The sequence below is a fragment of the Mirounga leonina genome, unplaced genomic scaffold (assembly GCF_011800145.1).
Source record: "Mirounga leonina isolate KUSES-001 unplaced genomic scaffold, KU_Mleo_1.0 Mir_170, whole genome shotgun sequence".
In the NCBI taxonomy this organism is placed as follows: domain Eukaryota; kingdom Metazoa; phylum Chordata; class Mammalia; order Carnivora; family Phocidae; genus Mirounga; species Mirounga leonina.
In genome coordinates, this window is record NW_023270433.1 from 6,407,153 (window position 1) to 6,471,311 (window position 64,159).

Sequence of the window (64,159 nt, forward strand, 5' to 3'; positions counted from 1 at the left end):
GCGCCCCAGCCCGTGCACCCCAGTCCCTGCGCCCCAGCCCGTGCACCTCAGTCCCTGCACCCCAGCCCCTGCGCCCCAGCCTGCGTGCTCCAGCCCCTGCACCCCAGCCCGTGAGCCACACCACGAGCAGCTCTGATCCTCGCGCCCCAGCCTGTGCTCTTTGGGTCCTCGCCTCGCTTTCGCAGCTCCCCTTCTGGTGAAAGGGCCCCGTTTCCCCAAATCTCAGTGTCCGGGCCTCCCCTCTGACTGCCCCCCTCTCCCCACGAAGGCCCGGTGTATGGCTGGCACCGGATCCTGCCGTCAGGGCTGGCCAGATAGGTCGCATTCGCTCTGACTGGGAAGGCGGGCTGCCGCTGGCATCTGTCCCCGCCTTCCCTCGTGCCTGGCCGCTTCTGTCCAGCTCTCTCGAAGGACTGGGCTGTTGCCGCCGGCATTACATGGTTTAAACAGTGTCCCTCCGCGCGCCCCCCCCGCCCCCCGCCCCTGCATTGCGTCATTCCCCTGCTCCCAGACCATCTGCGGCTCCCTATTACCGCCTCTGCATTGTAGTTTACACCCTTGGGTCTTGCCCAGCGCCCGGGGTGGGATGTGATGTCAAAACTCGCCAGCACCTGCCGTCTCCCCTGTCTGGTTGGGGCTGGGAGTTGAAGGGCTTCTGACCGACACCCATCTACTCTGTGAGTTTTTCTCTCCCTCTCTCTTTCTGTCTCGGATTGAACTGGTTCTGTCAGGAGACCCCGTATTCAGGCTGGGCCTTGCACCGGGCCTGGGGGAAGCCCGGGCTGAACCGGAAGCGGCCCCTGCCCTCAGGGAGCTCAGACCCCCGCAGGCAGAGTGGAGACCGCCCAGGGCGGAGGTTAAGAGCTGAACCGTGTAGTCCGGTAGATCTGAGTTTAAACTCTGCTCGTCCATATCCTGGCTGTGTGTGTCCTTGAGCAAATGACTCTCTGAACCTCAGTTTGCCCAGCCATCGTCAAGCAGGGATGGAATAACAGCAAGGGCCACTCACGGGGCTTGGCTGGCGGATTTAAAGAGACAGCCTCAGCAGCTCTTGGCACGCTGCACAGCGGTACTTGCTCGGCGAAATATCTTATTACTATTAGGGCTATAAAGAAGGCCGCAAATAATCGGGGCCAGGATCCTGCATGGCAAGAATCTCAACGGAAGAAGCCTAAGCAAAGGGCTCAGAAGGCAGGATGTTTAGGGTGGGGCTGCTGGGTGGATCCTGGCACTCCAGATGCCAACACATCTAAAGATCCCAAGCCTGTCTTCCCTAAGGCATGCCCACACTTGGATCCACCGAGGTGAAGTTCTCCTTTAATTGGGCCTGGGGAAGCCTGATTCCTTGGCTGGGGCGGGGGTGGGGTGCTGTAACCCTGGAGGGCACCACCCTCCACCTGGCTGGGACAGCTTTTCTCTGAGTTATCACAGCAGCAGGTGGGACCTGGCTTCTGTGAGCCCAGTAGGGATAGACCAGGGGAAGGGAGGGAGGGAGGTCCCCTGCAGAGATTAATCATGCCCTCGAAGAAGCTTTGAGCCCATGGGGTCTGGGGCGTCTCAGAAAATGATCCAAGGGCAAATGGGGAAGAGAGAGGGGGGTCAAGAACATCCCAAGCTCACTGTTGCCTTGGTGTCACTTCTGGGGCCCCGGGAACTGGTTTGCCATCCACTGGTTTGTCATCCCACAGGAGGGGAGAAGCAGAGGCTGGCTCTGCTTCTGAGCTGGCGCCTTGCTCCAGGCCAGTGTGGTGGCCTTGACAGCCGCCCCCCCCCCCCGGCCCCCATCTCTCGGCCAACCACAAAGTGACGGTTGGCACTGAGTGATCACTTAGCACCTGCCATGAGGTGGCAGGTACGGTCTCCCAGCAATCCTAGGAAGTGAGTATCTGTTCAGTTATTTCTTATAGATGAGGAGGCTGAAGGTCAGAGATCTTAGCTGCTTGTCAGTTCCTCCGTCATGGGTGAAGCTGGAACCCGAAGCCAGCCTTGCCAGATACCAAGGTCTGAACTCAGTTTTAGCTAAGTGCCCTGAGCCACTTCCACTGGTGGACCCAAGAAATCAGCAGCAAGGGGTGAAAAATCCCAGTCTAGCTGTCAGGCTGCCTCTGGCAATGTACCCATTTTATAGATGAGCCCGCAGGGGCTCTGCTTTGGAGACTTGCCCAAGGCCCTCTTGCTAAGGAGTGGAGTCCATAAGGAAGAGGAAATCTTAGCCTATGGGAGCTGGAAGGGGTCTTGGAGCTCTTCTAATCCAAAGCTCATTTTCCAGACAGGGAAACTGTGGCCCAAAGAGGACCCAGGCCTGCCCACCCACTGAAGCATCATCTTGGGCTATGTGCCTCTCCCCAGGGAAGCTATGATCCCGAACCTGTGAGTTCCATGGAGCATTCGAGAGGAAATGAAAGGTGGACTGGGTAGAACAATGAAATAAAAGGGACCAGGCTCTCCTCCAGAGGCTGAAGCGAGAACTCCCTTGACTCTCTGGCCAAAATTTTCTACTGGAATTCTCCAGGGGAGGGAGGAGGAAGGGTGTGGGGGAGGGGAAGAATGCAGCCTGAGTGAGCCAAGGTCACAGCCTTTCTTCTGGGTCTTCCCAAGTCCCAGAGCTGATTTGCCCTCCCTGGCCCGGTGGAGGGTATAGTCGGGGCAGGGCAGAGGAATGGAGGGGTTCTGGGGCCCTTGGGAGTGAGGGCTTCCATTGGTGTCCCCGCTCATGAGGAGTCCCTTGAAAACCGGGAGAGAAGAATCTTCCCGCACCCTTTCTCCCTCCGTTTACTCACCTCGCTCCCTCCCCTCCAGCAATCTAGAGGTGCTTGGCAGAAGTCCCTGCAGCCACACACAACTCCTCACTTTTACACCTGAAAAATGTGGGTGCTGCTCACCTCTCTAGGTCCTTGGGTCCAGAAGCTGGGAGGCCAACAGTCTGTGATGCTAACAGTGAGCGACCAGGAACCTAACGTTCTGATTAAGTGAGTCTAACATCCTGTCCGCATTCACTTTACCAAGATTTATTAGGCTCCTGGTTGGTGCAGGCAGCCCTGTGCGGGGACCAGGGTGAGGCCGGGAGTAAGGGAGACCCATGCCGGCCCTCATGGAGCTCCAAGTGCAAGTTTCACATCTCAGCCGGAGGAGTCAAAGAGTCTCTGAGCACCTTATTCACACCAAAGTGGTTCTACGAGACCCGTGATTTTTCTGGAAGGAGGAAGGAGGAAAGAAGGTGTGTGGAGAGAGGCGGGGTCACACCAGGGCACTAATTTTCTTTTCTTTTTTTTTTTAAAGATTTTATTTATTCATTCGAGAGAGAATGAGAGACAGAGAGCATGAGAGGGGGAGGGTCAGAGGGAGAAGCAGACTCCCTGCCGAGCAGGGAGCCCGATGCGGGACTCGATCCCGGGACTCCAGGATCATGACCTGAGCCAAAGGCAGTCGCTTAACCAACTGAGCCACCCAGGCGCCCCCAGGGCACTAATTTGCATGTACACTTTGAGCGAATTTAATCGTCTTGGATCTATCACACCTATGAATACAAATGTCTTCAAATACCACTGCTAACAGAATAATAGCACTTGTCCCTTTCAGCGGACCTGTTCACCAAGCATCTCCAATGCTCTGTGAACATTAATTAATTAAGCCCCAATTAAATAATTATCATTGACTGAAAATGTATTTACTGCACTCATGCAACTGGCTACTGGTTTACTGATGTGACTTAACCCCTGCTGTCACTGCGCTTGAAATATATAACCCGAGGGCGCCTGGGTGGCTCAGTTGGTTAAGCGACTGCCTTTGGCTCGGGTCATGATCCTGGAGTCCCTGGATCGAGTCCTGCATCGGGCTCCCTGCTCGGCAGGGAGTCTGCTTCTCCCTCTGGCCCTCCCCCCTCTCATGTGCTCTCTCTCATTCTCTCTCTCTCAAATAAATAAATAAAATCTTAAAAAAAAAAAAAAGAAATATATAACCCGAGGGCATTAGAAGATCGGGTTCTTCTCTGGCTGTGTGCATGGAGCAGCTGGGGAGACTGTCTGCTGGGTACATCAATTCTAAGTACTCTGAATGGGCCCTCAGGTCTTGTCCATTCTCTGCCCTACTACTTCCTTCCATGCTGGGAGCTTACTGAGACAGATCACGCATGCCAGACTCTTCCAGAAGAAAGGTTCTAGGTCAGCAGTAGCCTGGTTACCATTCCCACCATGTAAGTCTTACCCTTCTCCTTTCTCATTTTTTTGGGGGGGAGGGGAGGGGGCAGAGGGAGAGGGAGAGAGAATCCCAACCAGGCTCCATGCCCAGCGCAGAGCCCAATGTGGGGCTAGATCCCAAGTCCTTGAGATCATGACCTCAGGGTCGGACGCTCAACCGACTAAGCCACCTAGGCGCCCCTTCTCCTTTCTCATATGAACAGTGAGCCCTTGAAGTCCCTTTAAACTCCAAATTCATAATCCCCTGGAGTCTCCTGTCCAGTGGTTTAGGGATCCTTCTCTTCTCTGCCTTCTACTAGAGGACCTTTCCCCCTGGAAGAAGCGCTGCTTGGCCAAGTTCTGTGTTGACATCGGGCTGGGGTGGGGGATGAAGGAGATGTACCATATAGTGAGCAAGGGCCTGCTGTGTGTCAGGCAGGAGCTGAGCCATCAGTGAACTGAAATTTCTCATTCGCGTTTCCCCCAGGGAACTAGGGGACTGGATGTTGGGTGGTCTGCGATTCTCTGGCCATCCCAGTGTAGACCAGCAGGCAGGAGCAGAAGCCCCCACTCCAGGACTGGAATGATGTGGTGCAAAGAAAGGACCGACTGGTAGTAAGGGGCCCTCTTGAGGCACTTGAGGAGATAGAAGGGAAGTTTGTTTTTCACAGTGGCCACGGATGTGGAATTTGGACGAGTGCATATTACAGGGGAGTCCTGGGACCAGGTGAGACATGGTGCCACTCCTGCAGGATTTCCCGAGGCTTCTATGTCTTGAACTTTACCGCGACATGGGGCACCTCCATTTGGGTTCCACAAATGAAGAAACCCCACTGAATTTGCTTAGGAAAAAAGGAGAACTATGAGCTCGCATGAGAAACCAAACAGTGACAAGGGCAGGAGTGGAGACCTCAGTAAGGACTGGGACACAGGAGTCAAATTCTTCCAGATCTCTAGCTATTCTTGCCCTATTGCTTCTGCCTGTGAGGAACAGCTCACACTGTGCAGGGGGCTTGGGGGGAGGTTGAGAGGTGGCGAGGGGTGCTTTTTCAAACAAGGATTTATTTTCTTTCATGGCCATTGATTTATTTAGTTTTTTTGAGTAAACTTTGATCACCTATATTTTTCTAGAAATTCTCTATTTCATATATTTTCATATATAGTAATATAAAGTCGCTCATGGTATTCTCTTATGAGTCTTAAAACTTCCATTATATCTGTAGTTCTACCTTCCTTTCATTCTTTTTAAAAAATTTTTTTATTGTCATGTTAATCACCATACATTACATCATTAGTTTTTGATGTAGTGTTCCATGATTCATTGTTTGTGCATAACACCCAGTGCTCCATGCAGAACGTGCCCTCTTTAATACCCATCACCAGGCTAACCCATTCTCCCACCCCCCTCCCCTCTAAAACCCTCAGTTTGTTTTTCAGAGTCCATCGTCTCTCATGGTTCGTCTCCCCCTCCGATCTCCCCCCCTTCATTCTTCCCCTCCTGCTATCTTCTTTTTTTTTTCTTAACATATAACGTATTATTTGTTTCAGAGGTACAGATCTGTGATTCAACAGTCTTGCACAATTCACAGCGCTCACCATAGCACATACCCTCCCCAGTGTCTATCACCCAGGCACCCCATCTTCCTTTCATTCTTAATATTAGATATTTGTGCCTTTATTCTTCTTTTCCTTGATTAATCTTGCTAGATGGTTGTCTATTTTATTGTCTTTTCAAAGAAAGGCTTTTGTTGATCATTTCTGTGATTGTTGATGTCCTTTTCATTTATGCTCTTATCTTTACTGTTTACTTCCTTCCAGTTTTTTTTAAGCTTCTTTAGTTAGTTGAAAGTTTTACTCATGTATGTTTAAGTCATTCCTGTTTTAGAGTAAATGCACTTAAGACTATATATTTCTCTACAAATGTCAGTTTAGTTCCAATCTACAAATTTAATTTTGCATTTATCTTTTTAAGCTCAGTACCAAATATTTCATAATTCCCATTGTGATTTCTGTTGATGTCTTTGAGGGGGGCTCAGTAAATAACTTCTCTTTTTCTCTCCCAGATTCTGAACGGAGGGACAAGATAAGGGTGGGGGGCAGGGGAGAATCATCTCTCTCTCTCTCTCTTTTTTAAACTGTTAAAGATGGGGCTCCTGGCTGGCTCAGTCAGTAGAGTAGATGACTCTTGGTTTCAGGGTCTTGAGTTCAAGCCCCACGTTGGGCATGGAGCCTACTAAAAAACAAAGCAAACAAAAACCTGTTAAAGATAAAGTTGGAGGGGCGTGCATGGGTGGCTCAGTGTTAAGCGTCTGCCTTCGGCTCAGGTCATGATCCGAGGGTCCTGGGATCGAGCCCCGCATCGGGCTCCCTGCTCAGCGGGAAGCCTGCTTCTCCCTCTCCCACTCCCCCTGCTTGTGTTCCCTCTCTCGCTGTGTCTCTGTCAAATAAATAAATACAATCTTAAAAAAAAAAAAAAAAGATAACGTTGGAGGATGAGGGTAGGTGTGACAGCTAAATGGGTGGCCTAATACTGAAAATGGGGATTTGGCAGCCTTAACACCTAGTCACTGTGATGCTGTGCGTGGTGGCGGGAACAGAGAAGGACCACTGTGGGCAGGCCGCTCCATTCGGAGAGGGGAAGTTGGTCAGTGGGGCACGCCCACTTTCTCTTCCCCACACTGACCAATCAGCTGCCACTTCCTCCTCCAGGCAGAGAGGCTCCGAGTGTTACACTAATTCAGCTCCCTCCACACAGAAGGAAAGTTCAGGACAGGAAAGAAACGTTCCTGCAACCGTTTCCTGATGAACCCATGAGGTCATTGGGAGCGTGCTTTTTAGTTTTCAAAGATACAGATGTGCTTGTGTTATATCTGCCTATCTTGTTGTTGCTGACTTCTAATTTTGCTGCATTGTGGATAGAGAATGTGGTCTGCTTTACATCCGCTCCAAAATTCGTTTACACTTTCATTATGACCCAACACAAGTCTGTTTTTACAAATGTGACAATCGCTGTTGCATGAGTCTGCTCGGGCTGTCCTAAGTCTCACGGACTGGTGGGCTCAAACCACAGAGATTCATTCTCTCACGGTTCTGGAGGCTGGAAGTCTAAGATCAAGGTGTCAGCAGGTTTGGTTTCTTCGGAGGCCACCCTCCTGGACTTCTTGCTGTGTCTTCACACGCCTCTCTCCAGCATCGCTGGTGTCCCTCTGTGTGTCCAGATTTCCTCTGCTGGTAAGGACACCAACCAGATTGGAGGAGGGCCCCCTCCAAAGGTTTCATTTTAACTCAAATCACTTCTGTAAAGGCTCTGCCTCCAAGTACAGTTACATTCTGAGGTACTGGGGGTTAGGACTTCAACATACAGATTTGGGGGGACACAAGTCAGCCCCAAACATGTGCATTCTTGGTTGGGATAGGCACGTAAATTCATGCAGGCTTCTGTATGTATGTACCACATCAGGCTTGTTAATTCTTTTGTTCAAATCTTCCATATCTCATGTAAATGTTCACTGCTTGCTCTATTAGTTTCTGGGGAGCATCAAAATCCCCATTCCTTTTGTGGATTTCTCGATTTTTCAAAGCAAATCTTCCAGTTTTTGCTTTCCTTATTTTGAGGCTGTGTAGTGAGGTCTAGAAAATATAATTCTTGTTGCATCTTTTTTTGGTGGGTTGTTACTTCAATCATTTTGTAGGGTCCCTCTTTATCTCTTTACATTTCTTGGCCTTAGGTGTACTTTGCCTGATACTAATATTTACTATATCAGCTTTTTTTTGGCCCACATTTGCCTGATACATCTTTTCTCTTTGGTTTTTTTTTTTTTCCACCTTTCTCTTTTCTTTTGCTGTAGAGTGTGTCTCCTAAACAGCATAATATTGTATTCTGTTTTGTTTGTTTTGATCCAATATGACAGTCTCTCTCTTTTAAGAGACAAATGAAATCAATTTACGTTTATAATGATTGTCGATATATTTAGACTTACTTCTACCGTTTTATTCTGTTGTCCTATTCACCCTATCTTCTGAAATTATGTCTCATGTTCTGTCATCTATTAAATCTGTAGTGTTCTTTACTCTCCTTTTCTCTTTGACAGTTTGGAAACTATAGATGTGTTTCTGTTGTTTCACTTGTTGCCCTTAAATTTTTGTTGGTTTTTTAAGATTTTATTTTATTTATTTAAAAAAAATTTTTTAACTTTTTACCTTCTTTTTCTTAAGATTTCATTTATTTATTTGAGAGAGAGAGAGAGCACATGAGCATGAGTGGAGGGCAGAGGCAGAGGGAGAGGGAGAAGCAGGCTCCCCGCTGAGCAGGGAGCACGATGTGGGGTTCTATCCCAGGACCCTGAGAACATGACCTGAGCTGAAGGCAGACACTTAACCCACTGAACCACCCAGATGCCCCTATTTATTTATTTATTTATTTATTTTAAAGATTTTTATTTATTTATTTGACAGAGAGACACAGCGAGAGAGGGAACACAAGCAGGGGGAGTGGGAGAGGGAGAAGCAGGCCTCCCGCCAAGCAGGGAGCCCGATGCGGGACTCAATCCCAGGACCCTGGGATCATGACCCGAGCCGAAGGCAGTCGCTCAACCAACTGAGCCACCCAGGCGCCCCCTATATATTTATTTTAAAAATATTTTATTTTTAAATAATCTCTACACCCATTGTGGGGCTCGAATTCACAACCCTGAGATCAAGAGTCACATGCTCTACCGATTGAGCCAGCCAGGTGCCCCAAGTTGCCCTTTAATTTTTAACATTGATACCTAGAAATATCTTTTCTTAACAATGTCCAAGGCAGTGCCGTCCAATAGAAAAATAATGTGTGTCACACGTATTAGTTTAAAATTTCCAGCAGCCATATTAAAAAGCAAAAAGACGGGCACCTGGGTCACTCAGTCGGTTAAGCCTCTAACTCTTGACTTTGGCTCAAGTCATGATTTCAGGGTTCATGGGATTGAGCCCCGCCTCGGGCTCTGTCCTGGGCATGGAACTTGCTTGGAGTTCTCTCTCTCCCTCTCCCTCTGCCTCTCCCCGCTCCCTGGCTCGTGTGTGCGCATGCATGCGCACAGGGGCACACTCATGGGCTCTCTCTCTCTTAAAAAAAAAAAAAGCAGAAAGAAACAGGGGAAATAATTTCAGCAACACGTTTAACATTATACATCAAAAATAGTATTTCAAAATATAATCAGTATAGCATTATTAATGAAACATTTTGTATTTTTGCTGCTAAATCTTCAAACCTGGTATGTATTTTACACTTAACAGCCCATCTCAATTGGGACCAGCTGCATTTCAAGTGCTCAGTAGCCACATATGGGCTGTGGCTGCTGGGTTGGACAGCGCACGTCTAAGATATTCAGCCCCTCTGTTCTCCTGGACAAGACAGGCCTGGAGCCTCCCTTCAGTAGCCGCCAAATGCCTCCCCCCCTCTGCCTTGTTATTTTGTTCTTTTAAAATATCAGTTTTATTGATATATAATTTGCATATAATACTCATGCAATTTTGATGAGTTTTGAGAAATGGATATACCCGTGAAAGCACCACAGGAGTGAAGATCAAGAGCAACTGATTTTTGCTTGCTCTCACTCTAGATGAGTTTTGCCTTCCCCCGAAATTCATATAAACGGACTTACACAGTATGTGCTGTTTTGTATCTGGCTTCTTTCAGTCACTGTAAAGTTCTTGAGATTCATCCATGCTATTGCATATGGCAGTGGTTTGTTAATTTGTTCCTTGTGTGGCAGAGTGGTGTCCCATGGTGTGGACATGCCACTGTTTGTTTCTGCATTTGCTTGTTGGAGGACATTAGGGTTGTTTCCATCTAGATGAGGGCTGTCATGAATCAGGCTGCTATGAACATTTGTGTACAAGTCTTTGGGTGGACATAGGTTTTCATTTCTCTTGGATAAATAAACACCCAAAAGCGGACTGGCTGGGTTGTAGGGTATTTATGTTTAACTTGATAAGAAACTGCCAAATAGTTTCCCAAAGCATTACATCCCTGTCTGTATTGTCGGAGAGTTTTAGCTATTCCATATCCTCTCTAACACTTGGTATGGTCAGTCTTTTTATTTTTTATTTATTTATGTATTTATTTTTATTTGATTTTTAAAATTTTTATTTATTTTTTTAAAGATTTTATTTATTTATTTTTTAAAGATTTTATCTATTTATTAGAGAGAGAGTGTGATCATAAGTCGGGGGCAAAGGGAGAGGGAGAAGCAGACTCCCTGCTGAGCAGGGAGCCCGGCGTGGGACTCGATCCCAGGACCCAATCCCAGGACCCTGGGATCATGACCTGAGCTGAAGGCAGACACTTCACCGACTGAGCCACCCAGGTGTCCCTGGTCAGTCTTTTTTAAATGTAGCCTTTCCGGTAGGTGTGAAGTGCTAGTTCATTGTGGTTTTAAATTTACCTTTCCCTGATGACTAGTGAAGTTGAGCATTTTTTCATGTGGATGAAAAAATATACATATTCTCATATGGATGAAAGAATACACATTGAAAAATCCATATATCTTCTTTTGTGAAGTATCTGTTCACATCTTTTAATTGAGTTATTTGCCTTTTTTCTTCCTGAGCATAGATAGCAGTTCTTTAAGTATTTCAGATACCAGTCTTTTGTCAGGTATTTGTGTTGTGAATATTTTCTCCCAATCTGGGGCTTGTCTTTTTATTTTCTCAGTGGTGTCTTTGGAAGGATGAAAGTTTTAAAGTTTTCTCCATTCCTGTCTGTGCTTTCATGTCTTTAAGAAGTCTGCATTTCCCAAGATGGAGAAGATTTTTCTCCTATATTTTTGTCTAGCAGTTTCCTTGTTTTGCCTTTTAAATTTAGACCTATGACCCATTTCGACTTAGTTTTTGTGTATGGCGTGAGGTAAGAGTGGAGGCTCATTATTTTTCCGGGTGGACATTCAGTGATTCAGCACCAACTGTTGAAAGGTGTCTTCTCTGTTGTCTTCCTCTGACACCTTCACTGATATCAATCAACAGTGTATGTGTGGGTCTGTTTCTGGAATCTCTGTTCTGCTCCAGGGACCTATTTGTCTGACCTGAGGCCAACATCCCATTGACCTGATTACTGTAGCATTACCATACGTCTCGAAATCAATTCTTCGTTATTTTTGTCTGGAATTTCTTTCTTTCTCTTCTTAAAAGATTTTATTTATTTACTTATTTGAGAGAGATCGAGCAAGAGAGAGAGAGCATGAGCTGTGGGGAGGGGCAGAGGGGGAGGGAGAATCACTCCCTCCACAAGCGGGAAGCCTGACATGGGGCTCGATCCTAGGACCCCAAGATCGTGACCTGAGGTGAAGGCAGATGCTTAGCCTACTGAGCCACCCAGGCGCTGCTATTGTCTGGAATTTCAATGCCACCTTTTGGGGTTTTATTATTATTATTATAATTATTATTTATTCACGAGAGAGAGAACGAGCAGGAGGGGCAGAGGGAGAGGGAGAGAGAATCTCAAGCAGACTCCATACTGAGTGCAAAGTCTGATGCAGGGCTTGATCCCATGACCCTGAAATCATGACGTATCTGCCAAATCTGACTTGACATAGCTCAGCTTATCAGCCTAGTCCTTAACACTGTCACTTGCTCCATCTTCCATCTTTGTGGAAGTGTCAGTCTTTACTTGCTCTGTCCCATGTGGAATCTCTCAAGTTTAGATGGAAATGTCATTCTTTTGCAGATACCTGACAGTGAGTGAGTGTGTGTGTCCGTTTGCAAATTGTGTATATTACCACTTCAAAACAACTTATTGCAGTTTTCCCCCTATCTTGAGCTGTTATGTCAGTAGTGATCATTTTATTATACCCTTTTGTCCTTGATTCATATCTGCTTATTTATATGTTTTATTTATTTATTTAATTTGGTTATTCCTTTCCTTATCTCTTTGAGGAGTTTAAGCATGATTATTTAAAAGCATTTCTTAAAGGGATCCACCACTTGAATTTTTTTTAAAGTTCTATTTATTTAAGTAATCTTTACACCCAACGTGGGGTTCAAACCCACAAGCCCAAGTCACATGTTCCTCCGACTGAGCCAGCCAGGTGCCCTCCACCATTTGAATTTTGACAGTAGTGAATTATCTCCTGAACGTTGAGTTTGTTGCCTGTTGTGCTGAACAGACTCTAAGGTGCTCCACCCCCACCCCCAAGATGCTTTCTGGCATTCATGCTTTTATGTAACCCCCTCTCTTTGAGTGTAGCCAGTACCTGTGACTTGCTTCTGGTCAACGGAATATGGCAAAAGTGATGGAGTGTTGCTGCTATGATTATGTTACATTATGTAAGATTCTGTCTTGCTAGCAGCCTTGCTGTGGAGATTCTGCCTGCTGGACTGATGAAACATGTGGTTGTCTTGGGAAAGGAATAGTAGGCAAGAACTGTGGCAAGGAATCATAGGCAGTCTGTAGGAACTGTGGATGGCCTCTAGAAACTGAAGGTGGCCTCCAGACAACAGCCAGCAAGAAGCCAGGGCCCTTAGTCCTACAACTGCCAAGAAATGAATACTTCCAACAACCTGAGTGAATTCGGAAGTGGATTCTTCCCCAGTCAAGCCTCCAGATGAGAACACAGCCTAACTGACACTTTGCAGCCATGTGAGACCCTAAACAGGGGAAATAGTTAAGCTCTGCCTAGACTTCTGATCCATCTATACTGTGTGTTGATGTTAAATGTGTGTTGTTTCATCCCACTAGATTTTTAACTATTTGTTAGAAAACTAGAGGACTGATTACACATGGCCCTATATTTGATCTATAGCTTATGAAGTTCTGTCATCAACGTGAGTAAGGCTCTTGGAACTTATGAACACTGATGGGGTTGTCCACCAAAATGTGATCAGTAGTTATGCATGGGTGGGAGAATATGGGTTATTTTTATTCTCTTCTATACATTTTAGTATTTACCAAGTTTTAAAATATGATATCTATATAAAATAGCCAAAACTGTTTAAATGTTTTATTAAATGTTTATTAAAATTGAGTCCTCCAATCCATAAACATGGTATATCTCTTCATTTATTTAGGTGTTTTAAAATTTCTTTCATTAGTGTTTTTTAGTATTCAGCATACAGATATACCCAAGTATTTTATTTTTTTCCAGGGCTATTTCTTTTTTAAAAAGATTTATTTATTTATTTATTTATTTATTTATTTATTTATTTATTTATGAGGGAGGGGGAGGCACAGAGGGAGAGGGAGAGAGAAATTTTTTTTTTAAAGATTTTTATTTTATTATTTGAGAGAGAGAGCACATGAGAGGGGTTAGGGTCAGAGGGAGAAGCAGTCTCCCTGCCAAGCAGGGAGCCTGATGCAGGACTCGATCCAGGGACTCCAGGATCATGACCTGAGCTGAAGGCAGTCACTTAACCAACTGAGCCACCCAGGCGCCCAGGAGAGAAAATTTAAGCAGACTCTGTGCTGAACACGGAGCCTGATGTGGGGCTCGATCTCACAACCCTGAGATCATGACCTGAGCTGAAACCAAGAGTCAGATGCTCAACCAACTTCACCACCTAGGCACCCCTCCAATGCTATTAATTCCAATTTCTAATCATTCATTATGAGTATATAAGAATACACTTTTATTTAATATACTGACTTATGTAATTATGTAATCTTGCTAAATTTATTAGTTCTATGGGATTTTTTACTTAGACAATTATGTGTTGTGTGAATAGAAGCAGATTTCTTTCTTTCCAAGCTCTATATCTTGTTTTCTTGTCTTATTGCACTGGCTGTTGAATAAGAGTAGTGAGAGGAGACATTCTCGTTCCTGACCTTAAGGAGAAAACATTCAGTCTTTCCTAATTAAGTATGATGTGTGAATAATCCAACACCAAATCCTAAACCAAAGGTCTGGCTTCTGGGGCCTCAGTAAGCAGAACTCAGGTGGAAGTAAAGTGCCACTGATGTTTGAGGGAGTACAATCCACAGAAAGCTGGAGTGAGAGAAAAGGAAGGGAGAGAGACCCAGGAGGAAGGTACTTACTGTGCTGGCTTGGTTTTAATCACAACTGATTGTTTGATCTTGTGGAACTGTTTGCAAATGCCTGCACATTGAGTGGACCCCATGGCATTTCAAGCACCAGCAGCCACAGGGAAGACCATGGGGTCAAGAGTTATAAATGCTAGCAGGTTGTGTCTGTGTGGAGTTGATTTTTTGAAGTATTTTATTTATTATTTATTTATTTATTTAGAGTGAGAGAGTGAGCAGGGGTGGTGGGGGTGGGGGAGGAGAGGCAGAGGAAGAGAGAGAATCTTAAGCAGGCTCCATGCCCAGCACAGAGGCCAACACAGGGCTCAATCTCACAACCCTGAGATCATGGCCTGAGCCGAAATCAAGAGTTTGACGCTTCATGGACTGAGCCACCCAGGTGCCCCATTTCTGAAAATGTTTTTATTCTACCCATACTATTGATTGATAGTTTATCTGGGTATAGAACTTCAAGTTTGAGATATGTTTTTCTCAGGATTTTCAAGGCATTAGCTCCATTTTGGTGTAATTTCAGTGGTGCTATAAGAAGTGTGATGGCATTCTGATTCTTGATGCTTTGTATCAAACCCAACTTCTCGCTCTCTGAGAGGTTGTATGATTTTTCTTTTTTTTTTTTTAAAGATTTTATTTATTTATTTGACAGAGAGAGACACAGCGAGAGAGGGAACACAAGCAGGGGGAGTGGGAGAGGGAGAAGCAGGCTTCCCGCCGAGCGGGGAGCCCGATGCGGGGCTCGAACCCAGGACCCTGGGATCATGACCTGAGCCGAAGGCAGACGCTCAACGACTGAGCCACCCAGGTGCCCCAAGGTTGTATGATTTTTCATTTGTTCTTAGTGATCTGAAATTTCACAATGACATGTCTCAGTGTGCAAATATTTTCACCCATTTTGCTGGATACTCAGTTGGCATTTTCAATCTGTAAACTCATGTCATTTAATTCAGAGAAATTTACTTTAATAACTTATTTGATGATTACCATCCCCTTCTATTTCTTCTGTTCTTTCTGGGACTCCTCTTATTTGGATGTTAGATCTATCTCCCAGGCTGATTCTCTAATTTTCATGTCTTTTTCTCTCTTGCGCTTTGTCCTTTTCCTCTGCTTTCTGGGTTATTGCCTCATCTGCAAACTTTTCTTCCAATCCGTTCACTAGGCTTTTCATTTGTTCTACCCAAGAGACAGTTTTTGTTCTTAGAACATTCCTTTTTAATAACATACTGTACTTGTTTAATGTGTGCTATATGTCTTTATGTCTTATGTCTTTGATGATACTAGCGATTTTCTTTTTTTACATTTTTCTTCTCCTTATCATCATCATCTGTGTTCCCTCCAAAGCTGCTTTTTATCTATTTGTTGTTGTTTGGCTCTGGGTTAGGAGCTTCCTTCATGTACCTGGTGATCCTTGGCTTCTGCACACAGAGGCTGCTCAGAAACTCAGAGCTCAGATTTGACTGCCCACCAAAAACTCCACTGGAGAGTGATCTGGCTAGGCTCTTTCATTGGGAAACTTCTGATGTCCCTGTCTTTAGGTCTTTCCTCCTGGGCTTCTCAGATATGCGTAGAGTTATCTTTCAATCTCCTGCCTGGAGGGTCATACTAAGCCTAGTTGCCAGTTGGGAGTATCGATACTCAATGTGAAGACTTCCATTCATTCCCCCATTTTTGGTGAGATGCCCCTGGCCCCAGCTTGATCCATTTTTCTCCAGTACAGAGGCCCTTGGTTTTACCCACTCTGGGGAATAAATCATCTGTCTTCTGTTGGGATTGTTGGGGTATGGTAGAGGCAGTCAATTTGGGGGAATGGGCTCATGGTTACTAATTGCTCTACAAACTGTCTTTCAAAAAATCCTCTGTGGTTCAGACTTCTCTGTCACCTCTGCTGCCAGAAGTACGTGGTACTCTGGTACAGCCTTTGAGGGGTTCTAGACTTTCCTCACTGCTGGTTTAGGACTCAGTTTTTCATATCCATGAAGTTGGTTCCCACTCATCGATCTCTTTTCCAGTTTCAAAATTATCCCATTTTCTTTGCCATTGTAACATTCCTTTTCTGCCATTTTAAAGGAGTTTCAGGAGGGAGCAGTGATAAATGCCCGTGTTTGATCTGCTTTCTCTAATCAGAAACCCTGGCTCTTTTTTCATTATATTTAATTATTTTTGATATTTCCCAGAACTTCTTCATCATTTTAATCACAGCTGTTTTGTAGTCTTTCTCTCTTGGATCTATCCTGTGAGGTTGTGGCAGAGTTGGGGGGTGGGAGGGAAGGTGTCCAAACCTGTTGGTTTTATCATTGACTTTCTCTTATTACTGCTATTGTTTTGTAATTTTATCTTTGTGAGCTCATCTGCAGGGACCTTTGTCTGTGGGTTGAGCTTGGGTTGAGGTCAAGGCCCTCTGGTGAGTGTTCATATTTGTTTCTGCCTCATGCACAGGGCATCTCCAGCCAGAGACCCCTGTCGGTGTTAAGTTCTTGCTTTCAGAGTCTCCAGAACACACTGGGAAGCAGGGTCGTGTAAATTTAAATCCCAACCCCCTTGAGGCTAAGTCTCTGGTTACAAATTCCCAGAGCAGCCTGTGTCCCACCCTAAACCCAGGCTGTGACAGAAGATCTTCTTGGTGATCTGAGCAGAGAGTGGTTTTTTGTTTTTTGTTTGTTTGTTTGTTTGTTTGTTTTTAGTCCTTGTCTACCTTTTTACTGAGAATATAACTCTGAAGAGTCTGGCTTGGAGGTGGGTCTCATTTACAGCTCCCTGCTTTGTGGAGCCCAAAGCCTTATTTCTTGTCCCCACAAGGGCTATAAAATCCAATCCCCAGGCTGCTGAGACCCACAGCCCTGCCCGCCTGGCTCGACACATCAGCCAGCATAGCCCTCCTGATTCCTGCTCTGGTTTTCAGCTACTTTTTTGTTTTTATCCCTGGGGAGTTCCCTTCCTTTCTTGCAAGCTCAGCCATGCATTTAGAAGGATGTTTGTTATATTTTAGCCACCATATCCAAGTCGTATTTTGTAGCAGGAGGGTTTTCTGCTGGGTAACTCACAATTCTACTAGAAACGGAGTCCCGTGTTTTTTGTTTGTTTCCAGCCTCTTTCGCATCTCTGACTACCCCACAGCAGAACATCAAGAGAGGCCCACAGATGCCCGGTAAATGAAATGCAATTGCCGTGTTTTCACCTCATTTGGTGATTTTGCCAAAGGCCCCAGCAAAACTGAGTCAGGGTTCCTGTGGCAGTCCTGCTGTTTGGAGCAGGAGTCTCAGAGAACATTCGAGACCTATCCTGGGCTGGACTCAACCTACTGTGGGTACCATCTGATGTCCAGCCAGGCTGCCTTGGCATCCTGCCCTCCAGCCACACATCTGTTCCCGAGCTCCCTGTCACCCTTCTTTGACCTTGCTGATCCCACCTCTCAACAGCTTTGCTGTGTCCGCTTGCTTGTTGACTGGCCTCCTGGACCAGACTTGCCCTCCCTGGGCCACCGGCCCTGTTGTTTTCTCTCTGCGTCTCCAGCATCCTCACAGTAACAGCACAAACATGCGAGGCGTTTGGTAAATGTGTGTCTAACGTGTGAACGAGCCAGCTAGCAGTCCCCCACAACCAGCTCCAAATGCCGACTTTGGATTTCACAAAATTAAAGCAGCTGTTACAGCCCCATCACTAAACCCAACCCTAGTCACCCTCCTGCCTGGCAGACACCAGCCTTGCCCTGTAGGAGCGGAAGTATCCTCTGGCATTTTAATAGGGAGGTGGCAGGTCATTTGGGATAAAACAGACTCTAATTAGCCCTCCCAAGAGCCGCCCTGCTCTGTCTGGGGGAGGAAGGGAAGAGGGACTTGGTCACTGACTCCTCCTCCAACCCTCCCCTCTCCCTCTCCCCGGGGGACTGGGGTTCCAGTGCTCCAAGTTTGAGAAGAGAGATCTCTTTCCACAAGGAAAACTGGGTGTGTGTTTCCCCAAACCTGGGGGTCCTTTGGTAGATGGATGAAGTGGTTGCAGCCACTGGCCCACAGTGTTTACGAAGCACTTTCCCTCTGAGATCTCTCTCTGATGAAGACGCACTCTGAAGGGACTTGCCCAAAGTCACACAAGGTCGGGCCTGGGCTGCGCTATCCAGTAGGGTAGCCACTCGCCACCTATCTCCACTGAGTGAGTACTTAAAATGTGGCTAGTCTGGATTTAGATGTGCCTTAAGTGCCAAATTTCAACGACTTCGAAGTATGAAAAAAAAAAAATCCCAGTAGTAATTGTAATACTTGTGACATGTCAAAATCTTAATATTTTGGATATATTAGGTTAAATACAAGTATTATTAGGATGAATTCCACCAGTTTCTTTTTACTTTGTTTTAATGAAGCTGCCCCCAAATTTTAAATTACCTATGTGGTTTGCATTTGTGACTTAAGTCCTATTTCTTTCTTTCCTTTTTTTTTTTTTTTTTTAAAGATTTTATTGGGCGCCTGGGTGGCTCAGATGGTTAAGCGTCTGCCTTCGGCTCAGGTCATGATCCCAGACTCCTGGGATCGAGTCCCGCATCGGGCTTCCCGCTCCTTGGGAGCCTGCTTCTCCCTCTGTTTCTCTCTGTCTCTCATGAATAAATAAATAAAATCTTAAAAATAAATAAATAAATAAAAATAAAGATTTTATTTATTTATTTCACAGAGAGAGACAGCGAGAGAGGGAACACAAGCAGGGGGAGCGGGAGAGGGAGAAACAGGCCTCCTGCTGAGCAGGGAGCCCAACACAGGGCTCGACCCCAGGACCCTGAGACCAGGATGGGAGCTGAAGGCAGAGGCTTAACCAACTGAGCCACCCAGGCGCCCCTCTCCCACACATCTGAGCTGTGCTAATGGCTTCTGGAGGCCTTGGGAAAAGACCTAAGGCAGAAAAGCATCTGCTTGAGTGGCATACTCGTCAGCACGAGTCAGGACTGTCCACCTCATTGCACCAAAGAAAATTCCTAATTGCTACAACAATAGACAAGAATCAGCAGCTGAACGTAAGGGCAGTGCATAGAGTGGGATACGGCTCATGGGCAGTTTCTGGAAAGCGAGCTGACACCTTGTTTGTTTGTTCATAATGCTACTCATGCGTTCATTCAGTTGTCAAGCAATACTTCTTCTACACCACCTCTAGGTAAGGTCTGGGCTCCCCCCGAAAGGATGACAGAATGAAAAAGAGGGGTAGAGATGTCCTCATATCAACCATGTGGGACCTTTTCTAATTCACAAATTAGGTAAATCACTTGCAAACTTCAATCCCTTCATCTTCATTGGTAACAGGGTACTGATGCTGAATTGTTGGGTGATAACAGCCAAAGCCTCAGAAGAGGGCTCAGCCTCTTCTTGGTTCAAGCAGGACGTAGAAATTCACTCCCCCACGGGGTGTGTGGATGGCTCAGTTGGTTAAGCATTCGACTCATGATTTCGGCTCAGGTCATGATCTCAAGGTCATGATATCAAGCCCCGTGTCGGGCTCCCAAGCTGAGTGGGGAGTCTGCTTGAGATTCTCTCTCTCTTTCTCCCTCTGCTCCAACCCCTGCTCACTCACACTCTCTCTCTCTCTCAAATAAATAAATAAAATCTTAAAAAAAAATGAAATTAACTCTCCCACCCATCCTGCCTTACTGCATTCGCTCAGCCTGCAGCCCCTGAGCGCCTGCTAGGTACCAGGCTTGGCACCAGTCTGGGGGTGTGGTGGTGAGAGAGACGGAGCCCCTATGCTCAGGAGCTCACAGTCTGAAGGGAGCGAGGGTGCCACCCTTGTAGAGAATCCGGAGGTAGGCTCCAAGCCCTGAAGGGAGGAGGAGGGGCTGCATCCTGCTAGGTCTTGGAAAGCTTTCTGGAGGAAGTGCAACCAAACATTCACCCCAAGGCCTCTGGGCCCCAGATGTGAGCTTCTGGCACAGACCCGTCCTGGCTGAACCCCATAACTGGCTGCTTGGCAAAGGACACTGGCAAACCCAGGCTGACTCTGGTCCATTTGCATATCATTTGCATCAATCTGCATATGTGGTGGCACAGCCTGGTCTCTTATGCATTTAAATTGCAAGTTATTTGTCTCTCTTTGAAAGCTCTCATTTTTTTTTTCCCAAGGGGGGCTGGCTCATTTCCCCTACTTGCCCTTTAAAGACTGTGGAGTTTGCCCAGCACAATGGAAGGCTGTAGATTTGGGGTGGAATATATGCTTTTTATTCTGGTCTTCCGAGTACTTTGCCATTTTTAAGGGTCCCATGACAGCCTGGTGCAGAAAAGAGTGTTGGGCCTGTGTACCCTGTGCTACATATGGGGAAGCTGAGGCAGAGAGAGTTTTTGTTTGTTGCTTTGGTTTGGTTTGGTTTGTTTGTTTGTTTTAAGTCAGGTGCCCAACCTTGCTTGGCCTGTTGGAAGTAAGTCCGTGACTAGGGATCTGATCCCGTGTTAAGAGGGAGCTCAGAGGTCATCTCTTGGTGGAAGGAAGTTCAGAGAGGGGCAGGGACTTGCCCAAGCCATACAACCGACCCAGAATGCGGCCTTGGCTCCCACAGCTCTGCCTGAAGACCATGGGCCCCTCTGCCAAGACCCTTGTTTTGGCTGCTGTGTCAGGGGCCTGTGCTGCTTCAGAGGGCATCTCCCCCTTAAATACCAAGTATATTGATTTCTACCTACTTGGGTTACTGTTTAAGCCTGGTGAGTGTCACCCAGCCCAGCACATCCCATTCAACCGAGGCCTGACTTAGCCCAGACATGAACTAGCAGGAGTCCTCACTGGTGCCCTAAATTGGGGACTTTCTATGGTGCAAAAAGTGTGATTCATTGCATCCCAGAGAGTGCAGGTCCCCCCACGCACCCTTGACATGACTGTGAAGACCAAACTTGTGGACATCAGCTTGTATTTTAAGATCTATCAACAGAATAGGGTGGGAACTTACTCAAGGCCAATATTGGGTCTAGCTGACTGTCAGGTCATTTGGGGATCTTTACTTATAAGAAGGGAATCATGTAATTCACTGCTAATAACAGCTCCCATTTACTGAGTACTTTATTGTGTGCTGGGCTTTCACTCAGATTATTTCCATTACTCAGTCTGCAAGATGGAGACTGTTATTCTTGGTATACAAGTGAGGCCACTGAAGCTCATGAGATAAAGGACTTTGTTCAACAAAATATCAGGGTCGAGGCTCAACATCACGGGTAGTTGGCTCCAGACCACAACAAAAGGGGGTGTGCTTTCCACTAAACCATATCACTTCCAATGTCAAGTCTAAAACTAGATCTAATATGAGCATTAACTTCTAAGTCTTAGGCAGCATAACGTAGGGACTTAACAAAGCACAGACTTGCTGATAGTGGATGAGTATCTTATATCAGATTAACCTTCTGCTAGTAACAATTATAAAATCTGGATAAATATATAAAACAGATTTGTTTGGAACTACTGGAGAGTGACCAAAAGCAGGCAGAAACTGGAGGAGATATGACCCTTGAAACAAGGAAACCATACTGATGAGAGACACATTTATCTGGCTTTTCCCCTGAAAGCATTCTCTAGTTTATGTAGTGCATAGGGGAATAGAACACAAGCAGAAATCAGAAACCTTATTAGCTGAAGAGTGGGAAATTGGAGTTTGGAGCCTCTAGAGAGGCTGGAAATTGAGAGAGAAAAATCCCAGAAAAGAGAGCCACAGAGGGAGAAAACACCCCTAAATCCTTGGCTGACTCTGGCATGGGTCCTGACTCCGAGGAGAAAACATAGCTGGAAGACTGAAAATGCTGAGCAGAGATTTCTGTAGCAGCTTGGCATTGAGGAAACGGATTTTATAGTTCAAATTTCATCAAGTTAGAGTGGTTTCTTAAACACACCAGGCTTTTCAGTGAGATCCTGGGAGACAATGACTTAGAAGTAAACCTGTCCTAATGAAGTCTGACACCAAGCCTCCACAAGACCACGGTGAAGGGCCAAAAATTTAATAGAACAATATGCAAAATTCTTCAGAGGAAGATAACACAATCCAGAATCTCTACATTGTATCATACAATGTCCAGCATAAAATTAAAAATTACTAGATATGGGATGAGACCAGAAAATGTGACACATAGACAAAAAAATTTTTTAAGTCAGTAGATACAGATCAAAGATAACCCAGACGTTGGAATTAGTAAGCAAACTTAAAAAAAATTTTTTTTAATTTAAAGATTTATTTGTTTACCTAAGAGAGACAGAAAGAGCACACAAGCAGGAGGGGCAGGGAGAGGGAAAGAGGATCCCAAGCAGACTCTGCTGAGTGGAGCCTGACATGGGGCTTGATCCCACAACTCTGAGATCACAGCCTGAGCTGAAACCAAGAGAAGACAGACTCTTAACCAACTGCACCACCCAGGCGCCCCAGGAAGCAAACCTTTAAATCATTATGATACATTTGTTAAAGAGTCTATGGGAAAAGGCAATTATAATGGATGAAGACATGAGAAATTTTAGGAGTACATTAGTTTCCTAGGGCTGCCAGAACAAAGTACCCCAAACTGGGTGGCTTACGACAGAAATTTATTCTCTCACAGATCCAGAGGGTAGAAATCTGAAATCCAGGTGTTGATGGGGTTAGTTCCTTCTGAGGGCCCCGAGGAACAATGCCTGTCTCCTAGTTTCTGGTGATGGCTGGCAATCCTTGATGTTCCTTGGTTTGTATGTTCATCACTCTGATCTCGACCTCCCTCTTCACGTAGTATTTTCTCTGTCTCTCTCTTTTTCTTTTATTCTTTCTTTTAAAAACGATTTTATTTATTTATTTGAGAGAGAGAGAGAGCATGAGTGGGGGGCAGAGGGGCAGAGGAAGAGGGAGAAGCATACTCCCGCTGAGCAGGGAACCCTACGTGGGACTCAGTCACAGGACCCCAAGATCACACACTGAGCCGAAGGCAGACACTTAACTGACTGAGCCATCCATGCGCCCCTCTCTCCTTTTCTTACAAGGACACTAGTCATATTGAATTGAGGACCCACCTTATTCCAGTGTGACCTCATCTTAACTAATTACATCTGTAATGACCCTATTTCCAAATAAAGTCATATTATGAGGTCCTGGGGGTTAGGATTTCAGCATGTCTTTTTGGGGGAGGGTGTATTTCAACCAATAACAAAGGAGATAAAGAAACTTAAAAAAAAATAGAATCAGATCAAATTCTAAACTGTAAAATCAATATCTCAAAAGTAAAACATTCATTGGATAGGATTAAAAGCCACATAAACATCCACTGGATGGGATTAGACCCAATAAAAAAAGGACCAGTAAATTTATTTTTTTTAAAGATTTATTTATAAAAAAAAGATTCATTTATCTATTTTGAGAAAGAGAGAAAGAGAGTATGGGGCGGGGGGAAGAAGGAGAGGGAGAGAGAGAATCTTGAGCAGACTCCCTGCTGAGCATAGAGCCCAGTTCAGGGCTCAGTGTCACAACTGAACTGAAACCAAGAGTCAGACGCTTAACCAACTGAGCCACCCAGGTGCTCCAAGGGCCAGTGTTTACGAAGCACTTTCCCTCTGAGATCTCTCTCTGATGAAGACGCACTCTGAAGGGACTTGCCCAAAGTCACACAAGGTCAGGGCTGGGCTGCGCTATCCAGTAGGGTAGCCACTCGCCACCTATCTCCACTGAGTGAGTACTTAAAATGTGGCTAGTCTGGATTTAGATGTGCCTTAAGTGCCAGATTTCAACGACTTCGAAGTATGAAAAAAAAAAAAAATCCCAGTAATAATTGTAATACTTGTGACATGTCAAAATCATAATATCTTGGATATATTAGGTTAAATACAAGTATTATTAGGATGAATTCCACCAGTTTCTTTTTACTTTGTTTTAATGAAGCTGCCCCCAAATTTTAAATTACCTATGTGGTTTGCATTTGTGACTTAAGTCCTATTTCTTTCTTTCCTTTTTTTTTTTTTTTAAGATTTTATTTATTTATTTCACAGAGAGAGACAGCAAGAGGTCAATAGGGGTACCTGGGTGGCTCAGTCAGTTAAATGGCTGCCTTCAGCTCAGATCATGATCTCAAGGGTCCTAGGATCAAGCCCCGAGTCCAGCTCCCTGCTCAGTGGGGAGTCCCTCTCCCTCTGCCCCTCCCCCTGCTTGTGCATGCTCTCTCTCTTAAATAAATAAATAAAATCTTTAAAGATAGCTCGGTAGAAATTAACCACACTGAAGCACAAAGAGAAAAATTATAAACAAAAATGAACAGAGCCTCAATAACCTGTGGGATGGGACTGAGCAGTCTTAACACACATGTAATTGGAGTCCCGGGGGAAGAAAGAGGGATAATAGGACAGAAAAAAAGTAGGTGATGAAAAAATATTGTTCCGTATTTGAAAAAACAGTCAAGGAAGTTCAGTAAGCCCTGATCGTGATAACTACAAAGAAGACCGTACTTAGGCACATCATGGTCAGGCTGCTGAAAACCGACAATCAAGAGAGAATCTGGGAAGCAGCTGAAGAAAATGAAAAGAAAAGAAAAGAAAAGAAACAAACCAAAAAACCAAAACCATTATGCACAGAGGAACAACAATGCAGGAGACAACAGACTTCTCATAAAACAATGTAAGTCAGAAGACAATGGAGCAACACCTTAAAAATGATGAAAGGGAAAAAAATCTGTTAATTTTTTTATAGGTTTTTTTTTTAAAGATTTTATTTATTTATTTCACAGAGAGAGACAGTGAGAGAGGGAACACAAGCAGGGGGAGGTGGCAGAGGGAGAAGCAGACTTCCCGCCAAGCAGGGAGCCCAATGTGGGGCTCGATCCCAGATCCCTGGGATCATGACCTGAACCGAAGGCAGACATTTAATGATTGAGCCACCCATGCACCCCCAAAAATCTGTTAATTTAGAATGCTATCAGTGAAATGTCTTTCCAAATGGAAAAAACTTTAAATTCTTGGATAAATAAAAGCAGAGAATTTGTTGCCAGGAGACCCATATGATAAGAAATGCCAGGGCTGCCTGGGTGGTTCAGTCGGTTAAGTGTCAACTCTTGATCTCAGCTCAGGTCTTGGTCTCAGGGTAGTGAGTTCAAGCCCCATGTTGAAAAAAAAGAAATGCCAAAGGAAGGTTTTAGTTGTTTTTTTTTTTTTAAGTATTTTATTTATTTATTCATTTATTTTTTAGGGAGAGAGAAAGAGAGGGGGAGAGGCAGAGGGAGAGAGAGAGAGAGAGAATCTTAAGCAGGTTCTACGCCGAGCATGGAGTCCCACACGGGGCTCGATCCCACAACCCTGAGATCATGACTTGAGCTGAAACCAAGAGTTGGATGCCTAACCAACTGAGCCACCCAGGTGCCCCAGTTTTAGGTTTAAGGGAAATGATTTACCAGATAGAATTTCAGATTGACAGGGGAAAAATAAATAGCACCGGTAATGGTAAAGACGTGAGTGGATACAGAAGACAATTTTTCTTCTCTGAACTTCTTTAAAAATAATGGACTCCTTAAAGCAAAAATATCAGTGCATTCTGGGATTTACAACACATAAAAGTAAAATATATGACCACAATAATACAAAAGACAGGAGAGGCTAAAATAAAATTCTACTTTTGTAAAGTTCTTACAGAATATATGAAGTACTGTTTTATTACTGGAAGGCAAATGGTGATAATTTAAGAATACATATTGGAACCCCTCCTAGAGAAACCAAAGATATAAAGAGGGATAGCTAAAAAGTAAACCGAGAGACAGAATGGAATATTTATAAATACTCGATTAGCCCTACAGAAGCAGTAAAAGGCACAAAGAAGAGAGGGAACAAATAGATAATAAACAGCAAGATGATAGACATAAACCTACCTCTACCAACAAGTACATTTAATGTAAAAGGACGAGACACTCCAACTGAAAGGCAGATATTCTCAGACTTGATTTTAAAAATAGTCTTGCCTGGGCTAGGGGTCTGTATGTGGGAGAATTAAACGAAGTTGTGTGTCGACGCTCTGAGCTCAGAGCCGGGCCCACAGTGGGTGCTTCTTCTTCTTTTTTTTTTTTTTTAAGATTTTATTTATTTATTTGACAGAGAGAGAGACAGCGAGAGCAGGAACACAAGCAGGGGGAGTGGGAGAGGGAGAAGCAGGCCTCCCGCGGAGCAGGGAGGCCGATGTGGGACTCGATCCCAGGTCCCTGGGATCATGACCTGAGCCGAAGGCAGACACTTAACGACTGAGCCACCCAGGCGCCCCCAGTGGGTGCTTCTTAAGCAAAAATTCTGAACTCTGATTCAACAATCCCATTTTCCGGGAAGCCTGTCCGTGAGCTTCCCGTGGGGAGGCCCCGGTCGGCCATCCACACACATCCTGCCCTGAGGAGCATTAAACCACCCGACCGTTGGGGAGCACCAACTTCCTGCAGACAGACGCGGTCCTTCTCGAGGGCGGCTGCAGCGGGTTATTTGTCCACTTTTCAGGAGCAGGGAATGGCCCTCCCCCTTTACTCTCTCTAAAGCAGCAGGGGAGAGGAGGGGAAGGCACAAGCAAATGGCTCCTCACAGCCAGGGCTGGAGCCGAGCTCGCCTGAGGCTGGCCGGGGTCAGCAGCGTGTGCTGGTGTGGCATCCTCGTGCTTCCCTGGAAGCTGGGGCCAGGGGCTGCCTGCCAACGTCTGGCACCGCAGGCAAGGCCTCTCCCCTGGAGGAGCTCCCAATCTCTGGCCTGTAAGGTCAGCCCCCTTATGACCCCTGGCTCCCACCGGTCAGCAGGCTTGGTGCAGAACAGCAAGGCGGAGTCATGGGGTCGAAGGAAGACAAGGTGCCTTAGGCCCTGTCCACCCAGAGTGGGCTATAGGCCTGGGTTACCACTTGCTAGTTGGTGGTCTGTGTGGACAAGGAAAGGGGGAGCAGGGGACCCCGGGCTGTATCTCTTAGGTCTTCCCCACTGCCCCACATCTGGCCTCTCAGTTGAATTCAGAGCCTTGAGGACCAAAGTGCTATTTCTAGCAACTTCCCCGATGTCCAGTCCATTGGTCTCTTCTTCCTCCCGAATCCCCGGTCACTACCCCACCTCCCCATGAGGGTCATCTCCATCTACCCTGATGCCCAACCCCAGGAACCAGTTGTACCTGTTTTTATCGTTTATATAAAAGACATCCTGGGGACACCTGGGTGGCTCAGTCGGTTGAGCATCTGCCTTTGGCTCAGGTCATGATCCCGGGATCCTGGGACGGAGTCCCGAGTTGGGGTCCTTGCTCAGGGGGCACCTGCTTCTCCCTCGGCCTGCCACCACCCCTGCTTGTACACGCTCACTCTCTCTCTCTCTTTCCCTCACAAATAAATAAATAAATAAAATCTTAAAAAAAAAAAAAAAAAAAAGACGGGCGCCTGGGTGGCTCAGTCGTTAAGCATCTGCCTTTGGCTCAGGTCATGGTCCCAGAGTCCTGGGATCAAGTCCCTCATTGGGCTCCCTGCTCGGCGGGAGGCCTGCTTCTCCCTCTCCCACTCCCACTGCTTGTGTTCCCTCTCTCACTGTGTCTCTCTCTGTCAAATAAATATATAAAATCTTTAAAAAAAAAAAAAGACATCTTTTGTACATGACGTTTATGAGCTTCCTTTAGATCGTTGTATATACCTGTGGATCCTCCATCTTGGAAGCTGGCCAGGTATCCATCCTATGGATAGTCGACAACTCATTTATCTTACATTTTTTCTACAGCTACAGGACAGTTGGGTTCGTTCCATTCAGGGCTATTACCAACAGTGCCACTGAGAATATTCCAGGCTGCGTCCTTTGGTGGATGCACGGATGCACGTCTGTCGGGTCTCTGCCCAGGGGCGGAAGTGCTGGGTCAGAGGGCAGGGCGTGCGCAGCTGGAGTAGACCCAGTGAGTGCGCTTCCCACGGTGGTTTTACCAAGTCACGTTCCCACTGGCTGTGGGAGATTCCGGTTGCTCCATGTGCCCACCAACACTGTCGGTCTTCACTTTAGCCGGGCTGGTATGGGAAGTGGTAGCCCACTGTGGTCCTGGGTTTCCCCTGATGTCATGAAGCTGAGCACATTTTCATGCCTTTGTTGGTCACTTGGATATTCTCCTGTGAAGTACCTTCCTTCCAGTATTTCCTCCCCTGTTTTTCTCTGGAGTTGTCTGCCTAGTTCGTACTGATTTAAAAAGGCCATTCCGCTCTGTCCCACAAAACTCAAAAGCCACCGTGCTTGGGCCATGTTCGTACTGTAGCTGGTGACAGGGTTTCAAACAAAAGACATACTATGTCACATAAAATTAATCTGGTTTGAATTGATTTTGTATTTGATTGATCAGTTTGTCTCGGTCTTATGGTTGTCTAAGAGCTCCAAGGAATTTATGCCTGTTTTACGTTGGTACATGTTTAAGTAACATCACGGTAAAAATCATTCAAGGCAACAACAAGGGCCCATGAGATCCCCTTCTCCTCTTGGTAAACGGGAGGAGATTTTCAAAACACAAATCCAATCTGGTCATTCCCCTGCGTGATGCATCTCAGAGGATCCCTTCTGTCTGAGGTGGAGGTGAGACTCCTCAGCCCGGCACTCTGGCCTCCCAGGCTCACCTCACACTTGCACCTGCTCCCCTGGGGCAGCCATGGCCTCTTTCTGAACCATGATCTCTCACACCCCAGGGTCTGTCTGCACGGGCCCCCAGTTCCTGCTGCCCCCTGTTTGGGAGCAGCCACTACCTGTGGCCACCCCCTTGGCTTAGCGTTAATTCCTCGATCAGACCTCAGCTGAATTGTCACTTCTCGGGGAAGCCCTCACAATGGGCCTAAAGCACACTGTCCCCACTGAGCACTGTCCTTCTTCGCATAATCTCAGCAGCAATTCTTGATTTATTCGTGGCATTCTAGACTGCAAGTTCCGTGAAGGCAAGGACAGTATTCTTCTCCCCCCACCTTTTTTCTTCCAGTGTTTGGCACAGAAAAAAACTCAGTGGATGTTTGTTGAATGACTTGATGACCTGAGCTGTGTGACCCTCTGGCTCTATTGATGCTGAAAGGCAGGGAGGGCCCAAGGTCACATGCAGGGAAGGGCCAGAGGCAGGCCTGGGGCCAAGCTCTTCTTGTCCAGTCACATGGAATGTGAAAGAAAGTCCTCTTTGGCCAACATCATGGGCCCTGGTGCCCCTTAAGGATCATCTAGTCCAATTCCTTTGTGCTTTGAATGAGGAAGTTAAGTACCAAAGAGAGGGTAGGGATTGTCTAGAATTACTTGGTGAGGCAGAGCTTGGCTAGGTCTAGGACCCACTTGCCTGATACTCAACATGCTTTGCACAGCCCTTAACTCTCCCGGAGGCAGGAGACCGCGGGGGCGGGGGTGGGGGGGGGAGGTCACTGTTCTCACAGTCCTGACCGAGAGCCTCTGAGCACGGCTGGGGTTCCCCGCCCGATGCAGACGGGAGACTGATGACAAAGGCCTTCCTTGTCATCAAGACCCTTTCAGAGTCTATTCTAGAGTCTCATGGGGTAGTATTGAATTCCTGTCTATGGGATGGTGGAAGAGGGTAGGAATATTCTGGAATGAAGACTGGGGAGGCTCAGAGGCAGGAATAACAATTCAGTGAGGAAAACTCCAGCTGCCAGGCAGGCAAATGCCCCATGGCCCCTAGCCTGGCCCAGAGAACTGCACACAACCACTCCTTTAACCCTCTCAAGGCACAGGCTGATGACATTTTTTTTCCCCCAAAAGATTTTATTTATTTATTTGAGAGAGAGCGAGAGAGATCTCAGAGGGAGAGGAAGAGGGAGAAGCAGACTCGCCGCTGAGCAGGGAGCCCGATGCGGGGCTTGATCCCAGGACCCCGGGATCATGACCTGAGCCGAAGGCAGACGCTTAACGACTGAGCCACCCAGGCGCCCCGGCAGGAGACATCTTTTAATCGAAATTTTAATTGAGCTAACTGTAGATGGAGATGCCGTTGTGAGAAATAACGCTGAGAGAGCCCAGGTACCCTGCCCCCAGTTTCCCCCAACAGAAAGGTCTAGCAAAGCCAGGGACAATCTCACAGCTAGGGCATGGGCATGACAACCCGCCCCACTCCCTCGGGCTTCCATCCTCCTCTTGTGTACGTGCCCCAAGTTGTGTACAGTTATGTCCCGGGGTTGTGTGTCCTCCGTCCCCATCAGGACCCAGGACACTTCCAGCACCACAAGGGTCTCTGCTGTTGTTCCTTTGTAACCACACCCCATTTCATCCCCATCCAGCCGTCCCAAATCCCCGACAATGTCTCATCCGTCCTATGTTGCTAAAATGTGGTAATTTCAAAAATGTGATCTGAACAGAACCGCAGAGTATATAACCTTTGAGGACTGGCTTTTCCCCTGGCATTTTGGAGCTGGTTCCCGTCCGCACGAGCTTCCAGCCCCAGGGGTAGGTCTTGTTATTCCCATTGTACAGCTGAGCAAACTGAGCCCTTGAACTCCAGAACCAGTGCTCTTGATGGCCACAGAAGGGGAGGAGGGCATGGGGAGGTGGGCTGCAGGCTGGGACGCAATGCCTACCCCCCTGGACGACAGACCCCGCTGCCATCCAGCCTGTCCCCCCGGCCTGTCCTGCATGTGAGCGTCCTCCTCTGTCCCCACCCCAGGCCCTCCCCAGGGCTGCCTCTTCCCTCCATAGGGAGGCGGTGACTGGGGCTGCTGGATCGCAATCCAGTCTGCTGACTTGAGGCCCAGCTTGGCTCAAGCGGTCACCCCATCCTCTGAACCTCAGGTCCCCCCTCGATGAGCCAGGGGGAGGGGCAGGATCGCACCCGGCAAACCCGCGAAGATGCAATGAGGCGACGTGTGAGGAGCAGTCAGCAAAGTGCCAGGCGCAGAGTGAGCCCCCAGCGCATGGCGCAGAGAGCCGCCCGCGGCCCCATTTGGCAATGAATTATGTATGGCCTTCTGGCAGCCCTGCTTGCTGGGGCTGGCATTCTCCAAGCTTCTCCTGGGCCTCTCTCTCCAGTGAGGGGCACAGCCTCCCCCAGGTGGGCGGGTGGCGTTCTTTGTCTCTCTTGCAGCGACCCAGGCAGCGTCTGGTGCCCCGTGCCCCAGGATGCCCATTTCCCAGGCTGGAGAACCAAGGTCCGGGGTCAGATCAGGAACGTCATAATATAATAAAAACAGAAACAGCAGTCGCTTCAGGACATCAGTAATGGTGATGGTACCAGCTCGGCTTTATTGAGGCTTTCTGATGATGTGCTGGGCACTTGAACAGACTGTTTGTTGTTCCCGAACCAAGACTGGGAGGGCCCACCTGCGCGGGTACTGTCCTAGGTGCTGGAGGGACAGAAAGGAGTCCTGCCCTCGAGAGGCCCAGACTCCACCGAGGGAGAGCAGGCAACGGATAAATGAGTTATTGATTAAGTTAGAGGTCAGGTGGTAGGTGCTGAGAAGGAAGAGGAAGGAGAGCGAGAGGGGGCGGGAGGAGGCGGGCACGGCCAGGGCGAGCCTCGCTGAGGAGGTGGGTGGCGTTTGAGCAGAGCCCGCGTGGAAGTGAGAAAGCCATCCTGGAGAGGAATGTCCCGGGAAGGAGCAGTAAGTGCAAAGGGCGGGGGCAGGACATGCACCTGCGTCGGAGGCCCGGCAGGCATCAAATTCTCGGGACCACCCCGGGAGCTGGGCACCACGGCCCCGGTGGCAAGTCGAGGAACTGGGATTTGGCGAGTCAGCTCTGCTGCAGACATATTAACTTGTTTGATTGCAGGGTTTGCCCCACACCTCCTTGGGGGGTGTTAGGAAATAGGCGGTATACGTGTCAGATCATCTTTCTACAACTGGAAAAATTCCGAGTTCTCGAACCTTCTGCCCAGGGATTTGGGGTCAGGGATGACAGGCCTGTGTGACCCAGGTCTTCACCATTAGGGCTACACCATCCAGCCTGTCCCCCCGGAATCCCCATCTGTCTTATGTCACCTGCCTGACCCTGTTTTCCTCCTGCGCCAGCCCGTGGACGTGGGCGTGCTGTGTGCGCTTGCCCCCAGCTCCCTATTAGGCCCACGCTGTGCATTCGGAGTCAACTCCGGAGAAGCCACGAGCCAGGCCTGTGGCCGCGTCGCTCTGAGGCAGACCCAGAGGTGGCAGGCGCCCAGCTCATCAATGGATCTGCCAGCGTCAGCGCCCGGCGGCCACGAGGGCTGTTCAGGCGTGGACTTGCGCGGTCTGACATTTCCATCGATGGCCTGGATGAGGAATGAATGGCCAGCATCCTCCTTCCATCTCCAGCTGGGGAGGGGGGTGGTGGTGGTGCAGAATCAAAAATGACTCTGCAGAAGGGAGGCGTGGCTGAAGATGAGGACAGATCTGCTGGGGAAGGAAAAGGAAAACCCACTCAGCAGTGGCCTCCTCCCAGCCTCTCTGCCTCCAGGTTTTCCTTCTGAGCCATCCTGTGAAGATTCCAGATTAATCTTCCCAATTAATCCTCTTCCCGAGCCACCAAACCTTCGCTGCTCCCTATCCCTTGCTTCTTTCTGAAGGCCATTCAGTACACGGCCCCGCTGCCCCAGGAGCCCACCTGGCCGCCCTCGCCTCCGGGTCCTTGCCCACGTTGCTTCCCGCGTCTGGAACGGCATTGAAGACACACTCGGAGACCAGTCCCTGACATCAGAGGAGGCCATCTTTGTATAATGGGTCGGGCCTCTCCAATCCACCCAGGCTGCCCGCTGCAACATCCCCCTGATTATCACAGCCCTGCCTGCCTTGGGTAAGTGCCAGCTCCCAGCGGGCCTGGCGATCAAGGCCCCTCCTATCAGCTGGGCTCCAGCCTCATGGCTCCCCCCCACCTCCCTCCCTGGCCCCCCACTCCTGTTCAGGCTGACAAAGCCGCTCAGGGTTCCTGGGTCCTCTGAGATCACCCTGTGTTTCTCTCACTCTGGGACCTTCTTATGTGTGATTCCCTCTGCCAGGAATGCCTCTCCCTCCCTTCTAGGTCTAACTCTTACTCATCCTCCAGGGTAATATTGATTCTACCTCCTCCAGGAAGCCTTCTTGGATTTAGGGCCCCTCCCCTCGGCTCCCAGAGGCCCTGTGGCCCCTCAAGCATCATTATCATTCCCACTCTGGACGGAAACTGGCTGACTTGCCAGCCTCCTCTAGGCCAGGTCCACTAGACCTCCTCCAGGTCCGGTGATGACAGAGCCCCCACCTTGGCCTTTGTCTGCCCCAGCCTGGCCAGGGCTGGGTGCCCTGGAGGTGCTCAAGAAAGCCCAGAGGGAAGAAGTGGGAAATGACACAGAAGCTTCTACTTTGTGTCAAGTTTTTTCCGTGTAGCGCGACAGCCGTGGAGAGGTTCTGGATTACAAGGCCTCACTGAGAGAGCTAGGTCACCATCTGGCCACACCCAGCAGCCCTCCGCCATGCTCTTTTAGTCTGTATAATGGACATAATCCTGGGTCCTAGGTAACAGTGTCGTGAGGCTAAAGGAAATAATACCTGTAAAGTGCTGATCACAGCCCCAGGTATTCAGTAAGCGTTTAATATTTGTACCACTGGTAATTATTGGGGCTAGAGCCAGCTTCTGGGGCTTCACGTCGGGGCTCCTCCACTTGCTGGCTCTGCGACCGTGGGCAGGTTACTTAGGCTCCCTGGGTCTCAGTTTCCTCATCTGTAAAATGGGACAAATCATAGGCTCATTCCCTTTCTCTCTCTCGTAGTGAGATTAAATAAATGTTGGGAGATTGAGTAAATGAACGTTTGTACAGAGTTTGCACAGTGGTTGGAACAGGGAAAGGGCTGAGCCAAACGCTGGATATTATTACACCCCAAGGGCCTCAATTCTGACACCTGTGAGGAAACTCTAGCTCTTGGGGAAATCTTCCTGGGTTGCTGATCTGACCTGGGGCGGGGACAGACCTTAGAACTTGTGAAATGTGACTTCCCACTCTCTACACCTCCTGAAACCACTCCATCCGTGTCTGGTGGTCAGAGGTGCCAAGAAGTATTTCCTTGTACCTATCCTAAATCCCTCCTATGCTGATTCCTCTGGGTTCCCAGCCAGGCCCAGATGGAGAGATGAGGATAGGAGCGGGACGGATCCCGGAGCTGCCCAGCTCAGCCCCACGTCCAGCAAGGTGAGCGGCCTCCTGCTCCTGGGGCCTACAGCCTCCTCCAAGGTTACCCAGCCAGAGCCAAATGGGAAACCACCTTTGTCCCCTGGATTTCAGGCCTTGAGGAAGGTGGGGGATGAGTGTGTGCCCGCCCAAGGGTGGGATGGGGAGAGGGAGCCCTGAAGGTCTGAACAGGAGGGAGGCAGGACTCCGGGGGTGGGGGTTGGCAGCCAGAGAGGGGAAGGGGTGTGGGAGACAGAGGGCGTGGAGCTGGGCCACAGGGCCGCAGGGCTGGGAAAGGGAGCCTCGGGGAGGCCGGGGAGGCGCGGGAGAGGGAGGCCTCATACCAGACTGTCTAGACACAGCAATTATTGTGAGCTCAGAACACCCAGGCTCTGCCGGCTCAGCTGAAAGGGAGCTTAACAAAGAGCCAGGAGAGGAAGAAAGCGGGGAGAAAAGCGCCCGCGGAGCCGGCTCCTCGCCTGTCGGGCTCTTTCTCTGCCCGGTTACCCTCCTTTGTGCTCCACCGCCGAGAAAGCCCAGCTCAGAGATGCCCGATGGAGACACGGCTCCTCCTGGGCCCAGAGGGCCAGCCCTGGGTCACCGTGTGGGTTTGAGGGAGGGAGAGGCGGGTGTCCTGGAGGGGGGACGCATTTTGCACTTGTTTATTTGGAGGGCAGTGGCAATGGGAACGGAATTCCCAGAGGAAAAAGCAGACGGGGGAATGCAAACCCACGTCCCCCCACCCTCCTGCTGTGCAGCGCTGGACCCAGTCCACACTTCTCTGAGCCTTGGTGTTCTCATCTGCAAAAGAGGAGTCATACCACCGCTTAGCCCGTGCTGAGAGGGTGGCGAGTCTAACTCTTGCATTTTGGAGGGCTGCAGCTCATGCCCCTCATTACACTGATGCAGAAACGTCAGGGCCGCAAGTGACCTGGGACAGGCTACTTCTTTGCTAAGACCCTGATCTCCATCCCTTCTCTGCCATTGCCATTATTATCCCCATTTTGCAGATGAGAAAACTGAGGCACAGAGGCCAGAGCCACTTGCCAGAGCTCACAGCCAGTCAGCAACGGGTTTGGATTCAGGTCTGTCCCTTCATCTTAATTGTGACTTTATGATGTACCCCCAACCTGGGGGAGGGGGGCTAATGGTGGGTGGCAGGACTGATGGGAAGGCCACAGGCCACTGACCTAGGGTGTGCAGGGAGGGTCAGAGCTGCAGGCGGCCAAGCTCTGCCCCCAGCTGCTGCCTGGAATCAGGCTTTGGCTAAGCCACTCGCCCCACAGGCTGAGCAGACTTGCCCTCCCATCCTGGGAGAGGACAGACAGGGACCCGATGGGAAGTGGGTGCGGGTGATTCTGTGATGCCACAGCGAGGCCTCCTTGACACCCTACAGTCATTGCCCTCCAGCCAATAGCCCAGGAACCCCCCTTCCTGCTCCTGGGGGAGGACCTCAGAGGCTGGTCCTGGGTTCTAGAGTAACAAGGGGTGGAGGGGGCGGTGCTGGCTTTCCAGCGGTGGGGGGGGGGGGGAGCAGGATCCTCATCCATCATCCCCTGGTCCTGGAGGGGTTCGATGTGTCCCTTGGGTCTTGCCTCAAGTGGAGAGCAGGCCACTCTGTGCAAGGGACACACACTCACACACTCAGGTCCGGAGGCAGCCCCAGAACTGGACCCCTCCTCGCAAGCTTCAGTCATACACACCCCGTCCTCCAGCCTCAGGGTGCAGGCACCCCAGTGAGCTTTGCAGATCTGGACTTTTCCCTCTGCTCTCTGGAACTCTCCCCAAACATCGGGCTGCCTCCGGGACAAGGGCCACAGTCTTGGGCCACACATCCTCTCTGAGGCTCTCAGGTCTGTTGCCCCAGGATCCCATCCATACCCCCTCCACCAGTCACTCTTCACCTAGTTAGCCACTCCTGGTCCTCAGGGAGTCCTCCTATGCCCCCCACAGAGATCAGGCCCCCCCTGGGACCAGCTCTCCCGGCCCCTTGGGCCCCTTGCGTGGTCCCCTCCCAGCCCACTGCCCTCTTATTATTTAACGCATCATTCTTAATGGCTTGCGCAGCTTCTGCTACTCCTGCAGGACTGTGAGCCTTCTGTGGGCCCGGCTGACTCTGTCTCCTTTGTCATCGAGTCCCAGCACCCTCCCTGAGGCCCCTCCCTGGGCTCGGCTTTCAGCCTGGCTCCACCCCAAGGCTGGAGAAAAGGAGCCCCTAGGTGCCTTCTGCCCTCTCCTCCAGAAACCTCTACTTCTGGGGACCACGGGGTTTTCAGGGCAGCCCTCCTGCCCCCTCTCCCTGTGGTCACCACAGGGGTGAGGACAGGTCCCTGTGCTGCCTGTCAGCTGGACGGCACCCTAGGGCAGGGCTGCGGCTTGGCCTCGGCCCCCCACTCTCCCAGCCTGGTGCCTTGCACAGCCCTGGGTTGGTGACACCCCACAGGGTACTGCTCTCAGCTCAACCACGGGAAGGCCAGGATGGGCAGCTTGGGGTGGGTCCAGCAGGAGAGCCCCACAGAGGCCCGGGGGCGGGGAGAACAGCTGGAGGGGTGCAGGGAGGGCCCAAGGAGGTTGGCAGTGTCCCCTCCACATCCACTCCCCTCCCAGAGACCCCTGCCAGCTGGCCTCCCCCACTGGACTGGCCCTGCCTCTCCTTCCACTCCCCTCCATTACCCCCTGCCAGCCCCTCTCCTGCCAGCCCCTCTCCGCCCCTCCCCTCCACTGCCCCGTGCAAGGCTCTCATCCTCTTCCCTTCCCTTCTCCCCCTTCCCCATCCTCTCCTCTCCTCTCCTCTGCAATCCTCTCTTTTTTTCTGAGTCCTTCTCCCTCGCCTCCTTCCTTTCTTCTTCCTGGGTTAAAAATAATCCACTTTCTGGGAAGCAGCAGCTCCTGCTGAGCCGCCCCCCCCCCCCCACTTGGGAGCCCCTGAGAATAGCTTTCTGCGGTTCTCATCTCCAGCCCCTCCCCCCCGCCCCCTCCCCGCGAGCTGACTAATAAGCCCGGCCGCCGTGGCGGTGCCAGCTCCAGAAAGGCTTTAACCGCTTCGTGCCCGGCGGGCGGCTGGGAAGGAGCCCGGGTCGCGGGCAGCCCTGGAGGCGGGCGGGTTAGCGTCCAAGCCCCAAGCTCTGAGCAGCACGTAGCAGGCGCTCAATTAATATTGAACTTTGACCTCTGACTGCGAAACCCCCAAGTCCCGCTGCTTAGGCCGCTAACTTGGGGCTTGGTGGCAGCGAAGGGACATGGGGGACGGGGGGGGGGCGAGGGGGGCGGTCAAGCGCAGATACCCAAGGGAGAGGGAGGAGCTGACGGGTTGGGCCCACGTGGAGGGTGCGACTGGGCCGGCGAGGCTCCCTCCGCTTGGCCCCGGGGACTCCTTGCGCCACCAGCTAACGCCCGGGCCAAGGGCGAGGAGGGGCTGAAAACTGTCCTGGGATCCAAGGACGTCCACCTCTGGTCTAGTCGTTGGCGATCACCGGCTCCCATCTTGCAAAATGGGAAACTGAGGCTCGGAGGAGGCAAGACGTCTCCGGTTCCTGCCGAAGACCTTAAGGGACCTAGGGTCCCCCGCCCCCCGAGACCCTCAGCTCCAGCAGGGGGGTTAACGCGGGTGTAAGGCTGGGGAGGGGACATCAGGGTCAAAGGTGAAGGGTAGGTGGGGAGAGAAGGAACGTGAGCGAGGCGAGGTCCCCGCCGGCCCCGCCCACTCCTCCCGGTCCCGGCATTACCTCATCGCGGCGCTCGCCCATTGGCTGATTCCCCCGGAGGCCGGCCCAATGCGGCGGAGCCCGTTAACCCCTCCCGCCCCGCGGGCTAGGCCCTGGCCCTGCCACTGGTCTCCGCGGCCTCCACGCGGCCTTCCGGCGCCCAAGGGCCACGGAGACCGGGGCAAAGCAACGGGGAGGGGGCAGGTTCGGGCCGGGGGGCTCAGTGATTAGAGCGCAGGTCGGACAGCCTGGCCCGGGCCCCTGGCCGCTACAGGCTGTGTGACCTTGGGCAACCGGCCTCACCTCGCTGAACCTCCTCTGCTTGTTTTCTCAGCTGTATAAAGAAGTGAATGATGTAACTCCTGCCCTTCCTAATTCCTTCCCCGAGTACTTGCCAAATGCTGGGCACACGTGGGCTCTGCGTTCCATATTGCCTCCTCCCTGCAAGAGGTACAGTTATGATTATGGGTTTTCAGAAGTGGAAACCAGCTCAGAGCTGCGAAGCCGCTTCCCAAGGTCACACAGCAAGAAAGTCACAGAGCTGGGATTTGACCTCAAGTCTGTGTGTGTTCTGAGCTAGACTCCTACCCTCTGCAAGATACTGCTTCTGCTGTGAGGTGCTGCTTCTAGGAGCTCCTGGTCCTGCAGGAGGGTGGGGACTCACGTCCTAGCCAGTCAGACCACCACATGCATCTGTGACCAAAACCACAGCCCCAAACTGGAAAGCCAGGGCCTCCAGCGAGGGAAGGCTTACTGGAGGAGGAAGGGCTGGAGGTGAACTTTGAAAGGGCAAGGCAGACAAACACAGAGGAGTGGATGGAGCACAGTGGGGTCGGGATACTGGGAAGGAAGCTTGGGGGATCCCCAGGAGTCAACCTGCTGGTCAAGGTCAGCCACTGGATGCCTGTCAGCGGGGACCAGGGAGGCTGCTCCTCTCTGGGCAGTCCTGGGGGGCAGGAGTACAAGCAGAGGCCCACATACCTCAGGTCTAAGTATTTATAAGTTATAAATCAAGCTAATAAACTGCTAAATAAAATATGTTCCATCTTCCTTCCTTGACAAATACACCTTCCTAAGGACAAATACAGCTGGAAGGCTGGGTTTGTACTCAGAAGTCTCAGACTCCTGGGGTCCATGCTAGAAGTAACAGCATGGGGAGAGACAGCCCTGGCCAGCAGCTGCCCACTGGGCCTGCCTTTTCTTTCATACCCCCCAGCTCTTGTCCTTTTCTGTGAGGCATGGACACTCCAGCCTGTGTGCATGAATTCTGTCCACACCCCCTGCAAACAGCCACCTCTTGGCCACCCCTAGAGCTCCAGGGTGTCCAAATGGCCAGCTCAGACTATCCTTTGGGGGGATGGACCCAGGAAGTGGGCTGGGGGCCATCAAGCAGGGAATTTCAGGATCCCAGGTGCCCAGATCATGGATCTTGGTCCCAAGGATTCCTTGCCCCATGAGGAAGGGCATATTGAGAGAAGGGCCTGAGGTGCCACTCCCTAAAGCCTGGAACTCAAGTCACCAAGGTCCCTGGGTGCTGTTGCAGCTGGAGTGGCCCAAGCTGGATGCAAAGTCATTCCTCCTCCTTGAACTGAACTCCTGACCACCACTTCCAGCCATGCACCTGGACCAGATCCCAAGTCCGTCCTGGATCCCTCCTCCCCAACCACTAGCTCAATACTTACCCAGACCCAAGGAGCTTCCCACCTAAAGGAGTCAGCTCCCTTCATCCTGTGCCCACAGCCCCCTCACCCCTGTCCGGGTTGGGCTCCCGCTCTCTCTCTGCCCCGCCCCAACCCCCATCCAATGTGCTCTCTAGGTCAAGCCAGTGGATCCTTCCAAAATGCAAGCCTGACCACTTCCTTCCCTTCTAACCATCCCTGGCTCTCCAGTCTCTCTGTGTCGTTCCCAGGCACCGGATGTCCGACCCCCTCTGCCACCTCTCCCCTCTCTTCACCCTTGGTCCCGAACTCCAGCCATGTGGACCTTCTCTCTAGTTTGGGCAGCTTTATGCCCTTTCTGCCCCAGGTCTTCATGCATGTTATTCCCTCCGCCCAGGACTGTGCTTTCTGCCCCTCGTCTTGCCAGCCTCAGGTCTCAGGTGTTTCCTAGCTGGACTGTGAGCACCAGGAGGGCAGGCTCGGTCTTCAGTGTTGACAGAGTAGGTGACACTGAAGGTTGCCTGGGCAGACAGGTCTGTACTGGACTAGAAACTGGAGACTGACAAGGACAGATGACAGTTCACGTCGATTGCATGCTTACTGAGTACCAGCCCCCGTTTTTAAGCATAGTATGTGTGTTCATTCATTTATTTCTCACAACTGCCTGTGAAATAGGACCTATTATTCTCTTCATTCTATAGAATGAGGACACTGAGGCACAGAGGGTTCAGGGACTCAGGCTGATAGCTGGCAAGCACGACCCAGATTTGAACCTGGGAAATTGAGTTCCAAACCCAGCCCCCATCTAGTTCCCAAATCTAGCTCCCACCTAGCCCCAGGAGGGTCAGTACCTTGCTGTGGGTCCCCGGGCCAGTGTCTCCCCCTCTCTGAGCTGGAGCTTTTCTATATGTGCAACATACAGAAAAATTGCCAAAGTGGTGATCCTTGAGGTCCCTTCTGGTTGCGACATCCTGGGGTCTCAGGACCCTTCCTGGGAAGGTTCCCCTGATCTGCCCTTTGGGGAGCATCAGTTCTCAGCACCCCCACCCAGGTCTCACGCCAAGGCTCTCTAAGGAGGTCCTGGGGGTGATGCCCAGGAGTTGGATGGATGAACAGCTGGGTGTGAATTAGGCAAGGTGGGTGCTGGGACAAACCTGTTTCTTTGCTGACAAGACAAAAGCAGGGGGCAGCCGGGTAGGTAAGAGGTCAGGCTTCAGGCTCAGAAGAGGGTAAATTCTGGCTCTTCCACACGACAACCCCATGGCCTGAGGCATGGGCCTTCCCCCCTCCCAGCCTCGTTTCCTTATCTTTTGCGCCTCATCTGAGTTGCAGAAGCCTCAAGGGGCTGTTGGAATACCTCACAGTGCCTGGCCCACAGCAGTGGGGGTGGCCAGTACTGGGAGGCTGTGGTCAATTTTCCCTTTTTTTAAAAAAAGATTTTATTTATTTGAGAGAGGGGGGGAGAGCGAGAGATAGTGAGCGTGCGCGCGCACGAGAGAGAAAGAGAGAGAGAGATAGAACTGCAAGCAGGGGGAAGAGCAGACAGAGAGGGAGAAGCAGGCTCCCAGCTGAGCACAGAGCCCCTCGTGGGGCTCCATCCCACGTACCCTGAGATCATGACCTGAGCTGAAATCAAGAGTCGGATGTTCAACCCACTGAGCCACTCAGGCGCCCCTCAGTTTTCCTTTTTTAATCAGGGCATCCTAGCAGGTCAGAGTTGGGGCCCATGGCTCCCTCCAGCAAACTGCCCTAGTGTTTCTAGAACTCATCTGCATTTGAAACATTCAGCCCCAGTGAGGCAGGAGCTCCTGAGTATGCAGCTGGGTAACCAAATTGTCCCTGGCAGTCTTGTCATCCCGGCCAGCTGGCGCTGGGCCTCCATCTTGCAGGAACTGCTCATACCCACCAGGGCTGGGCTGTCAGGTACTGGGGCTCATGCAGAGACTAGAGGCCTATGGGGCCTGAGCAGGGCAATCAGGGGCCAAGGGCGCTTGGAGCAGAGAGTCAAGCCTGGTTCCCCAAGCCAAGAGCTCTGCACACATCATCTTGAGGAGTCTTTACAACAGTCCTGCAGGATATGCACCCATTTTATAGGGGACGTCATGCCATGGAGGCTCAGAGAGGGACAGCGACTTGCCCCAAATCACACGGCCAGAAGGAGGAGTCTGGACCTTGCTCATAATTACTCTGCCCCCTGCTTCAGACAAAGGTGTTCCAACCATGTGCATAGACAGGATGAGTGAGCTAAGAAACATTCTGGAAGAAACCCTGGGACACACATGGGCCAAGGTACAGAAATGTTTGTAAATGAGCATGGGTGCCCCCTTCTTTCCCATCCCAGCACGTACCCCACCCCTGCTATTGCTGATGTCCCGCTGCCCCTTTTTTTTTTTGTTTTTTTTTACTGGCTTCTTGTGGCCCTCTGACTCTGCTAGCCTCTAAGGCCGAGAGAATCGGCTGTTTTGTCCCTCACCGTACACCCAGCACATCATTCCAGGCCGGCACATGAAGGTTCCAGTGAGCACCTGTGAATGAAGGCATTCAAGCAGCACAGGACTGCTCCACCTGGCCCTTCTGCGTGCCTGCCCAGTCCCCTCCCCACCCTGGCCTCTGGGTCTCCATTTCTGCATGTGGGGTGGCCCAGTGAGCTGCTGGGGTCCTGCTGGGCCGAGCGAGGGCTCCCAGGACCCAAGGGGCAGCGAGGATGAAGTGGGCATGTGTGGGTGTCCGGCAAATCATCTTTGTCCATCTCCCATAAATGCGTCTGCCTTGACGAAAGCAGGTAACTCTGCTCCTTCCCTAAGTTACTCATCTACCCTCCCTGTTCTCCTGATTCTGGTCACCCACCAGGAGAGGCTCGCCCTCCTACCCTACAAGTTTCTCCCAACCCAGTAGGGCCAGGCGCCGGGGTGGTGCTGGATGAAGAGATTTGAGGCTCCAGCCCAGTCCCCATCCTGCCCCCCCAGGGGAGACCAGCTGTCCTCCTGAAAGGCTCAGCCTGGAGCTTGGAACTGACAACACCCGTTATCTGTCAGGAACCCCAGCCAAATACCCCACCTCCAGGGCTCAGCACCAAGTGCCTCAGGGACCCAGTCTGCAGGAAGGGCAGGACCAGAACTCACCTGAGGAAAGGGTTCACTAGGGGATGAGCTGCACCCACCAAAGTTCCCGTCAGCCACAGATTCGGCCCAGCAGGGACCCGATGGCTATGCTAATGACAGTCACCATGACACTTCTGAGTTTCGGCAGGTGCTTTGAGCGTTACTCCATTTTACAAATGAGAAAGTTGAGGCCCCAGACAGAAGTGACCTTAAGGTTCTGGCCCAGTTCAAGTCACCACATATTCCAGAGGCCCTGGGCTGGGGTTGGTGGGGGTGCGGGTGTGGGGCCAAGCTGTTGTCTGGGTGGGAGGGGAGGTGACCAAAGCCCAGGTGAGTGTGACCTGTGGGTTACGAGGGCCGGGCCAGGAGCAGCTCTACAAGGAGTGAGGAGAGCCCTCGGCAGACACGGGGTATGTACCCATTTGAGGGGGCCTCGATGGAGGTGGGACTGTGACCATGGGAGGAGGTCAGGGGTCCGGCCACTGATGGCAGGAGATTTGATGCAAGGCTCTCTGCCGGAAGGGAAGAGAAGGAAAAGGGTGAGTCTTGGCCTTCACTGGGGGCATAAATACCATGATGGGGGTCGGGGGTCAAACTTAGAGGCTGCAGGAGCCCAGAGGAGGGGCACCCATACAGCCTTGATGCGTGTTGTATGGTCTGTGTGTGAATATCGTGTGTGTGTGTGTGTGTGTGTGTGTTGTGGGGCGGTGGTAACTGGGACACTCCCCGGGAGGCGGGCTGAGGAGAGCTGGAGGCGGAGATGTTCCCTCAGGAAATGGGAGAGGAGGGTGAGAGTTCCGGGCAGAGGGGTGGGAACAGCATAGGCAAAGGCCTCAGGCAAGAAGGGCTGCCTGGAGCAGCAGAGGAGAAGCTTCAGTGAGGCTGGGTGCGGGCAGCAGGGCAGGCCTTTCTCGGCACTGGGGGCAGGTACCGGGTGGGGGTGGGAGTGCGGTGGGGGGTTACAGACCTGAGCCTAATCCCCACTCAGCCCGAGAGCAGCAGCCAAAAGGCCCTTCGTTCCCATCTATAAATTGGGCCCCAAGATCATGTGCCAAAGGCCCTAGAAAGAACCTAAAACTGCAGATGTTTGGGGCTTCCTCTGTGCAACTCTGGTGAAGGACTGGCTGGGCACTTGCTAACAAGGTGGTGGGCTCTGGGCCCTGGCCCAGGGCTAAGCTTTCAGCACCACTGACCTGAGGGCACAGAAGCGGGAACAAGGAAAGGGGGGGTCATCTAGAGCCGGGATTTGAACCTAGGTGACCTGACTCCAAAATGGCCTCCTCACTTGCCTTCAAGAAACGACCAGAATCTTAATCATGCCTTAAGCGCTGCCCCATAGTGTTCACATAGCAATGTGGTCTTCCTTAGCTCATCTTTATCTTCAGAGATTCCACAGGGTTAGTATGCTAGATGATCATGCCTGCTTCAGAGATGAGAAAGCTGGCCAGAGTCCTATGGCCTTGGCCCAGACTCAAGCTCCTCCAGTCCTGCCTAGGAACTCCCCCACCTCTGGTAGGATGGGGGGCGGGGGGAGGGTTTCTCCGCATCTGCCCTAAGCCCCTAAGCCGGGCCTTGCACATGGTAACAGCATGTGACACAGCAGAAAGAACTTGGAACTTGGGGCCCAGGAACCCAGCTCTGCTGCCCACTTGGCCAAGTTCCTTTCCATCTCTGGGCGAGGGTTCCTTCAGCTGCACAATTCACTCTCGGAGTCGTGAAGACTTGCCGAGCATCTGTGAATTAGCAGATAAGGAAACAGGAGTTCAGAGAGCTCAAAGGACCGGCCCAAGATCAAGCAATCTGCATAAGGTGACTCGGGGCTCGGACCCCGCCCGCCCAGGCTGTGCCCTTCACCGGGGTTCCTACTCCACCGCCCAGGGCTGACGTCCACGCCCCCAGCGGCCCGCAGCACCGGGCTGATGGGCCCCACGCGGTTCCAGGCCCCGCCAGCCTGACGTCAGGCCGGGGCCAGCGGGGCCCAGCTCTGCACAAACAGACGGCGCGGCCCGGGCCGGGGGCGGCTATGACTCAGGGCCCCGAGACCGGCCGGGAAGCGGAAAGTTTTGTGCAGATGACATCACCGGGCCGCGAGGGCGGGAGGGGGCCGGCTCCGGGAAAAGGAGGCCTGGCGGGCGGCCCGGCCTGGGGCAGAGCGCGGAGGGGCGCCGCGGGCGCCGCGAACCCCCGCCCCCAGCCCCGAACCCCGGCCCGCGGCCGCTCCGGCGATCGCCAGCAAGAAGCGGGCTCCACCCGCCTGCGAACACGCCGTGCTCCCCAGCGCTCCGGAGGCAGCGCATCCATCCTGCTGCGTCCCTGCATTTTAATTACCGCCGCATTAATATTCATGAGCCGGGACTCGAGGGGGACCGCGGGCTGTCATTTCCCTCGCCCGCGCACCCCCCCCGCACCCCGCTTCCCCGGCTGAGTCGTGGGTTTTGTTCCTTCCCGTTCCCAGCCCTTCCCCTACCAACAGTTGGTGCACAGCAGATTTGGGGGGAAAGGGGGGAGTGAGGGTGAGCATGAGTGTGAGCAGGTGCGGGGGCAAGGGCACAGGGTGGGGGGCTGAGTGTGGGATGTGCCTGCGAGGTCTGTGTGTAAATGTGTGTGTGAGTGTTTGCCTGTGTGTCTGCTTGTGTGAACATGGATGTGTCTGCATGAGCGTGTGCCTATGTGTGAGTGTGTCTGTGTGTGTGTGCGTGTGCGTCTCCGGGCACCCCAGGGGCCGTGTGCAGGCCTGGGGGAGGCAGCTGCGTGTGCAGGTCTGGCCTGGGCTTGGGGAAGGGTCAAGGCTGTTGGGGCTAGCAGGGTCTGACTGTACAAACTGAGGAAACTGAGTCCTGGTGAGAGGCTGGGCCTTGTTCAGAGTCAACCTATAAGAAAGTCAATGGCACCTTGGGACCAGAGCCTGGGGCCCAGATCTCCCGTGCTGTTGTTGATAACATTGGCAGACAGAGCGTGCTGAACGGGCATCTCTCATGTGACCTTCCCAGCAAACATATGCAGCAGGTGGTGCGATCAGTCCCGTGTGCAGAAGGGGAAACTGAGGCAACTGGTCTAGTAAGTGGTGGAGCTGGCGCTCAGAAATGTCTGAGTCCAGGACCCCCGGCTTTAAGGACCTCACCATGCTGCCTCCTGGGGAACTGTGTGGGGAAGTCCCCACTGGGGTGATGCGGGGGTACCTGAGAGTTCCTCAGGGCCCCAGGCACTGCCCATGCCCAGGTATCAGAAGGGATGTTTCATCAGAACCACGGCTCACTGTCTGCATCCCTCCCAAGTGGGGCCACTTTCCTATGGCTCTCCCAGCGCCGCCCCCCCAGCCTCTCCCATCCCCAAAGCCTGTCCCAGCCACCCTGTACTTCTGAGGCTCCCCTAACACAGGAGGTCCGCTTTATAAGGGGACAGACAGATAGACTTAAGGCTCTTGGCCCTCCTTCCTGGGCTGGGGTCCGGCAATCGCTCATTCAAGTCATGCTTTCATTTGTTTTTCAATGTATGCTTAAGTGCTTACTATGTGCCAGTCCCTGAACTTGGCACTTGGGGATTCTCTGAGTTCACAAGCAGCCCACACTGCTCTGTTCCCAATTCTGGTCATCTCTACCCGGGATGGAGGCTCTAGGCTCTAAGGGGGGGCTCTTCATCTCTGTGCATGCTCACTAGGGGTGGGGGGGCTAGGGACACCTGTGCACAAAAGACAGTTTCCCACCTCAGCCTTGACACAGAGCTCCAGTGTGTGCTGGGAGGGCCAGGCAGGAAAGGGCTGTGTTTTTTTGGGCGGATGGAGAGCTGGCAAGGCCATGCTAGGCAGCCTGGATCTTTGCTTCTCTCTGCATCTGAACTTGTCCTTCTCCCAGCCTCTAAGCCAAATAATCCCAGGGGCTGCTTGATCTGTCTTTCCCTGGGTTGAGCCAAGGCCATCCTCCCTCTCACGTCCACCCTGCTCCAGTCCTGCCCTTTTGAACATCCAGAATAAGCTGACTGTTCCCTCCTCTCTCTGTCATGCGAGGCTGGGCTGGAACTCTCATCCCAGCCATGTCTCCTGAGCCTTTTCTCCTCTCCCAGGGGAGTTCCACATGAACAGAACAAAGATAAGGGGACTATAGGGGTAGTCTGGGGTTCTCTGGGGAGGAAGTGATGGTTTCACTGGGTTTCACAGGTGGAGTAGGAGTTTGCCCAGTGGATGGCGGCGAGAGGGGAGGAGGCATCCCAGGCAGAAGGAACGGCTCAGAGGGGTGACTATAGCCCCTAGTCCAGGAACCAGAGCAGGCCCAAGGCACAAAACCTAGGGGTACCTGAGAGATGGATTTTCTCCTGAGAAGCCTGATGGCAGTATAGCCTAGTGGTAAGGACTTTCAGGTGACCCCCCCACCCTATAGGAAACCACTCCCCCCTCACTGTGAAAGCTTGGGTGAGCAAGCCACTGAGCCCCCCGCCGCGTTCCCCATCTGTTAAATGGGGAGAGCCACACTTTTTTTTTTGCTGGATTATATTCAGATTTAGAGACCCTGCTGGTAAAGCACCTAGCACAGTGCCTGGTGCTAGGAGACAGTCTGTCCTCAAGGACACAGGGAGGCCCCTGGGATAACTGCCCCATTTAGCACAGAGTAGGACTGAAGTATCAGCTGGTGCCCCACAGCCCAGCCATTGGGTCGGAGATTGGTGAGGACAGACTTCTGGGAGCTGTAGAGACAGGCTGAAGCCACCATCAGTCAGACAAGAAGGCTCTAGGTTAAGAGGACGGCCCCAAACCCCACTCCCCCACCCCCGTGGCCCCACCTCCCAGATTGCCCATCACTCAAACAGCCGGGGAGCCAGCAGTCAGAGAGGCGGCCTGCCCACCAATCCTGGCTCACTCCTGCTACAGCCTCCCACGTCTCTCTGCTTCCCAGCTCCCCTCTTCCTTTTGAAAATGTCCTCTTTTTTTTTTTTTTGGAATAGTTATACCTGTACAAGGCAAAAAAAAAAAGTTTTTAAAGGAAGCAAGTTTGTGCAATGCATCCTGACCCTATGCTTCTAGTCTTTTTGTGTATGTTTCCAGGACATTTCACCGCCTATAGAATTCTCTTTCTAAAACTCGGGGAAAATGATGTCCACCTCTGCTCAAGACCTTCCGCGGCTCCCATTTTTACAGAGCAAAGGTCTAAGGCCTTTACAGCCCAGCCCCGGCCTCAGCAACACCCCTCCTGCTTCTCTCCCCACTGCCCTCCCTGCTCCCGAGTGGGTTCCATCTTCTCGCGCAGCCATGCCTTTGCCCTTGCTGTGCCGGCCTCCAGGAGTGGCCCTGTGCCCTCCACTAAAATCCCTTGTCATTGCTCAAGGCCCGCTTTCCCTGCTCCCTGGCCTCTGTGCCTCCTCCCCCAGCTCCCTCCCCAGCCATCCGCCCCATGCCAACCCTCTAGACTCTCCTGGTGCCCCCGCAGCTTTGGTGGTACCTTTATGCTGGTGCTTTTCATGTTTAACTTTCAGGAGGCTATCCCTGGAGTCTTGCATCTATACTCAATTATGAGTTTCTCAAAGGCCAGGCCAGGCGTCCTTAATTTTATTGCCACCTACCTCGATATCTTACACATAGTAGGGGCTTGAAATGTTTTATTTTTAAAAGACACTGAGCTTGCTTTTCTTTAGGGATTCAGCCAGCAGATGAGGGTTGAATCCTGACTTTCTCATTTCCTAGCTGTGTGTCCTTGAGAAAGTGAATGGACCTCTCTGAGCCTCCCTATTTCATCTGGAAAATAAAGTGAATAATAAAAGTTCCCTCCAAGAGTAACTGTGAGATAGCAGTACTAGCCTGAAGCAGAGAGCAGTTGACATGTTCTACTCATTAGTACTACTTACTCCACTCATTCATACTCATTAGTGTTACTTGACCTTGTCCTTATCTCAGGTCACCTGCCTGGTCTGGGGCAGCGTTGGGACTTGACCCCCATTTTCTCCCCCTCCAATGCTCCTTATTTCCCTCTGCTGAGTAAGGGTCACAGGCCACTGTCCCTGTTTCCTGATAGGAAGCACAAGGTTCAGAGAGGCTGATTGCTCACCCGGGATCACACAGCCCTGTGAGCAAAGCAAGGGTCAGGATGTTTGCCAGTTCCCCGGGGGCTCTCCAGGCCCCCACAAGCCCAGTGGGACCCACCATCCTGGCTGGGGTCCTGTTCTCCTCCTGGTACCCAAGGAATCAGCCAAGTGGGGCCCCCAGAGGCCTGGTGGCTTCCACAATTGGGAAAGTAACTAAAGCAAACAGCCCCCACTTATGGGGTTCCAGGAGTTGTGCTAAGGGCTCACAGGCACCATCTCCTTCAATCCTCACAGTGACCCTGTTATCCCATTTTCCTGGGGTGCTCATTCAGACTTCCTGGGTACAAGGCCTTGCTAAAGAGGGGAAGGGTTAAAGCCCTGAGCCCCACACCGACCACAGGGGCCAATGGGATTTTGCCCATGCTGGAGCAGCTCTGGGGCTGGACCTGGAGACCAGGTGCCCCCCAGGGTTGGGGTGCTTCCTGGGTCTCACAGAACATCTAGGGGGCCCTCCCCAACCCTGGCCCTGCAGAGCCTGCCCAACTGCATCTGGGAGCCACACCCAAACTCTTCCAGGCTCTGCCAGGGAGACTGGAAATTTCTGCTCAGCAGCTTCTCTGGGATGATTTCGACACTCAGCTCAGTGGGGGTCGGGGAGGAGGAGCCAGGCTGCTCAACAGGCTCAGCTTTCTCAAGCTCAGCTTGGTGGGGGGGGGGGGGGGTTGCAGGAAGGGGGGCCTTGCTGGGCCTCGGAGAGTCCCTCAGAAATAATAACAACCAACCAGCTCCAACAACAGTGACCACGTACTGAGAGCTTACTGTGTGCCAAGCCCTGTGCTAAGTGGAGACTTTCATGGCCTCATGGAACCTTCCAGTGTCCTGGCCAGGCTGGCACAATTACTAACCCATCTCACAGATGAGCAAAAAAGGCTCTGAGTGGTGAAAGCAGCGGCCGCAGGCCACAGAGCTGGGAGCTGAGGCCAGGCCGGTGACATCCCAGATCTCTAGGTCACTAACCGGCTGGGGGCTGGCAAAGCTGGAAGGGGCCAGTGGTGGCTCAAGTGGGGGAAATGCTGAGGGTCCCTAAGGGAAACTCAAGTACACAGAAGACATCCATGACTTGCCCAGAAACTCTCGTCTAGGGGAAGGCATGCTGGCAACTGGGGTCCCTGTCAGCATGGAGGAGTGTCCTCCTGGGACACACTGGGTCCCCCTGGAGATCTCAAGGGGTCCGGAAACTTCTCTCTACTACTGGTCCTGGTAAACCAGTAACTCCAGATACATACTCTCACCCCCCAACACTCTTCATCCTTCCCCCCTCCCCGCACCCCTAGCCCGGTGGTTGTCTGGCTCTGCACGGTCAGATGGACAGCCATACCTAGTACCCTAGTGGGGCCCCTGGCAAAACGCCCCGCTCAAATTCAGCCCGATGGCTAGGGCGCCTCTCCTGCGGGCCCGGCCCTCAGCCCCCAGGCCCGAAGTCAAACGGGGGGCGGGGGGTGGGGGAGGCGGTGTATGGCCACTCTCAGGCCTCAGGCAAAAGAGAGGAGGAGTGAATGAGACACCCCGGGGGCGGGGGCGGCTGAGCGACCCGCAGCAGCGATGACCCTCACTGGGCTCAGGTCCCCCACTGTTCGATGGGCACACGGGTCCCTTCCGTCCGGGGCAGGTGAGCGCCCACGGAGCTCGCTGGGGGCCAGAGGGGGCCACCCGAGGCCTCGCTCCCCGCTCCCGCGCGGCCCGCCACCCCCGCCCCCGGCCCGCGCTCCTCCCCCGCCCTGGGCCCGGCCGCCTAGGGCGAAGCGTGCAGGGCGCGGCGGCGGCGCGGGCCCAGGCGCCCAGTTCAGCGGAAAGGAATGTCTTGCTCGGCGGGGGAGGCCGCGGCCCCCGAGGCCGTGCAAACCCCGCCGCCCTCCCCGGGCCTCATTTATTGCGGCCCTAAAGCCCGGCTCGTTCTGCCGGCCGCGCCGCTCGCCGTTTCCCCGGGATGACTCACCCCCGCCCCCGCGCCCCGCCCGGCCGCCGCCGCCACCAGACCCCCGCCCCGCGCTCGCCCCAAAGCTGGGGGGGTCCCCGGCTGGGTGAGTGGGGGGTGCGCGCCCCGCCCCCACGCCGCGGCGGCGCGCCCTCCCCCGCCCGCCCCGCCCCTCCCCTCCCTTCCCCTCCCCCGCCCCCTTCCCGCGCCGCCCGCCCGCCCGCTCCCTCCCCTCCCCCCCTCCATAACTCAAAAGCTTGTCAAGCTGGTTCCAGACTCCTGGCGCCGGGCTCCGCTCCAGGAAAGAAAAAAAGGAAAAAGAAAAAGGGAAAAAGCCGGCGCGAGGGAGCGAGAGGGAGAAAGGCCCGCGGAGCGAAACTCTGCGCCACTTGCGCGCCCAGCACAGCGGGGCCCCGACCCCCTCCGTCGCCCCTAACCCTAACGGGGAACCCCGCACCCCGGGGCAGAGGGCGCGTGCGCGGCGCAGATCCATTATTTATGGGCCAATCAATTATTTAGCCGTCCCGGGAAGAGAGGCGGCTGCCGAGACCACCCCGCCTGAGGTCGCGGCTCTCCCGCTGGGCCTCGGGGGTCGGGAAGCGTCCCCACGCCGGGGGTCCTGTTCGAGAAGGCTGCCTCGGGGTGGGCTCCGGGAGGAGCGCGGGGGAGCCTGCAGAAGCAGGACAGGCGGCTCAGAAACCTCCCAATGAGGCCGGGGAGGGGGTGTAGGGGCTGGCGGGGTGAGAAAGACCTGGCTGGGTGGGGGTGGTGGCGTGGGAAGAGCCTGGCCTGTGAATTCTTTCCTTCCTAACTTCATTCATTCCCATCGTTTTTGCGAGTCCTCTGCTGCCATGGAGCCCACAGAGAGGGCTGGGGTAGGAGAGGGTTAAGAACTGGAATTTGGAGTTAGAGCTGGGTCCAATTCCTTCTGTATCTTGTATTCACCCCTGCTGTGTCCCCTTAAGCTAAGGACTTGCCCTCTCTGAGCCTCCACTTCCTCTTGGGCGGGATGGTGAGGAGCAGCATGAGGGCTTGAAGGAGGTGATGTGAGGATTCAGGGAGATGGGGCAACTGGGCAGGGCCTGGCGTAGACTCGGGATGGGGGTGGGTCCTCTTCTCACACTGAAGGAAAGATCCCTAGGTCCCGAGTATCCCTCCCTCTCCCCTAACCCTGTTTCTGGATAACCTGCATCCTCTCCTGGTCTGAGACATTTGAAGGTCATTATCAAAGGCACGTCAACCCCAAGGCCTCTGCCCAGGGCCCTCACCTCTGGCTGGCTTCTCACCAGCCTGGCCCTTCAAAGGCTAGTGCATCTGACAGCCAGAGGGGTCTGCCCCAGGCTCAATCTAATCCTCTTGTCTTCCCTCCTCTGCAGCCTCCTCCCTCCCCCACCCCCCATGTCCTCCATTCTGCTTCTAACTGGCCCCTCTCTGCTTCCAGTCTGGGCTGGAGAGGTTTGGCATCCTGAGGTCATGGAGGCAAGGGGCGGTCAGAATAGAAGTGGGGCTCGGCTCTCAGGAAAGTCCTGGCTCTCCAGGGGACAAACTTCTCTCCTATCCAGCGAGCTAGTATGTTCTCCTTCCAAGGCTCGGGAGCTAAGGACGCTTCCCGAGGGGCTCACTGTCTTGTCACCAAATCTTGCGACAACTGTATGAGGTGGGCCTCGGCGGATCCTGGTTTGCGGGGCCTAAAGCTTTTACAGTCTTGGGGACCCTCTTTAAAGAAAGTAATGCGAAGTTATGAATACACATTTAAACCCAGGGGCCTTGGCAGGGCCCAGGCCAACGAGAGTCCCTGGGGCTAAGGCATCCTTACCTTCTCGGTAAATCACCACCGCGGGCGGCTGGTGGCATTGGCGTCCCTTTGCAGAGGTGGAAATAAAGCTTAGGAAGGGGGAAGTTGCCCGCCCAAGGTCACACAGCTTGAAAGGATAAAGCTGAGCCCACAGGCAACACTGAACCGCCTCAGTGCAAATTCCACCTTACGGCCTCATCTACCACGTGTCCCCGCCCCAGCACAGACAGGGTCACGACCAGCCTGCGCCCCTCCCTCCCCAGGCCTTCATGCCCCAAGGCTCCAGCCTGGGAGACTTTCTGTCTTGTGACAACAACCACACAGTGCTAGGAGGTAGGTCTCCTCTGACCTTTTAAATTCCCACAGCTGTCCCTGCTCATTCCAGAACTCAGGCTTCTCAACTGACCCTTCGGGAACACCCCCTAGCAGGCGGCGAGCTCCCTGGGGGCAGGGGCCGGTTCTCTCTGGTTTGGCTTCACATTTCTGGGTCTGAGCTTCTGGTTCAGGAACATCTATTCCCAGCTTGAGGGGAGGGGAGGCAGAGGCAGTGAGAGGTTGTTCAATTGCACGTTCCTCTCCAGACCTACCGAATCAGGCTCTCTCAGCCCAGGGCCTGGGGCTCTGCATTTCACAGCTCCCTCCCGTAAAGCTCAGTAAAGTTTGAGACTCCCTGACTCAGGGGCCAGAAAGGGCAAAACATGGTATCTAGACCAAGCCCCTCTCACAAAGGGGATTCGCACCCCCAACTCCGGCTAATTTTTACCAGTGTACCAAACTCATCTTCCAGCTGAGAGCTAATTGTTTCTAACACTTATTAAAGACCTACTGCATGCCTGGGACTGGATCTGAGGCTTCAGATAGTTGACCTCATTGGACACTCAAAAAAAACCCTAAGAAGTCGGGACAGCTATTATCCCCATTTTTACAGGTGGAGAAACTGAGGCCTGGGGAGGCGAAGTGACTTGCAGGGGGACACAGCACTGGGGAATGAGGAGGCTAGAATAGGAACATAGTCTGCAGGACCAGGGACCTCAGGAATATAGCTTACAAGGGTCTTACGAGAATATCCAGAGATGAGAATTTATGCACCAGCCCAAGAACGGCTTGGAGAAATCAAACATGCTACAGTCACTATAGGAACCTCAAGCTAAGATATGCAATGAAATTAGGCCACAGACCCCAAAGAAATCTAATCAAGTAGGCCTCTCCCTGGTATCTCAGTCAGCTTTCTGGGGGGCGGGGGAGGGGGTGTATTTGTGAAAGGATTTGCTGTATTTGCTTCAGGCAAATCTTTGCCTTTCCTCTGCCTGCGGTTTTGGTACAAAAGGGAAGGATCCAGGCCAGCAAGAAGAGAGAACCAGGCTGGTGGTGGGCAGGTGGGCATTGCAGGCCAGCGAGGCTCCCTGGGCTTATCTGCGGGGCTGTTCTCACTTCGCTTCCCCAGAACCAGTACTCTGTGCTGATTTTTGCTCTAAGAGGCTGATGGAGGCACCAGGAAGGTTTCAGGTGGGGAGGGGCCAATTTAGTGGCTACTGCTCCTACTGCCTGAGGGGCCAGCCGGAGCAGAGGGTGTGGACTTGTTCTAGAAGGACCCCAAAGGCAGAACCAGTGGAGGCCACCGAGGGAGGTCGGTTTTGCCTCACAAGATAAACTAACCGGGCAGCCTTGTAGGTAATGAGTGACCCGCCTGGGGAGGTATTCAAGGACAGGCAGGGGTGTGTGGGGCTGTGTGTACAGAGCCATGACTCAGGAAAAGGATTGGATGAGGCAACTTTGAGATCTTTTTCAACACTGAGAGTGGGAATTTCCATTCCTAACATAACTGACCAACCCAAGTGGGACGGACGGGAAAAATTAACAGAGAAGGAAGGTGGCAGGGTAAAGTGCCCCGAGTAGGAACCCACAGACCCTGGAGAGGCACCCAGGTACGCTGAATCAAGACCCCGCCCTTGGCTTCCAACAGAACTGCCGTTTCTTGACACTCAAATGTCCTCTTGTCTCTTGCAATCATCTGTAAACGTCCATGAACCCTTCATTATAATGATTAATAATATATTACTGATGACTGATGATCAGTAACCGTAACACTCATAGCACGAATGGAGCAGTTCCTGAGACAGGCTCTCCTCTAAGTACTTTATAGGTATAAACGCACGTAACTGACATGATAGTCCTGTGAGCAACGGCTTTACTTCTACTATCATTCCCATTTTACAGATGAGGAAACTGAGGCTCAGAGAGCACCATGTGAAGTCCCAGGACTCAGAGCCAGGCTCAGGAGGGGAGCTGGGAAATGCTGGCAGAGGGCCGAGGAGTAACACCCTGCCCTCCCTGTGTGTGGCTGCTTCTGCCCTCAGTGGCCGGGGACTCTGGCCACGGTCAAGCACAGTGGCACAGAGTAACAGAACACAGAATGACAGTGGGGGACGGGGCCATCTCCTCCAACTTCCTCATTTTACACCAGGGAATAGGTATCATAGAGGGGAAGAGACATCTCAAGGTCATCAGCAAGTCCAGTGGCCGCTGGGTCTCCTGAGTCCTCCCATGGGCTTCTCCTACTGCACTCTCACTTCCTACTCCTCTCTAAAAATGATATTTACGGGACGCCTGGGTGGCTCAGTCGGTTAAGTGTCTGCCTTTGGCTCAGGTCATGATCCCAGGGTCCTGGGATCAAGCCCCGCATCGGGCTTCCTGCCCCGCAGGGAGCCTGCTTCTCCCTCTGCCTCTGCCTCTCTCTGTCTCTCATGAATAAATAAATAAAATCTTTAATTAAAAAAAAATTTTTTTTAATTAAAATGATATTTACAAAAATCACCAGTAGGGGCACCTGGGTGCCTCGGTCAGTTGGACATCTGACTCTTGGTTTCGGCTCAGGTCATGATCTCAGAGTCCTGGGATTGAGCCCGACATTGTCGGGCTCTGCGCTCAGCAGGGAGTCTGCTTGCGATTCCCTTTCTCTCCCTCTCCCTCTGCCCCTCCCCTACTCGCACTCACTCTCTCTTCTCGCTCTGAAATAAATAAATAAATCTTAAAAAATATAAAATAAAAAAATAAGCGACACCTGGGTGGCTCAGTTAGTTAAGCGTCTGCCTTCGGCTCAGGTCATGATCCCAGGGTTCTGGGATGGAGCCCCACATCGGGCTCCCTGTTCAGTGTGGAGTCTGCTTTGCCCTCTCCCTCTGCCCCTCCTTCCTGCTTGTGCTGTCTTTCTCTCAAATAAAAAATACCTTAAAAAATAAATAAAATAAAATTTGAAAATCGTCAGTAGTAGCATATTACTAAGAAAACATTATTGGGGTGGCTGGGTAACTCAATGGATTAAGCGACCACTCTTGGTTTTTGCGCTGGGCCTGGAGCCTGCTTAAGATTCTCTCTTCCGCTCCCCTCCCCCACTTCAAGCCCGTGCATGTGCTCTCTCTTTCTCTAACCACCCCCCAAAAAACATTGTTGTTTTTTTTTAAAGATTTTATTTATTTATTTGAGAGAGAGAATGAGATAGAGAGAGCATGAGAGGGGGGAGGGTCAGAGGCAGAAGCAGACTCCCTGCCGAGCAGGGAGCCCAACGCGGGACTCGATCCCGGGACTCCAGGATCATGACCCGAGCCAAAGGCAGTCTCCCAACCAACTGAGCCACCCAGGCGTCCCCAAAAAAACATTGTTAAAGGAAGCAGAAGACCTGCCCCATGTGAAACAGTTACTACATGCCAGGTGATGTGTGCAGAGATTGTTTCCTTGCCTGCAAAATGGGAATCCTAACGATGTTCCCCGGCTTACCTCATAGGGAGGGGTCAGGGTTAAAGGTGGCGGTGGTTATGGAGCCACTTATAAACTGGAAGACACTGTCAACGTGATCATCTTTGACTGTTGGGCATAGGAATCAGAAGTACATGCTGCAGCTCCTCCTAGGGAAATCGAAATCAAATTTAGGGCTCAGAAACAATCAGTTCTTGCAGGGTTAGATCCTCCCTAGAAGGCACCCCAGGCCATTTACTCATCCATCCACCTGAGCCCATCCACCTGAGCATCACCTGGGTGTGGCAGCGTTTTCAGCCCAGCGGCCTTGAGCACAGGCTCTGGATCACTCTTCCTTGGCCCAAGTTCAAGTGTTGCTTCGCCATTTCCCTCTCGGAGCCTCAGGGTCTCTGTTAGGATGCAGCCCCGCTATTCTAGCAGAAACCAAGGAACCCGAGCTGGGGGAGAGAGGAGCTGATTCCCTTCATGTGTCAGCCTAAGGGGCTCTGCTCTGGGAGCTGGTCCAGGGCCCACGCTCCTTCTGTCTTTCCCATCCTGTGGGGGTTGCCTCCATCCGCAGGGTGGAAGATGGCCACCGTCTTCCCCTCCCCATTCTTCCCTGTGAGTGTTGGGAAGACCCAGGAGATGGAGACCACCCTTTACTTTTAAGGGCAAGCTGGAAGGGGCTTAAACACCTCTCTTGCGTCCCATTGGCCAGAATTGATCACGTGACCACACCTAGTTGCAAGGGAGACTGGGAAATGTAGTCTTTAGCCTGGCAGCCGTGGGCCTCTTTAAAACCCGGGTAGGGGATGTTCTATTACTAAAGGGGAGATGACAGAATGGATACTGGGCAACAGCCAGCAGTCTCTGCCATGTAGGATTCAAGGAGATACTCTGGGGAGACACTCAGCACAGGGCCAGATATATGGCCGGTGCTCAGGAACTATGTGCCATTACTGGTATTATAAGTGAGTCCTTTTCATTTTCCCAAGGGATACAGGGACCCTGGGATTTCTCGGGAGGCTTTGTGGGGGCCTCTATGCCATGCCCTCCGCCCTCTAGGTGATGAGGAGAAGCAGCGAGAGACAGCAAACCCCAGCCCACCACCTCAGAGCCCCACAGCCCCGGCTTGGGAGGATCTCAGGCCTCCTCTCTCCCTTCAAGGAAGAAACAGGAAAGCAGCTTTTACTTCAGGGCTTGGAGACAAGGAGAAATGACTGACATGGGGGGCCTTGCAGCCCTGCCCCACAGCTGCCTCCATGGAGGATGGCTACCTCTGTTGCTTCGTGGCTCAAGGCCAAGTCCACTCTGTAGTGCTCAGGCTCCCAGACACTGGTCCGGGTACCAGACAGACATTCTCGACCCTCCTAACATAGCACCAGCTGATCTGAGCTCGGAAGCATTCCCTCCCTAAATATTCTCCTCTGAACTCAGGGCCCTTTCCAGCCCAAGTAGGACTGACAGGTGACATGGGAAGGTGTGCACTGTGTCCCCACGGGTCCAGTTCCCCCCAGCCATTGAGCAGGAGGGTCTCTGATTCTGCAGACGCTGGGTTCAGGGTCAGGAGCTGAGACCCCAAGATCAGACAACCCTGACTCTGCCTCTTAGCAGCTGTGGTAACTGACCTTTCCGATTATAATGGGGATGATCGGGGCATCTCCATCTCCATCTTACTGTAAAGATTTATAGAATAATCCACGCAAGGCGTTTGTGGAAGGAAAGGGCTCACAGAATGACGCCTGCTCAGATCAGGATTATGCCTCTTATTTTCTTTCATGTGTTCCACGGTCCTGGACGCCTGCCACCTGTCCCTGCCTCCTGCGGTCCGCATCCTAAGCCTTTTCGGAGGCCCCCGATGGAACAGGTCCCCTGCGTATGCCCGCTTTGCACCCCAGTGTTCGCCTTCCCAGCACTTTCCACAGTCATGATGAATTAATTCTGTGGGTGGAGCGCTGCCCTCCAGACAAGGAGTCCTGAGCCAGCAGGGACTGTGACTATTTCATTCACTGCGGTAGCCCTGGTGCCCAGCACAGGGCTCGGTGCAAGGAGGATTCTAGGAAATGCTTGCGGAATGAATGAATGGGTAAATGCACGGGCGGATGGATGAGCGAGACGGTGTTTTGCTGTCAGCCCAAAAATGTGTATTTCAGAGCAGAGTTTAGAGACTTGGAAAGACTCCGATTTGAATATCAGCTCTGTCATTGACTTGCCAGGTGACCAGGAGCAAGACCCTGCTTCTTCACTTGATCTCAAAATCCCCTGAACTGACCTTCTCTCCTCAACTACTGGAGAAGGTGAGAATGGCTGATAAAATCTTTCATTCATTCATGAACAGTGAATCCACAAATATTTTCTGAATGTCCCCTGGGTGCCAGGGCCCAGGGCTGGATGCTGGTGGCTGGGGACAGAAAGGAGGGCCCTGTACTGGAGGGGGAGTTTGGGGGTGGGAGAGACCCTCAGGTCCATCCTCTGCACAAAGGAAGTGGCTGAGGCCCTCTGCCCGCATCCTGTCCTCTTCCACCCCCCATGACCCGTCCATCTGTGTCCTTTTCCTGTGGCTCTTTCATCCTGGCCTGGGCAGGGGGCTCTGTGCCCCCACCCCCACTTACAGCCATTTCCTGCCCTCCTGTCATCTGCTTCCTTTGATCCTTTTGTCGAAAGACTTCTGGAAGCCTCTGGACCATTGGCAACCTTGGCAACCTCCTCTCCTGGGCTGGGCCTGGCCTGCTGACCCCACCAGGGTGGGAGTCAAAGTGGGCTTCTCTTGGGATGCTGCCCTGGGAGGCAGATGGGTCCTGGTGTCATTCATTCATTCGTTCACTCATTCATTCACAGGTTCCAGGCCTGTGTGGGACCCACAAAGTGAACAGGACAGTCATGGTCCCTGTCCTCATGGAGCTCCCAGCCTAAGGAGCAGCAGCCGTTCCCACACCAAGCGAATTCTCCCCAAAGTTCCCCCAGCAGGGGTAGTCTGAGGACCCAAGGAAGGAACACGGAGCTAGAAGTCGGGCCTCTGGTGACCACCTTCACCTCTGAGCCTCGGTTCCACATCTGGTCTGTGGGGCGGCTGGAGACAGCGCAGGATGACATGCTCTGCAAGCTCTTCCAAGCTTGAAGACCAAGAGAGGTCATGGGAGTGCCTGGGCCTCACCAGAATGGACTTCTGGGACACAGAAGTGGGGCCCCCCGGACCCAGCAGAGAGGCAGGGTAGAGGCTGGAGGGAGAAGGAGCCCGGGTACGAAGAGAGATGGATGCACCTCGTTGGTCAGAAAGTGAACAGGGCCTTGGCCTATGCCCTTCACCTGGCATGGGCCGCCACGCCTGGCTCAGGGCGGGAGCTCGACCGAGGCCATCAAGGGGCTGCCATTTACTGAGTGCCTACCAGGAGCGGGGCATGCTGGGCTGAGCTCTTCACACCAGGTGCAAGTCTGTTGACTCCTCCCTCTGGTCCTATGAGACAGGTGCCATTATTCTCCCCATTGCACAGATAAGACGACTGAGGCACAGAGCAATGAAGTTTGCCCAGGGCCCCCGGTTTGTGGATGGCAGAGCTGGGTTCTGGACCCTACTTACCTGACATCAGCCCCCATGCTCTTCTGTCCCTTGGTGGATGACCAGGGGGCTGGGCTTCAGGCATCGGGACCCTGGACTCACCTAAGCTGCATTAGGTGGGGGACCTGCCCTTTCCATGTTCTGCCTCAGTAGTTTCAGCGGGGTGGCTGGAAAGTTCTCACCCTGGGGGGTGGGAAACAGTCGGGAAAGAGAGTAGAGGCCCCCCTTCCAGGGGAGGTCCTTCAGAGGACAGCAGTGTGGACTGAGAGTAGCCCCCTTTCCGTAGTCCCCTCCAACACCCACCCGGGGCTCCTGGCGACCTTGCCCTCCCCAAACCCGGAGCGGGCCAATCCATTCATCCAGCTGTCCATTCGCTCCCTCATTGGCTCAGGCAACAGAATACACAGGTGAGCAAGGGTCTGTCCTCTTGGGGACAGTGCCTGTCTCGGGGAACTTCCTGAGGTGAGCCTGTGAGGGGGGTGGTTCAGGGAAGGAAGGCGGAGGAGTGAATGTGGCCTGGGTGGGTCGGGGTGTGGGGTGGCCCTTGAGAAGGCGACATCTGAGCTGAGACCCAAGGATCAGTAAGAAGCCTGGAAGGCCAGAGGAAGAGGGTGTCCAGGTGTCAGGAACAGCGAGCGAGCGCAAAGGTCTGGAGGGGGGCAGGCAAACCAGAGCTAGAGGTAGAAAGCCGGCGGGGGTGGGGTGGGGTGGTGGTGGCGAGGGAGTGACCAGATGTGGTGGCAGTCCTGGTGGGCTGGTGCTGTGAGCCCAGAGTCCAGTGCCCTTCTGGGTACAGTGTGGAGCGGTCGGTAGGAGCCAGTGACAGCCCAGTCAAGTCCTTTAAAGTCTCTGTGAGCTTCCCTGGGGCTGCACTGAGTGGGAGGCCGAGGGGGATGGGACGTGGAGGCAAGGAGGCCCAGAAGAGGCTGGTGCGTGCGGAGAGATGGTGAGGCTAGACTTGGGGGTGGCTGTGGGGAGGGAGAAGGGACAGACTTGCCTATGACTGGGTGTGGGGGTCAGCGAGGACCCCGAGTTTTGGGACCTTCACTTGTCAGCGCATAGAGCCAGGGGACAGAAGAGGGCCCGAGGTCGGGGTGAGTGGGACAACCCCTGGACTGCGGCTCTACTCAGAACGCCCCCTCCCCTGCTATTCTTACCGCTGCCCACAACCCCCCTCCCTCAACCCCTGCATCCTCATTCTCTTGTGATGGATGAAGGCCCCATGCAGTGTTTGCTCAGCTGTCTGGGCCCTCTGGGGCTGGCTGCGAGTCTGTCCATGTGCATCTGTCTGTCTCAGGGAGGAGGAAACCTAAGGAGCAAGGGGGGGGGGCAGGCGAGGCAGAGTGGAAATCCACCAGGGTTTGGAGCCAGACCCTCCTGGCTCTGCTTGGCTGGGGATGACTCATTCTGGGAAGGGGACAGTCCAGACCAAGGCTTTGATCCTCTGCGGGCTACAGGCGGTGCCCCCAGACCCTGGGACTCAGCCCCCCCCCCATTGCCAACTGTTTACCCTCAGGGCCTTCCACCTGCTAGCGACCCCTGGTTCCCATCCAGGACAGCTCCCCTTGGGGCCCCGAGGAGGGCCGTTCTAGGGTCAGGGCTGACCATGGGGCACGGGGTGAGCTGTGGGGACCCAGGACTGGGAAGGTACCACCCTGCCTGCTTCTCCTCCATGGCCTGACTCAGACGGACCCACCACATACCCATCGGCCCCTCTTTGCTCTCCTCCCTCACCCCTTTGTCCCACAAGTCTAGCCTTTAAGGCTTTTGGTTCAGTCCACTCAGCCCCTCCGTCTGCCTCCCCGGACCAGCCCCCCACTATTTCTCAGCTGGACATCTGCAGCAGCTGCCTCACGGGACTCCCTTCCTGCTCCTACCTTTGCCCCTGCAATCCCTTCTGCTCAAGGCAGCCAGAGTGACCTTTCTGGAAGTGCTTCTGAATGTGACACTCCTCTGCCTAAAACCTTCCATGGCTTCCCATTACTCTCAGTCTGACACTGAGACTAACACAAAGCCATGATGGCGTGACCACACTGACCTCCTTACCCACCCCCCCTCCCTCAGTGCTACTTCTTGTAGCTCTCTGCTTGGGAAACGGAGTATTTTTCAATGGCCTAATTAGCCCTGTTTTATTCTCACCCCCAGGACCTTTGCACATGCTACTCTGTCCTTCAGCAGGAGCATCCCCACAGCCTCCGCCTGGCTGACTCTTATCCAAGCTTTGGGTCTCAGGTTAGACCTCTTCTCCTTTTTCTGCCCTCTCTCCCGAGCAGCAGGCTGGGTCAGGGGCCTCCTCCAGGCTCCCACACATTTTGGGCTTCCCCCTAGCACAGCCCTGACCACACTGGACAGGGCCCCTTCCTCAGTGCCTGTCCGCGCCCAGGATACAGTAGGTATCTGGGAGAAGGTCCAAGGGCGGGGAGGGAAGACCACTGGGTAGCCAGGCCTCCTGGCTCTGTATGCAGCAGAAGGGAGGAAGGGGATCTTGGAGCAATTACCACAGCGAATGTGATCCCTCATTTCCGGGGCTCCAGCAGAGTCCCACGGAAGATCCTCATCCCCTGCCACAAACAGAGGCAGCTGGAGGTCACCAACAGGGCTCTGCCCACGGAATAATAACAGTGGCGATGACCCATGCTCTGTGCTGAGAGCCGCACCTGCGTGAGCTCATTCTGTACCTTTATCACCCCCAGTTCACAGACGAGAAGGCTGAGGCTCTGCCCCGGGGCAGAGTGACTGGCCCAGGGTCACTCAGTCCTGCCAGAGCTGGGATGGGGACCCAGGATTGTGGGCTGTACGTGTCACCGGTCCCCACCCGGCTGGTGGTGGGCGCTTCTCCCAGACTCAGCAGGCCTCGGTTCTTCCTCCGCAAAATGGACATCCCGAGAGCAAGGACTACTCAGGGTGTTCGGAAATCAGCACGCTGCAGGCTAGTGCAATGCCAGGCATAGTTTCCAGAAGAGGAGGTCAAAGAGGGGCAGGGATGTGGCCAGGGTGGCAGAGCACGGGGGAGGGGATTTGTATCAGCCTCTGAGGCCAAGGCAGGTGGCACATGAGGTGAGATTTTTCTCCATTAAGCCTCTCTCCAAAACCATAGCCATCTTGGCTGGCCTGGTAGGCTAAAGCCTCCTTCCTGGCAAATGCTTGGGGGTCCCAACCTAACGCCCTACCTCCCCTTCCCTCGCACAAAGCTGGGAAGCTCCCCTGTGAGCCTTGGTGGCAGCAAAGGAGCCAGGGACCGGTCTGCAGCCTGGCCTGGCCCCGGTGGGAAGAGCACTGGACAGGGAGTCCAAGTCAGGCTCTGGCATGGCCTTGCCGTGCACGTGGCCCATCGGAGCTGAGTGATTAACATGATGTTACTGAATCCTCAGAATCATCCCTGTGAGGCTGTTCTAAGTGCGGCCTGGAGGAGTGAGGTGACCCACCCACGTTCGAGCAGCCGGTGAGTGGCAGAGCAGGAATCTGGTTTTTCAGTTTATGGAGGTACAATGGACATACGATAACTGCACGATTTGAAGAGTTTGGGCATAAGTATGCACCCATAAAACCATCGTTCCCATCAAGGCAGTGAACATATCCACCATCCTCCAAGTTTTCTTGTGCCCTTTTGTGGGCCCTCCTGGCCCCCAATATCCCAAGGCAGCCACTGAGCTACTTTCTGTCACTACAGGTTAGTTTGCATTTTCTAGAATGTTCTATAAGTGGAATCACACAGTATGCATTCTTTGTTGCCTGGCTGCTCTCACTCAGCATCATGACCTTGAGATTCCTCCATGGTGTCCCGTGTATCAATAGTTAATTTCTTCTTATGAATAACCTCTTATCAATAGTTAATAGTGGCGATCCATGGAGGGCTGAACCACAAACTGTTGGGCCAGTTGCCTGTCAATGGGTCCTTTCCAATTTTGCCTGTTACACATAAAGCTTCAGTGAAGATTCATGCATAAGTCCTTGCATGGACCTAAGTTTTCACCGTTCTGGGATAAATGCCTTAGAGCGGAATGGCCAGTCCTATGGCAAGTGTATGTTTCCATTTTTAAAAAGCTGCCCAATGTTTTCCAAAGTCGGTGAACCGCTTTCTATTCCCACCAGCCCTGGAGGAGGGGGATGGGGACTTGAATAGAGGCCTGCCCAGCTCCAGAGCCCCTGTCCCTCACTGCTGAGCCCCAGAGCTCCCTGGCCCTTCCTCCTAGCTGGCCTCGCTCCCTGGGCTGGCTGGCTGGAAAAGGAGCCAACAAACCAGCAGGGGCTGAGACGCTCTCCACCCACAAGGGGCAGGCGCCCCCCCCCCCACCTCTGCCCACTGCATTAGCCACCCCCACCCCTGTAGGTCTGGCTTCCTCGGTGAGCAGGGCGATGCCTTCCCAAAGGGCCCAGAAGCTCCTGGAAGGCAGGGCTGGGCACACAGTGGGCGACGGGGGGGGGGGGGGGGGGGGGGGGGGGGGGGGG

At 52.4% G+C, this 64,159-nt stretch overlaps 1 long non-coding RNA gene across 2 annotated transcripts; it reads right to left on the reverse strand.

The window, feature by feature from the left end:
• Nucleotides 1–31,288: 31,288 nt before the first annotated feature.
• Nucleotides 31,289–39,532, reverse strand: LOC118017598. 2 transcript variants are annotated; one of them, XR_004681193.1, is made up of 3 exons: nt 38,188–39,532; nt 33,564–33,735; nt 31,289–32,438 (listed from the first exon to the last, which is right to left on the reverse strand). It is a non-coding gene; the product is annotated as an uncharacterized LOC118017598 (long non-coding RNA). The 2 variants fall into 2 exon arrangements; XR_004681194.1 differs by having other exon boundaries at nt 31,289–32,435; nt 32,647–33,735.
• Nucleotides 39,533–64,159: the final 24,627 nt, after the last annotated feature.